A 72089-nucleotide genomic window follows, 5' to 3' on the forward strand; every position below is an offset into this window, starting at 1 on the left:
GATGTCAATATTATGACATAAGCGTTGTAGTGACTGAAAAGTTGCTTTCTATACGATTCCCAAAATCATTAATTGGAGGCGGCTGACAGTCAACCTTTTGTCTTCCTCAGCACGCTTAACTAATCTTTATAAATAGATAGATCCCACAACCTTACAAACTTTATTCCCATATTACTTTCAAAGTCTCATTTATCCTTTTTCAATTTCCCTGAGCACTCCCTTCTCTTTTCTGACAACATTTTTCATTTTCCCGGATCTACTGCATAGTGATGGCTAAAACTTATAAATCTATTCCTCAAAAGGAAAAAGCTTCATCATCTTCTCGATCAACCAAAGGTAAACTGGTAGTGCCTCCTAGTATTGAGGAGTTTACTCCCCCGCCATGTGAAATAACAAACGATTTTAAAATCGAGAGACCTGTTTTGACACCAGGATGATGTGAGCCCATGTCTCGATATGTTTGTCTGGTGACCAAGGCCGAGCTCAAGCAAGTAAAGGAGTATTGTAAATGGAAAAATAAAGAAATAGTGATTCCTTCCTCTAAGGAGAACATTACAACATATAAAGCAGGGTACCTGAGCGTATACACCTCCCATTTACGTTGGGCCCTGAAATTCCGGCTCAGGGTCCTATAGATCCAGTTATTCTTGACTTTTGCCAATGATACCAAGTGACGCTCGGCCAAGTCTACCCCTTATTCTGGCGAATCATTTACTTAATCAGGTTCTTTCTGAGCCAAATCGAGGGGATTTCCTTCACCTTCGATCACCTGATCAGACTGTACAGTCCCCGACTTTATCGCGGGGGCTTGATAAAATTGCAACACTGGTCCTTAAAATCTCTGTTTGTTAGTATCGATGAGGACAAAGACTATGGGTGGATGAGTTGGTTTGTTCGAGTCAAGACTTCCAATCTAATTTCTGCTGGATGCCGTTCCCAAAGAGTTGAACATGAAACGTGAGTATGCAATAGGTTTATACCTTGGTTTCTTCTCCTTTCCCTGACTCTATATTCTTTATCGATCTAACCTCTTTACGATGATGCAACTGCTACTTGGTTTCCTGGTGGGGTCCCAGACCTTGAGGGCTGGGTCTCGAAGCTAGCCTTCTCTTACTCAGAGTGTTGCTGGCAAGATCTGGCCAAGGATCAATGGGAGGACAGAAACCACGGTGAGTTCTCTCGTTTGTTTTCCTACACTTCTGTTATGGGATACTTACCTCAGTTTCATGTAGGTATTGGTGATGCCGTCGAGTTACGACCGGCCCTGGCTGATGAAGTGGAGGTTCCAAAGCCTTCCAAGGAAAGAAAAAGAAGAAGAGACTCATCCAAAAATCCTCCGAACACAAATACGAGCGTGGCTCAAAGATTTAAGGCCGATACAATGGCCTTATCTCCAGAAATGGCCCAACACCTTCGGGAACATGAGGAAGAAGAGGATGACGACTGTATACTAGTAAATCGTAAAAAAAAAGAATGATGATGTTTCGAAGCCCACCAAACAAGTGGCGGCTAATGAGGCCCACTCTAGAGCTGAAGAAATCTCTGAAGGGAGTTCAAACAAAGTCCCCGAACCATTGTCCAAAAATAAGGTGAATCGTTTAGGGGATCATCATGAGGTCAAGGCTGAACATCCTGAACCCGAGCCTCTTTAAAAAGAAAATGCCTCGAGTGGATCACTCGGGGTGATCAATGTGGATGATTCCCCCTGGCCCCGAGTTCTACGAGGGGCAAATCCAGGAGGTTGCGAATATGAGATCTTCTGGAGTGCAAGTAAGCCATGAAGGGCATGGCATCTTTCAAGAATGCCTCGTAGGGCTTGAAGACAACCCCACCCAAATGCTTTCTTCATTTTTGAACAAGTGAGTTTTCTATTTCCTGTGCCTTTATTTTAGTTGTTCTGAATCTAACTTTCCTTCTCTTTCATAAAGGTTGTGGTGCTCCATAAAAGGGTATTTTCCAAGTCCCGAGATGACCTTGCTCGGTGCGAGGCCGAGCTTAAGAAGACTTTGGAGGAGTGGGACACCGTCAAAGCCTTATATGCAAAGAGAGAGATGGAGATCTATGATCTACGAGTTGAGTTGATGAAAGCGTGTCAAGATCGGTCCGAGTATGTTGAGAAGGTAAGATAGCTCTCGAAGGTCTGTTGCATACCTGTTTGTTTTAGCGACTGACACCTTTAATTTTGTAGTTTCGGTAGAAGGCCGACTTGGAAGTACAACTTTGGTAGGAGCTTAAAATGAAAGAAAATGAGACCCTAGGGTTGAGGTAAGGTATGGACAATCTCGCCTCCGAGAAGGAAATTTTAAGAGAACATTTAGCTTCGCTCGAACGCCAGCTTCGAGGTGTGAAGGAAGAGAGTCAAGCTCGGGGACTCGAGATCGAGAAGCTTAAAGCCAGATCTGCTGCTGAGCTGGTCAAAGGCAAATCTAATGCTATGGCGATTATGGCCTCATATCGAGCCGATGCCGAAGCCGCTAATGCTCGGGCAAAGAAGATTTCTTCTACAGTAGAGGCTAAGTCATCAAGCGCCCTTGACCATGCTAGGCGACAATCCTGGAGAATGACCCTCGAGGATGTACATGCTCGTGGGTTCGATCTTTCAGCCGATATTGAAGCGGATAAGGCTTTGGAAGAAGAGGCGGTCGCTCTGCTTTCCGATGAGGATGATTTAGCCAGTATCTATGAGAGTGAAGAGACGGGGATGAAGCCCATAAGGATAAGGATCTCCAAGATGCGACTCCTGAAGATGTAGCTGCTAAGGATGTGACCCTGAAGTTGTTTTCGTTTTTTCTTGTAAACCTCCCTGGTATAAATATTTCCTGTAATCATCTTTTGGAAATACGAGGGGAACTTTTATCTTGTCTTTGATTTGTGCTGGATTTAGCATTGTTTTTATTTATGAAAGACTTTATTTGAATGATTAGTCTGAAGATTGGTATAGGGTTCAGGGTGTTATATACCCTTAGATATTTATCGATAGATACAATAATCTTCGAGCTAAGTGTAAATCGATCCTGATGTAAGCTCGGGATATTGTGAACCTCTAGTTCAGATTGAAGTGAGAGCGAAGTTTCGATCTATAAGTTTTTGGCTCTTAAGCCTTTCGAAGTTGGCCCTTGGGCTCTTATATATCGCCCCTTAGGCTCTTTTAAGATCGGCCATTGGGCTCTTATATATCGGCCCTTAGGCTCTTTTAAGATCGACCCTTGGGATCTTATATATTGGCCCTTAGGCTCTTTAAGTTGGGCCATTTTGGCCTCTAAAAATGACTATATAATATTTCCCTCATTTCGGTTAAAAGACTTAGTGAAATTTTAATTATGCCTTAGCATGTGTTTTTGTACCCGTTGGATTTTTCAAAAGTTCGACGTATCGGAACCTTACTAGTCATTTCATTTCTGTAGGCATGATCGGATACCTCTTAAGGTTTTTCCGAAGGCTGGTGTTATCGAGACCTTTATTTGAGGGCTGAATTTGTCGAAGCCCTTAGATTTTTTGGGGGCTGAATTTATCGAAGACCTTATATTTTGCTTTTGCAGAGGGTAGCCTGATTTAACCGGTTTTTAGTAGTTGAAGGCCTTTAATTTATAGCGTAAGTCAGATGTCTCAGTGCCGCATTGTTTTGGTCGTAGCCTTTATATGACCGTAGTCTTTTATATGGCCGTAGCCTTCGAGTACGTCACTTGGACTTGTTTCCCAATAACTTTTTGAACTTGTTTGAAAAGTTAGTCCCCGTGGATATTGGCCTTGGCCGTTGTTTAGAAGGGGTACCTCTTTGAGGTCTTATTAATTCGAATTTCGGGTGCCTCTTTGAGGTCTTATTAATTCGAATTTTGATGGCAATACCCGAGTATTTGGGATGCTTCTATGTTTTGGCTTTTAAGACGTTTCCCATAGAATTGTAAGTGTAGAGCTTGTATGAGACACAAAGTATTTTTGATATAACCTGAGTGTTTCTTCAAATAGACGATACATGTGTATATGTTCTGCTGCCGGGGCTTGACTATTCTAAGGCTCGTTTGACCGTTTGGCCCATTACAAAGTTTTCTTATCGAGGCCCCCTTAGGCATGAAATATATTTCCCAAAAATGTGATCTCCGAGGGTGATGCCCCCCAGTATTCAAGGTTGATTGAAAATAAGTCTTGAATACTTGTTGGTCGTTCCTCGGATAGCTTATAAGTGTTGCCTCGTTAAAAACCTTGTCGGTAAAATCCATTTGGGACAAAATTCGAGCTAAGGAAAAAAGAGTGCAACACATGCTTTACGATCTACGGCCTTTGTGCAAGAAGGGGTATTGTCGAGATAACGAGCCTTTGAGAGCTCATTATGCCGAGCCGTCAGATCCTTTATCAACAATTCCGAGGTCTTGCTATTCGCAACCATGGCTTCTCCGAGAACCTTGACCTGGTCAGGTATGATTTTGATGCTCCGCTTTGATACTATGAAAGTCGAGAAACTCGGCTACGTCAACTTCGCAGGAATGCTTCTCTAGGTTCAGCTTCGTATCGTATTGCCCCAAAATGTTGATCATTTCCTGTTTATCCTTCGAGCGGAATCCCTGTAATCTTTTAACAGGGTGAAGCAATGCGATCTATATTATCAACACGAAACTAAATGAGTTTTATCCTGAGAGCAGGGATTAATCATGTTCCTAGATGTACCTTTCTTTTCGGCGGTTGGCTTGGTAGCACCAGGCTTTTTGGGAACAACGAGGGTTCGAGGGTCTGGGAAATTATTTTCTTTGCCTTTAATTACTTGTTATTCCACTCCAGTCGAAGCTCGGAGCTGTGACTACTACTTAGCCACCTGCTTACCTTTGGAGGTCGATATCTCCGAGGTTAGGAGTTCTGGTATCGGCACCACTTCCTCGATTGCGAACATCTCTTTTGCAGCATGCTGTTCTTCGTGGGCTGTTTTCACTCCTTCCTCTCTCGGGAACTTCATCATTTGATGGAGATTCGAAGGCACTACACTCATATTGTGTATCCACGGCCTCCCTAGGAGTGTGTTATACCCCATGTCACTTTGATGACATGGAACTTAGTGTCTTGTATGGTCTTGGCTACCTTTACAGGCAAGATAATTTCTCCCATCGTTGTTTCACTTACCATGTTAAAGGCGTTCAGTATCCGGGATGCAGGTATAATCTGATCTTGCAAGCCGAGTCGTTTCAAGACCCTTGATCTGATTATGTTCTCGGAGCTACCTGGATCCACTAAAACACATTAACCTAAATTTTATTCAAAAGGATAGAGATTACCAGGGAGTCGTTGTGAGGCTGGGATACATCTTCTGCTTCCTTGTCGCAGAATGATAGGGTGTCCTCAGGCACATAGCTCCGAGTCAATTTTACCTTTGTGATGGACACTTTATTGCGTTTGAATATAGGTCCTTGTGGGACATCGGCTCCACCGATGATCATATGAATGACATGTTGGGGTTTTTCGGGTTCATTCTTCCCATTTGCGTCTCTTTCTCAGAAATGGTTTTTGGTCCGGTCACTGAGAAATTCGTGAAGGTGCCGTTCGTTGAATAGTCGATCTACCTCCTCTCTAAGCCGTCTGCAATCCTCAATCTTATGCCCATGAGTACCATGGTACATACACATTACGTCGAGGTTTCTCTGAGAAGGATCTGTCTGTATGGGCTTGGGCCATCTAGTATCTTTACTTTTGCCAATGGCCGAGACGATACTTAAAGCGTCGACACTGAAGCTGTATTTTGATAATTTGGGGGACTCCATTGGTCCCGAGAGCCTGTCGGATCCGGTTTTGCCCATAAATCCCCGGGAGCTTTGGCCTCGATCTATTCTTCGATCATTCAGAGGTGCATTGTGCCTTGACATGTTCCTTCTTTCTTCGACGTACGTTGATACCTTTCCTTTTTGAATCTTGATCCCCAGTTTGTGTCCTTCAGGGGTTTGGCTGCGAACCTGTTTGGTTGAACTGAGCCCGAGGGGGCTCCCAACTGGTCATCCTTGACCCTAATTTTTGACTGATACCGATTATGCACATCCAACCATGTCATAGAAGGATACTCAATCAAGTTCTGCTTTTACTATCCAGATGCTATCGAGCTTCTTTTATTCAAACCTTTCATGAAGGCCTGAACTGCCCAGTCATTCTTTCCATCTGAAATCGGGACACGAACTCTCTTAGAATTTCGTCGTCCCTTTACTTTATCTTGAATATGTCCGATTTTCTTGTGGCAACATTTATGGCTCCGGCGTGTACTTTTACGAAGGCATCCACCAACATAGCAAATGAATCAATAGAGTTAGGTGCTAAGTTGTGATACCAGATCATAGCTTCTTTTGACAACGTTTCTCCAAATGTTTTCAATAATACTGACTCGATTTCATCATCATTCAAGTCATTTTCTTTGATCCCACAAGTGTATGAAGTAATATATTCACTGGGGTTAGTTGTTCCGTTATATTTTGGTATATCGGGCACGCGAAACTTCTTGGGAATGGGCATTGGAGCCGCACTTGGGGGGAAAGGTTTTTGTATGAATTTTTGGCATCTAGACCCTTCAAAACTGGAGGTTCCCCGGTATTTGGTCCACCTGGGAGTTATAAGTTTTCACCTTTTTATCATTGTCTTCTATCCTCTTTTCTCCTGATTCGATTCTTTTAGTAAGTTCCTCGAGCGTTTTCATGATTGTACGGTTAGTCCCCGAGCTGCTTTCATCGGGCCTTTCAAGCACTGGTTCGTGTTGTGTGTTTACTGGTTCGCCGGTGTTAGGAGTTCTATTCTGACTTTAGAGCTGAGTGATGGCGACTTGCTGAGCTTGCAGCATCTCGAATATCACCCGGAGGCTGACTTATCCTTCTTCTAGTGCTCGTGTTTCCTTCCCTCCGGCCTGGGCTTCCCTGCATCCATTCCTTACGGGGTCTGTGTCTGCTTCTGCGTTTAGAGCATTATGGGAGCTGATATCAACTGGCTCCATGTTTGGCACTCCCCAGTGTTTATAGGTGGTACACCGGGCCCTATGCCGCTATTTTCTCCTAGACCTTCGTCCTCGTGAAAGAGCGCATTCTGTGTGCTAGACATGATAAATCCTGAAATCAAAGAGTCTTTGACAAGAAAAAGTGTGAAGAACAATGTGTGTTATCAGAAAGCTAGCACTAAAATAATCACTATTATCTTTAGTCCAACGGTGAGCGCCAAACTGTTTACCTCAAAAAATGGGTTTAACAATTAAAGATAATTTGTGGTTTTAAAGATACGTGATATAATCTAATACTAGTAATTATACGAGTGATATTGAGCTTAAGTAAGAAGAAATAATGAACTAAATAAATGTTGTCGAAACAGTAGGGGCCTCGAGCTCACTGTCTAGGGACCTCGAGGTCAGCTAAGATCAATAAAGTATGAACAATAAAGTAAAGGCAATAAAGCTGAAGAGTAATTGCCGAACACGTTACACAAGAGAAGAATAAGAATGTTCTATTGCAGTGAATGATGTGATGCTTACAAAATGATTGGATTCCCCTTTATGTAGGAGGAGAAAACCCCAATATATTACCTTGCTCATAAAGGTAAAGAATCCTATTGGTACAGGTGTATAACGACCTAGTATGGACCTGTACCATTTCGTACAACCCTTATCCTATAATTAATGCCCTGGTCCACGTGTCCTAAAGAAATTTTCGCTCTTTCCTGATTGACCTCGAGAATGTACTTCCCTCGATATAGATCGAGCCTGGTCTTCGATCTGCTTCCTCGAGGTGCATGTTCCTCAATCGGGTCTGACCTCTATCTCTAGTCGCCCGGGCTCGGACTCATAGCTCAATTTAAGACTTCAAAAATCATGCTCCTCGATTTTGACCGCATACACTTCTCTTTGATTTTTTGATATCAAAATATGGAGTTCGATTGAGTTAGAGGTGAGTTCGGTTTCTCCGGCGATGTTCGAGTGTTGCTGGTTTGCGGTTCTTGGAACACAAGTTCCTGTTGTTCGTTCAGTTGAATTTTAGAGCCGAAATCCCTGTACTTGCTAGTTTTCCTATAGAGTGAAGGAATTTCGCACATCTCAAGTCTATTCTTCCTCTTTACTATAAACATATGGGGGGTTTTGAAAGCAAGACTAGAGGGAACCAGTTATAAAATTGTTTGAATGAATTTTTGGGGCTGCATATAATTAAGGAGAAATACCTGAAAAAACCCCTAAGCTTGGCACGAATTATTAGTTACAGTCTTAAATTATTCGTGGTCTTAGTTACACCCTGAACTTGGCTTTTGAGAGCTATTACCCCTGGACGTTGATGTAGCAAAGAGTGTGGGTGCACTCTTTTTTAAGCGCATGGAAGTGAAGAAAAATTGAAAAATCAGCTTCCAAATAGGTTATTTTTTAACTTTTAATTGTTATATAGTCATATATATAATGATTTATTTGTTACAACTATGTATTTCTTCTTGCTTCATCTTAACATACAATGTGGACTTTACTCTAACTTTTATTATTTTTAGCTTCTTCTAAGAAATAATGTCTATTTGTTCCAAGCAGATATTTCTTTTTTGTTTTTGGTGGAATTTGTAAAACGTTTGGTGGGAACTCCATCATTTTAGTCAAATAAAAAACTTTTAGCAAAAATAATGGAGTACCAGTTGTGTATATTTCCTGTTTTTTTTTATATATAATTATTATTTATTTTAATTGTGTATTTTTATTTTCGAGTCAGATCAATAAAAAAATAATTGGCTACAGCTCCAATATTTTTTATCAAATAAAAAAGTATAGCCAAAATAATGAACTTGCAATTGTAAAATCTTTCTATTTCTTCTTTTGATGCAATGCCTATTTATTTTAACTGTGTATTTTTACTTATTCAGGTAAAATCTGTAAAAATAAAATAAAATTTAGAGCACCATAATTTAGAAATATAAAAACAATTATAGCCAAAATAATAAAGTTCAAACTATGTATTTTTTATAACTTTTTAAATGCCTCGACTATTTATTTCAATTGATAGCTGATTGAATTTTCTGTGCATAAATTAATGCATAATTAGATATCTTTATGGGTTTCAGCGCTATTTAATTCAGATACGCTTGGCTTTGATATGAGGGATTGAAGTGTGTGCGCAATTAGGATGATATTGGTGACAATTATTTAGTTCACTAGTCCGTTTATTAGCCGGTTTGACCAAGCTACTTTTTGGTCAAAAGTGTTTTTTTTTTGCCAGAAGCACTTTTGGCAAAAAATTGAGGTGTTTGGCCAAGCTTTTGGAAGGAAAAAACTGCTTTTGAGGAGAAGTAGAAACAGTTTTGAAGAAGCAGAAAAAAGTAGTTTCTCTCCAAAAGTACTTTTGAGAAAAATACACTTAAAAACAGTTTTTTAAAGCTTGGCCAAACACTAATTGTTGCTCAGAAGTACTTTTCAAACTAATTAGCCAAACACAAACTGCTTCTCACCAAAAGTACTTTTAAGAAAAGCACTTTTAAAAAATAGCACTTCTCAAAATAAGCTGATTTTTGCAGCTTGGCCAAACGTGCTATATGTGTTATGACTACATGCTTTTCTCTAAATGCATTCAAGGATTTTTGAGAAGCCTGTGGCGTGAGTGGCATTCAAAAAGGATTGTTGGGGAGTTTTATTTTCATGACATTGAATGAGGCAATTTCCTCTTGGAGAATTTATAATTAGAATGAATTTAGGTTTGAAGTCCGATTTGTTAGTAAATTTCAATCTTAGCTTTTCCAAAGAATCACGAGGCATAACCAAATATAAAGCAAAATAGGATGACACGTAGGAATAAGCAGAAATCGGATCAAATAGAAATGAAGCATCTCTACTGCAAACTAAAACAATACCTGTGATAACAACGTCAAATGACTTAGCCTCAGGCCTGGCCGGAAAAGCATAGCATCGGGGCTGGGCTCACCACTCTAAACTATATCTCTAAGATGGGCCCTAGCTGGTTGGCCTCCACCTCTAGCGACCTGACCTCCACCTCTAGCTGTTTGACCCCTACCTCTAGTTGGCTGAGCGGGCGGTGAAGCACCCGGTGCCGGGACCATGGCATGAGAACCTGGATGCTGTGAACTGCTTGATGCTCGATGGCAAAATCTAGCAATGTACCTCGGATCACCACAATTATAACAGGACCTCGGCTATTGTGACTGTTGACCCTAAAATTGACCCAGCCGGCTTGTGTAACCACCCTGAAAACTCTGGAGCGGAGGTGCACTATAGGCTAGTTGGTTGGAATAAGGCATATGAGGGCCACGATCACCTGAAGCACAGTGGGATGCCTGGAGTGCTGAATGAAATGGCCTAGGAAGATGGGCTCTACTAAAAGTACCCTTTCCTCCAGATAAGGCACCACTAAACCCACCAGAATGACGAGGCCTCTTGTCAGACCCCTAACCTTTCCCCTGTGCAAGAACTATCTCGACTCGTTTGGCGACATTGGTAGCCATCTGAAAAGAAATCTCACTCCCGGTCTCCTTGGCCATCTGCAACTTGATAGGCTGAGTAAGTCCCTCAATAAACCTCCTCTCTCTCTCTCTTGGTAGGAAGTAGAGGAATAGCATGACGGGCGAGATCCACAAAGTGGGTCTCATATTGAGTGACAGACATACTACCCTGCTGGAGACGCTCAAACTGCCTGCGATAATCCTCTCTCAATGTGACAGGAAGGAACTTCTCAAAATATATTTGAGAGAACTGGTCCCAAGTAAGAGCAAGCGACCCAGATGGCCTGGTCGATAAAAAATCCTTCCACCATCTCTTGGCAGAACCCATTATTTGTAACACATAAAAATTGATCCTATTGGTCTCAACTATCCCTATGTTCTGTAGCACCTCATGGAAACAGTCAAGATAATCATGTGGGTCCTCAGAAGGTGCACTACTGAAGTAAACTGGAAAGAGCTTGCTGAACTTGTCCAATCTTAATAAGCCCTCAGAAGACATAGCTGGTCCATCACCGGCTTATACTGGGGAGCCATCTACTCCAGAGTGTGGTTAGCGGGAGTTTGTGCTCCTCCCCCATCTTGGGAGACGGTTAGTGCCATAGGAAATGTACTAGCTTGGGCCACAATCTCCATAAGGTCCACTAAATAGACTAAAGCATCCTAAAGCACTAGGGTGATGATGAACCCCTCCAGGACCTGAGCTGTTTCAACAGGCATAGTCTAGGCTGGAACTTCCTCATCAAACTCCACCTGATGCTCCACTGCTGGTGCTGCTGCTCGAGCTCTAGGCTGAGCTCTGCCCTTGCCTCGGCCTCTAGTACGACCTCGGCCTCGACCTCTGCCCCTTGTAGGAGCTGCCACTAGGGCTTTAGCTGCTGCTCAATTGACGATGCAGTACGTGTTCTCACCATCTGTGAGAGAACAAGAGTAGAAGAGTTCAATTAGCAATGAGAGAACAAAATCGCACGATAGAGAAGAATAGAAGTGAAATTTGTTCCTAAACTTTATAGCCTCTTAAAGATAAGTACAGACGTCTCTGTACCAATCCTCCAGACTCTACTAATCCTGCTCGTGAATTGTGAGACATAGGCAACCTATTACTCTGATACCAACTTATCACGACCTCAAATTCCCACCTTTGGGACCATGATGACGCCTAACATTTCACTTGCTAGGCAAGCCAATGTTAGAGAACCGTTAAGCTAATTTTTATTTCAGTCAATTAAGCCTAGATGAAATAAAACTGAGTCCGAAATAATATAAATACCCATAATATCTGCTATAATATGGATCTGGAGTCACAACTCACGAGCTTCTAGAATTTTCTACAAGCAGAGTCTGAAAGAAATACAACTATTTTGAACGAAAAGAATCAATAAAATAGGAAAATAGTAGGGGACTTCAAGGTCTGTGGACACCAGCAGATCTACCTCAGGTCTCCAACAAGCAATCCTAGTTGCTACGTCTTAGGAACAGTTAGGGCCTGTACCAAAGTCAGCACAAGAAGTGCAGAGTGTAGTATGGGTACAACGGACCCCATGTACTCCGTAAGTACCGAGCCTAACCTCGATGAAGTAGCGATGAGGCTATGACAAGACACCCACGTAATAAACCTGTGCAGATAACAGTATATGTACAAAATAACAACAAGTAAAAGCTAAACATGTACTTTTAGGAAGGGGCATGCTAAAGGGGATACATGATACGAGAAATACAATGAAAATGATAACCAGAACAATCAGTATACCTTTAACCAGTAAAAAAAATTAAGCACATTGAACAAAATTGCACGGCATCATCCTTTGTGCTTTTACTGTCAACCTCACAATGAAACAATAATACGACACGACATCACCCTTCGTGCTTTTACTCTCACTCTCAGTATAAATCAATGAATACGGCACGACATCATCCTTCGTGCATTCACTCTCATAACATGGCACGACATTACCCTTCGTGCATTAACACTCACAATATAGTACAACATCACCCTTATTGCATTAACACTCACAGTATGGCACGACATCACCCTTCGTACATTAACACTCTCCCTTACCATAAAACAATGAACAAGTAATAACAGGGAGATATGATCAACAAGAACAAGCCTTACTTCAACAATTGTTCCACAATACCAATCTCAACTTTGGGAACAATACTCAATTATCACAAAGCCCATAAACACAGTAAGAACGATCAATTTAACTAGTAACTGATCTAAGCATGGATAACATGATCAAAGTAAGCAATAATTACAAGGAATAAGTCTCATCCGCATGCTTTAACCCGACACCAAAGCATAAGTACTCGTCACATCACATATACATTGTATGCAACATCTAAAAATGTAGCAAATAGACAAACGAGTCCTAATCCCTCAAGTCAAGGTTAACCAAGACACTTACCTCACTCCAAGGATAAATTCAAAGCTCAACCACGGCTTTGCCTTTCAAACAAGCCTCCGAACCAATAGAGTCTAGCAAATTACCAACCAAACGATTCAAATTAAGCCTTAGGAACTACCCACGATTGTAAAAAATTCAATTTAGGTCATTATTGAAAAAGTCAACAAAAATCAACTCCCAGGCCCGCTTGGTCCAAACCCAAAATTCGGACCAAAACCCGATTAGTTATTCACCCCCGAGCGTGGTTATGTAATTTGTTTGGAAATCCAACCTCAATTTGAGGTCTAAATTCCAATTTTACAAAAATCACTAATTTTACCCAAACTCCCAATTTCCACCATGAAAACACAAGATTTTAGGTTGAAATCTTAGGAAATATAGTGAAGGATTGAAAAAAAAAAGATTAGAATCACTTACCAATGATTTAGGGAAGAAGGGTTCTTCGAAAAATCACCTCTAGGGTTTTTTTATTTTGAAAATTTGAACAATGAACAAAAATCTCGTCTAACTCCTATTTGATCAGTCACATATGTCGCATTTGAGACCTGGGGTTCGCAAATGCGAACCCCGCAAATGCGAAGAAACAATCACAAATGCAAAGTCCTTCCATTTTTGTTGTCATCGCATTTGCGATGATTTGTTCGCAAATGCGAACATTGATCTTCCGCAAATGCGACCGTTTGATCGCAATTGCGATCACTGTACCCCCGTCCCACTTCACAAATGCGAAGTTTTGTTCGCAAATGCGAACTCTGGCCTCCCCGCAATTGCGACCTCTTGATCGCAAATGGGAACTTATGCTAACCTAGGTACTCTTCGCAAATGCGAGCCTGTCAGGATTGGGGAATGTTTGCAAATATGAACACTGACCTCGCAATTGCGAGATCAGACACCATTTATCAGAAATTGCAGAACCAGTTGAGTTTCTAAGTCCAAACCACTCCTAGCCTATCCGAAACTCACACGGGCCCTCTGGGTTCCAAACTAAACATGCACACAAGTCTAAAATATCATACGAACTTGCCCGCGCGATCAAATCGCCAAAATAACACTTAGAACTACGAATTTAGCATCAAATCAAAGGAAATTTTCAAGAAAACTCATAAACTTCTATTTTCACAACCGGACGTCCTACACGTCAAACCAACTCTGTTTCTCACCAAATTTGACATACAAGTCATAAATATAGTAATGAATCTACATCAGATTCTGAAACTAAAATACGGACTCGATATCAATAAAGTCAAATATTGGTCAAACTTTCAAAGTCATTAAGCATTTAAACTTTCAAATTTTCACAAAATGCGATAACTCAAGCTAGGGACCACCGAATTTGATTCCGGTTATACGCCCAAGTCCCAAATCACAATGCGGACCCATCGGGACTGTCAAAGCATGAGTCCGGGTCTATTTGCTCAAATATTGACAAAAATCAACTCAAATAGATTTTAAAGCAAAAATATTATATTTTTATCTGTTTTTAACATAAAATCTTTCCCGAAAAATATTCGGACTGCGCATGCAAATTCAGGAAGGTTAAAATAAGGTATTTAAGACTTCAAAGCACATAATTAGGTTCTAAAACATAAGATGACCTATCGGGTCATCACATAGAGAGAGTGTGTGACATACGAGGAGAAGGTCTAACCTAGTTTATTGTAAAAAATTAATTTTTTAAATTAAAACATAAATGTGGGACATAAGATGCCAATAACAATAAGTTGGGCTTTTTTATACTATTTATTAGGTTAAGTTGTCATACAATGCTGAACCCCTTTTAGTTAAGGAATTTTTAGTTTTCTTAGCCCAAATTAAAAACCAACATGACATTAGGCCCAAAATTCGGCCAAGCCCAGATCCCTTAGCCACTATGACCTACCGACCCATGTCCTACCCGACCCAATACAATTTTAATACCAATCATTCACTCTACTCAAATCCAATGGCAATAATTCTTTCACACTATCACACAAAAACCTAATTAACACAAACCCTAACCCCAAAATTCTCAACACCAACCGCACCCAACCCAGTCACCCGCTGCCGCCGTCCAAACTCGCCTGAAAATGTCAAATCTGGCACGTGCTTGGTTCCCCCTCTTCCCCTTTATCTTTCTTCCACGTAGCCAGACAAATAACAGATTTGTCCGTACTATCCGAATCTGCCTCATCCCCTCACACACTCTTCATCTTGCAAGAAATTCGTTTGAAGACAAGGATAAGATTAATGTAAGGATCCCGATAAGGATCTAAATTCAATTGCCAATCGAAAACAAAATCAACACTTTGTGGGATAATTTTCTGGCTATATTAACTGAAAAGTTGAAAACAATTACAAGGAAAAGTAACCGAATTAACTAGAAAAATTCAAAAGAGAGGTCGCCATAGCCACTGAGAATCTAAAGAAATAGACGAGAAGAGAATTAGAAGAAGAAGAGAAGGAGAGAGAGCAAAAGAGAGAAGAAGAATTTGGGGGAGAAATGAAATTACCGGAAATTCGTTGCCTTCTCTCTCTTGCCGTTGGGTTTTTGTAACAAACTAACAACTTGCTGACATGGCGCGATCGTGACCCTTCCTCCTCATTAATGAACTTCTAATCCTGGTCCTTCGTTCGAATTAGCTGAGCATTCCTAAACACTGTAACTTAGCTTCGAATCCCCTTCATTACATTTTATTTGACAATTACTTTGGACCTCTAATTCATGACAATTAATGGGGAGCGTAGGATTGAGTCTCACTCGATCTACTCCCTCTATTTGTCCTTTACTTGTTTTAAAATCGAATTTTGGACTTTTCTTTTGAAAAATCGGGATTTCTTGTAAAGGAAGTAGAGAAGTTTTCAGAGAAAGATATAAAAGGGGTCGTTTTTCAGATTTAAGGGAGATTTTTTTGGGGACAAAAAAGGAAAAGGAGTGAAGAACTAGTGTGTAGGAACTCTTCAGAAAGAAACATACATTAAAAATATTTTTGTTTTTTGTTTTAATTAAGACTTTTGGACATTAAAGTGAGAGACAGAAAACGAAAAGAAAGGATCCGCGAAAGGTTCTAGGATTTTTGCTTTTGATTTTCGATCTTCTTCTTCTGATTTCCTAGTTCTTTCATATTAAAAAAATATTGCAAGTTTCTTCGGTTTCTTTTTTTATTTCAAAATCAGAAAACAAAAAGGGATTTCAGTTTCTCTTCTCTTCAATTTTTGGATATCAAAATATGGAGTTCGATTGAGTTAGAGGTGAGTTCGGTTTCTCCGGCGCCGTTCGAGTGTTGTTGCTGGTTCGTGGTTCTTGGAACACAAGTTCGTACTTGCTAGTTTTCCTAAATAGTGAAGGAATTTCACACATCTCAGGTCCATTCTTCCTCTTTACTCTATTAATGGTGTGATTAAATTATGATAAGAGCCATAATAAATTAACTTAGGGGGTGTTTGAAAGCGAGATTAGAGGGAACCAGTTATAAAATTGTTTGAATGAATTTTTGGGGCTGCATATAATTAACTGTTTGTTTCGCCTATGGTAATGGAGAAATGAATCTGACTGAATTTTCTGTCTATAAATTAATGCGTAATTAGCTATCTTTATGGATTTGAGCGCTATTTAGTTCATATACGCTTGGCTTTGATATGAGGGATTGAACTGTGTGTGCAATTAGGATGATATTGGTGCCAATTATTTAGTTCACTAGTCCGTCTATGTGTCATGACTTCATGCTTTTCTCTAAATGCATTCAAGGATTTTTGAGAAGCCTGTGGCGTGAGTGGCATTCAAAAAGGATTGTTGGGGAGTTTTATTTTCATGACATTGAATGAAGCAATTTCCTCTTGGAGAATTATAATTGGAATGAATTTAGGTTTGAAGTCCGATTTGTTAATAAATTTCAAGCTTAGTTTTTCAAGTTGCATAGTGCTTTAGACGGGATTAGTGGAGCATATGAGTAGAGACGGAGCTAGAATTTCAAGCTTATAGGTTCAACATTCTCAGCTTTTTAAGTTACTGGATTCTAAATTATTAATTAATAACTAATTAATGAATTTTTCAAGATAAATACAGAGCTTGAACCAAAGCTACTGGGTTCGCCGAACCCGATGCCACAATGCTGGCTCCGCCCCTGCATCTGAGGTTCCTTGTTTGATCTTTTATTTAGAATTAAATATCCGGAAATTGTCGTACGGCTCTTATCACCTTTTAATCCACCTTTCTTTATCTTTTTTTTTGCCCCTCTTATATTATTTGTTTTCTTTGTCTGATTGTTCATTTTAAGAGTATTAGGTGTCTCTTGGATTGTTACTTGTCAGGTGTTTTGTTCTCTTTAATCTGTGAATTAAATCGTTTGAAACATGCCGGGGGTTTGAGCCTTAAACATGAAAAGAGAATGAGCATGATATGGTGGTTGTTTTTATTTTAGTTTATTTTATTTTTGCTTTTCTCCTTTTGTCCACTAAGAGCATGTTTAGGCCGACCACACTTGGTAAATAGATATTAGGTTGTTTATTTATTTATATTTTTCAAGGATAGAGATTGCCCCTTAATTAATTAATTTATCAGGGGTATACCCGAAGGCATTGTAAATATTAATTTGTTAAGGGGAATGCCCCTTAGTACATGTAAATAAAAGTGGAGGCGACGAAATTATGGAAGCGTATTACAAAATTTAGTACATTTTTTTCTTTATTTAGGTGGGTCAACCTCGAACCTTTTTGTGTTTATTTTTGCTTTTGTGTGTTTTTATCTCAGTTTGAGTACCCTTTAAAGCCAATTAGATCATGTACGCAACCGTGACTTTCATGGAATCTCCCCGAGTCAATTGAACCCCCTTACTTAGAATCTCTGGTGCAGACTATGTTTTAGAGTCAAAACGTGTTTTAAAAGGAAAAATTATCTTTAGAAAAATGGTGACTTGGCACATCGAAGCCAAATGTCAAGTGACGACTCTGAAAATCTTTTGAAACACAATTTAATCACTTTCAAATTGAAAACCTTTTTGAGCTTTTAAATCACTTTTTTTTTTAAAGGGTAGTTAAGGTGAAAAAAAATGAGTGTGACAACTTTGCGGGCTTCCACTCGTGGTGAATTGCAGTTCAGGTGGTCAAATTCCTGATGTTGATATTGAAGAGAATGAGAGTGACGAAGAACAATCAGATTGGTTTTACATTTCAATGGCAATCGGATTTGGTGTAAGCTTTTGGGGAGTATGTGCTTCTTTGATTTTCAAGAGATCATGGAGACATGTCTATTATCGCTTTTTAGATAGTAGTTGAAAATCCTTATGTGAAAAGTTACAAATATAGGGAGGGATATGGTTGAGGAGATTGTTATTCTCAAGAGTCTTATTGTATGTTCACTTAAACAAAAAGTAGACAAATATTCACAAATATGTTTTTTAATCTCCGTAGTTATAGTAGGGTAAATTTTAAACCTTCGTAGTTACAGAAACGTGATCTTATTTATTCTTTGGCGTGGAGAGTGGGTTATTAGCATAAAAACTTTAAGTTTATTATATGATATTAGACAGTATAGACTCCTGGCACTTCAACCTAAGTGAAGAAAAACTCTTTAAGGAAGCAAAACAAATTGTATATGGATAGAAATCGGGGCTATCTGATTTCATCCTTTGCTCGAGATGGGAATGTTGCGTCAAGGAGCTAGGCCATCGGGTCCGGAATTGAAGCCTCTTTTCGGACCAAGGTCGACGTCAATCGCAGTCAGAGAGAGGCAGACTCCGAGTGACATCGGTATAGCTTGATAACGGAAAATGCGGGATATCCGCGATTGATCGAGGATCATGGCGTGAATCTCGAAACGGATCAATCCACGACGGTTAATCAGATGTCAATATGGTTTCCTACTTAAATTAGAAGCGTATCCTGATTAGGGCTCCTCTATTATATAAAGAGAGATCCTATTCATTTGTTATGATAGTTCACTCATAAGAATATATACACTCATTACTTTTCCGCTATTTCACTTACTATTCATCAGAGTTGCTTTATCATTTACTATTCTTACTATCCCACCTCGAGACTACCCAAGTCGAGGTCGAGACCTGGCTAACATACTGGTTTGATTTATTTTATTCTCCAATTTATTCATTTATTTTCTTGCTTATTAATTGGTATTGGACGAAATCACATATCCTTAAAACCACAATATAAGTTTAATTGTTATCCGAATTTGAGGGTAAACATAAACTTGTTAAAAATAGAAGGTGAGATTCTAAATATGAATAGAACAATTACTCTGTCTAATTTGGGTTAATTAGGGTTGTGCGTCCAAACTGGAGTTGGCAAATAAATATATGAAATGTTGTATATTTATATATTCTGTCAAATTATAGAAGTTAATTGTCTCTGTTTCATGAACGCACATAAATAAATACCGAAGCATTCTCAATCACTATGAAAACATTCTGTCTTACAAGTTTGCTTTAAACACAAAGACCAAACATCTTATCCAACAAATCAAAATTTTCAATACAGAAGTCGAATAATTATGTCTGTCTTTAACATTCTGTAGGCAAAAACATAGAATCAGAGTACAAAAGGCCTAATTTACTACTGGTTAGGTGCATATACAACATGCCAGAGCAGTCCATAATTAGTTGGCAAAGCCAACACAAGATTAGAGACGTCTCTCCTTCATTCTATATTTCAATTAAATCAACTCTCTGGTCAAATCCTGCAAACCTTTTCGAGTTTGTTGACTATGAGCTTCTTGAATTTGTCTTATAACAATTTAACAGGAAAGATACATGTGAGCACTCAACTTCAAAGCTTTAATCCCTCGGGTTTCCAAGGAAACAAACTTTGCGGGCTTCCACTCGTGGTGAACTGCAGTTCAGGTGGTCAAATTCCTGATGTCGATACTGAAAAGGATGAGAGTGACGAAGATGAATTGGATTGGTTCTACATTTCAATGGCAATAGGATTTGGTCTTAGCTTTTGGGGAATAGTATGTTCTTTGATTTTCAAGAATCAAAGAGACATGCCTATTATCGTTTTTTAGATAGTAGTTGGAAAACCTTATGTGCAAAGTTATAAATAGAGGAAGGGATAGGTTGAGGAGATTGTTATTCTCAAAAGTCTTATTGTATGATGTACTTTTCCTTCAATAAAAAATAGATGACTGTTCCCAAATGATGAAGATGAATTGGATTGGATTGGTTCTACATTTTTCGGACAAGTTGAGTATTCCCAACTACTATTTAAAAAACGATAATAGGCATGTCACCATAATCTCTAGAAAATCAAAGACAAACATACTCCCCAAAAGCTTAGACCAAATCCTATTACCATTGAAATGTAGAACCAATCCAATTCATCTTCATCACTCTCATCTTTTTCAGTATAGACATCAGGAATTTGACCACCTGAACTGCAGCTCACCGAGAGTGGAAACCCGTAAATTTATTTTCTTGGAAACTTGAAGGATTAAAGCTTTGAAGTTGAGTGCTCACAGGTATCTTTCCTGTTAAATTGTTATAAGACAAATTCAAGAGGCTCAAAGTTGACAAACTCGAAATATAGGACCACTTAAATTGTTGGAACTCAAAAACATTGATTGTCCCGCATCTGACCAAGCTAGTACTTAGATGGTTGGAACCTCACCAACAAATTAGTACCTGACAAATAAAGTGAAACAAGATTGGAGAGATTAAAAACCCATTTGGGAACAGGAGAATTAAAGTTGTTGCCAACAAGATCGAGAGTCTCAAGTGAAGAAAAATTATGATCAAGTAAAGGCGGTATATGATGAAGATTACACACAGATAAACGAAGATAAATCAGAAGGAAGATTGTAGGCAGATAGTTGCTTTGCTGGAAATGTTGAATATAGCAGTACTCAAAAGTCTTATTGTTGACTAGTTGTACATCTCAAATTAACAAATGTAATTGAAACAAATTTCAAGATGTTAGGATCCAATTTTTCTTTATATGCCCCACTTCCCAGTTTCCTGGCATTTGCCTAAGTAAAGAAAAGTTGGCCACCAAGTTTGAACCTTTAATTCTCTATCCTGTCAGAAAGTGATAATAGATAGTTTGAATTTTCTTAAGGATAAATTTTTGGTTTTCTACTTTAACATATAGTGATATAATTGGGGATGAAATAGCTTTAGGGATTGCATATTTCTGACCAATTGTATACCTGATTGTGAAATAGAGATTGCATGTTTCTGACCATTCATGCTCTTCCTCGCGATTCCACGAATTTACTTGAGTTTAAGAACAACGAACAAAGAATTGAACAACTTCAACAATGACAATGTATCAATGGCCAAATCGAGCTAATAGAAAAGCAAAGGAGAAATCCTCAAAATAAACTGCCAAGTTATCTAGACAGGAAAGTGCAATAAACGCATTAGGACTGCATCATATTTCGAACAACTAATATGCATCAACTATAGTAGAAGAACTAGTAAGAGCAGGGGCGGATTCAGGAGGCACAAGGGTGTTCACTCGAACCCCCTTCGCCAAAACATTATATTGTGTATATAAGGCAAAATCTGATTTTTACAACTATATATTATGTTTTGAAACCCCTTCACACAGCCCAAAAGTACGACTTAGTGTTCAAAACCGTTGTGAGGTCATTGATTTAATTCCCATTAGCTACAATCTCATTAAATCTTTTAACTTATTCCTTTTTTGGACCCCTTAGCAAAAGTCCTGCCTCCACCACTAATAAGAGATGGCTTTTTCTTGGTTACGCGGTGTAAATGAAATTAAGAGGGACATTTCACATAAGAATGATCCTTGACAACTCTCTTCCCAGCGCTTCCCATATAGAGCAACAAGATCTGGTCTAAACAACTTGGCACGATGCCAAAATCCTCACAAAATAAGACAAGTATACAGATGATAATACCCTAATAATTAAGCTTAAGTTTCTCTTTTTTTTTTCTTTTACTTTTACATTAGTAACTTCAATGTAGAGGCGTTAATTACTAGGAGAGAGCGTACATTCATTCAACTTGGCATGAATAAGAGATCTGTATTTTTCATGTCCAAGTCTAAACGAAGGAAAAATTGAAGATAGTAAAGGAAACACAAAGGAAAACTAAAATTGAAAAATTAGCAGAGAATAAATGCTCAGAGAGGACATAGTCTTTTTCATCATTTAGGCAAAAATGTCAATGCTCAAAAAGAAAAAAAGAGCAGCCCGTGCACTTTAAGCTCCCACTATGCACGCCGAAAACTGTCAAAGCTTAACATAAGAATTAATACTTACACAGTTTTTTTTCTTCTCAAACTGAGAAACAGGCCTTCAATGTGAGACTTCAACTGCAGCCGGAAACTTTTCCTTATATCTGAGATGGTTGTCCAATCATATCACACTTGATGCATAGCAGTCTGAAATCGATAATGGAATCGATAGCAGGAGGTTATTTCTAGACATCGAAGCGAAGTGAGGCACCTAAGACCGATCGACTGTTGGTAGTCGATGGAGATCATCATGGTAATATAATCTTAGCTCAGAAAACAAGAGTTTTTAACCAGCAAAAAGACAAAGACTTCATAATGAAGACTTTTTCTTAACTGTTCATTGAATAATTGAGGCAAGAGAGGAAGGCTATTGGGAGTGTAGAAAGGGACATGGTGGGGCACTGAAATGAAGTAAATTGCTGTGGGGTATGTGTTAGGTGTGACTTTTGCTCATATCATGATTTTTTTTTTTTTAGGAAATAGTGGAAATTTGAATGACCATAGTAAACTAACTGTTACATTATTGCTGAAATTCGGATGAAACTCTACACTCTACATTCAAGAAAATGTTCCTTTTCTTATCATTTTTCCAAGTTCAAGGTTCATCGTTAAGAATTTGGATAAGATTAATGTTTCTGTCTTAAAACAGTCTCTGCTTAGTATTGTTTGTTAACAGAGTTTTGTCGAAATTACTAGTGTATACGGCGAATTCGGGGGCTTGATTCCCCTGTCATAGAACCATCTCGTGGTCGTGCCCCTCGAAGCTCGAAGCCAAGGTCGAGACTCATGCTCGTGGCTCGATATATATATCGGTCCGAAGGATATCGTATTCTGACAGGTACAATAAGCTATGACGGGCGAAAGGGGGGTTCCCAAGGCACGCGGCTTAACCTGACATGGTTGGTCTATCCAAGGCCTATTTCAAGATGTTATGTCTAGCCATCCTATCTCCATACCTTTACGATTAACACGTTCTGTACCATAACGGATTCCCCTCCTATATAAAGGGGATCCCCATTACTTTGTAGACTCGATTGATGTTGCTCCATTTCTCCACAAGTACAATAATATCTCTCTCTTTTCTTTCTAACTTGTTCGTTCTCACTGGCCCGAGGTTACCTTGATATCCATCGTTTCCTTACTTGTTCTTCATCGTATAACTCAGTATTGGCCATAAAGAGCCTTGTTTAATTATATCTTCAACTGTTATCCCGTCCCCCGACTATCCCCGATAGCTTGAATTCGACCCTGACGTTGGCCCCGAGGTCCCCCATCGACCAGACCTATATTCGGGCAGCAGGCCCTTCGGTCTGATTTCTATCTCGTTTTAGCTTGCATTTCATCATTAAACTCCACATTATTAGCATCAATTGTTCTAACAACTAGCTCGGGAATAGATCACGTATTTTTAGAATCACATTTACAAATTTAATTGTTGTTACCATTTTCACGGTAAACAACTAGCGTCTTAAGAAAAATAAGAATTTTAAATAATATGTTTCTCTACGGTCTACATTGACTTTTGTATTTTAATTAGTACTACCAAATTGAAAGAAAATTACATATTCTGACCTTTAAGCCTCGTCATAATTGATAAAATAAAATTCATAGTCTTCACCTACCTTGCCCTGTCTCGTCGTTGGCTTGCTAAGAAAATTGTTGGGTAATATTATTTATTGTTTTCATTTTTGGGGAAAATTGAATTGAATAGGACTATAAAGAACAAGAGGAGACGTACTTAAAAAGAGAAAGCAGGCCAACCGTTAGTTTCTTTTTGTACAAATAATAGGCTTAGTCATAGGCTTTCACAATCAACTATTGCTTGGAATCTTCCTTCTAATTTTTTATTTTTTGGTAATCTTCCTACTATTAGCTTGTTTCCTCTTGAATTAGTTTATCTTTTTCTTAAATTATGTTATGAGATTATGCATAATAACTCAATTTTTAGATGATTTCATTGTAGATGAGATATTAGGACAAGTAAAGGATGCATTATATATCCAGAAAGTGAGAATAATTATGTCTGTCTTTAACTTTATGCAGTGGCGGATGTAGTGTAGTATCACCGGATTTAACTGAACCCATAACTTTTGACGCGGAGTAAAAATTTGTGTAAAAATTCATTAAAATTACAAAAATAGTACATATGAACCCATAACTCTAAAAATCTAATGGGTTCGATGCTAAAAACTTTAAAAGTTGAACCCATAAGATTTAGATCCTGAATCCGCCTCTGCTTTACTTAGACCAAAACATAGAATCAAAGTGGATATCATGTCCTGAGAATAACATATCATCCCCTCCTTCTATGCTGACCCGGGCCGGACGTACAAATACTGTTCCCGAAACTTGAAAATACTGTAGAAAAGTTTCCTCACCTAGCGAGCCTGGGCGCGAGGTGGAGCTCGCCTGGAGCCAGGCACCGCCAGGTCTTGGGCGAGGGCTCTTGACTTGCGCCGATTTCTCCTTTTTCGTGCTCTTTTCCAGTATTTTCAGTATCCTCTTGTACAACCTTCATTCCTCTATGGTTATTTTTGTAGATCGATAGTCTAAATGAGCTAGCTGTGTATATTTGCTTACTTGGTTGAATAAAAATTTTCGTTTCAACCTTCTTACTATTGGAGTTCGACATTTGAATAGTAATAATAAAATGCACGCCATTGAGATGATATTTAAGATGAAACTTCATGCATTACGTACAATCACTCTAGTCAACCTCCTCCTGCAAAAGAAGAATCAAATGTCATTTACATCCTTCACCACTGCCTGAAAGATTGTACACAAAGGCATAGAAGGCTAGCAGTATTACCTCAGAATCACGAGCTTAATATCCTTTCAACTATGCAACCAACAGATCTAAGGGGTGATAAACTGCATATACCTGTTGCCTATAAAAGAAGAAAAAGTAAAAGATGATTTGAAAATCAATAGATCTAATACTTGGAAAAGCTATCCCCTCAAGACTATTTACAAGGGATAGGCAAAACCATACCTATCAGAAAAGTAAGATCGCGCTAAAACAATCACTATGTACAGGAAGCGACTGAAGACTAAAAACAATGCAACACACTTAACAAAAAATTTCGTGATGCAAAAGAATGATCCATACAGCTTAAAAGATTAGCAAAGAGAAAAAGTTTACTAATAGAAAAGGAAAGAGAAGCCTTGAAAATTACAAAACAAAGTGAAGCACCTTTTTCGCTTACATATTATTACCAAAATCCTGATAAAGAAAGAGAAACGATTTTTAAATCACTGAGGAATAAACTTCAATATTTTTAGTAGGAGGAAAACAAATAATCTGCATTTAAGGAGGAAAAATAAATTTGACATGTGAACCCTAAGCGATCTCTTCCTCGCTCACCTCACTAGAACATGTAAGATTGATTCATATTTCAAAAGACTATGTATGTGCATAGTAAAAACACTTCTAGTTTGATAATACTACATTCTGCTATCAACTTCCTAGAGCATATTATTAATTTCTGTAGTTTTTCTTCACACAATGTATAAAATTTTCTGTAGTTGCAAGATATTACATTTTTTGTCATCTAACATTAAAATTCATCTTACGATGCAAATGCAAGATTTAACAAAGGAAAAGAACTAACAAACAAGCAAAGGGAAGTAATGAACAATAAAAAGCTACTGAAGCAAAGAATAACTTACATCTATGAGAGCACCATTTGTGTAATCATCACAGATATCCCTTGTCGACTCTTAAGTTGGGAATTTGAGCAATATTTGGCCAGTAATCCCCCTTCTCAAATTCTAGACGCGGTTGAAGCAATGGGCAGTTGAGAATAGATAGTGCAGAAATGGAAGAGGGCAGCCTTTTTACTGGAAGAGATTGGAGATTAGGACAACTGAAGATGGTCAGCAGAGAGAGAGAGGCGGGAATTGTTGGGAATAAACCCCTTACCAAAATAATATTCACGGTAATAAAGCGGAATAATAATGTAGCACCGAGATACGATAATTAACAAGAATAAAAGAGTAACAATGACACCAAGATTTTTACGTGGAAAACCCTTCTGAATAAGGGAAAAAAAACCACGACCCCGAGAGGAGCAACTGATATCACTATAGTAAGGAATTTTACACTTTGTAGGTCGGAGATAAATACTCCAAAGACCACTACAACACTCAAAAGAAATAACCCTCTTTTGATATTCCCACCTCACTACAATATCGCTCACTCTCTATTTTCCTCACAGACTATTTTCTTATACCTTGTCTGTGAAACCTCACTCTTTCTTTCTCTCTTTGTTGGTGTGAAGAAATGAGAGTTGAAGCTCTCCTTTTATAGCCAAAGCTTCACCCTCTAAAGCCTACAATATTTGACAATTTACACACACTTTTCACAATTCAACAAAGTTGGCTACCAAACCAAAGAAATTCAACAAGGTTGGCTACCAACCAAACCAAGTCAACAAGGTTGGCTACCAAACCAAAGAAAACTCTTATTAGGCACATGCCTAATACTTCTTCAATGAGATGGACATCATCAATCTCCCCCTCCAGTCTCATTCATCCAGAGGAGGTAGCACTGTCTTCTAGTTTGAGTGCATGCCGACAAGTTCTTTGCATAGCTCGAACTTGTTCCTTGGTACCACCTTGGTCAGCATATCTGCGGGATTCTCACTTGTAGAAATCTTCAAGACTTTTAGAGATTCATTATCTACCATTTCTCGAATCCAATGATATCTCACATCAATGTGTTTGGTCCTTGCATGGTACATAGAGTTCTTGCTAAGGTCTATTGCACTTTGACTGTCACAATAGACGACATACTCCTTCTGATGCAATCCAAGCTCTTGAAGGAATCGCTTGAGCCATATCATCTCCTTGCCAGTTTCTGTAGCGGCAATGTACTCTGCTTCAGTTGTTGAAAGTGCAACGCACTTCTGCAACTTAGACTGCCATGATATAGCTCCCCCTGAAAATGTAAATAAATATCCAGTAGTAGATTTTCTGTTGTCAATGTCACCTGCCATATCAGCATCTGTATAGCCCTTCAAGATTGGATCAGATCCTCCAAAGCACAAACAATCTCCCGTGGTACCTCTCAGGTACCTGAGTATCCACTTGACTGCTTCCCAATGTTCCTTTCCAGGATTTTCAAGAAACCTGCTGACAACACCAACTGCGTGAGCAATATCAGGTCTAGTACATACCATTGCATACATCAAGCTTCCGACTGCTGAAGAATAAGGAACTTTAGCCATGTTCCCTTTCTCCTCCACTGTTGTAGGACACATCTTCTTACTCAACTTTAGATGACCAGCAAGAGGTGTGCTGACTGGCTTAGCATTCTTCATGTTGAAGCGTTCTAGTACACGTTCAATGTACTTCTCCTGAGATAGCCACAACTTTCTACTTGTTCTCTCTCGAACTATCTTCATCCCTAGAATTTGTTGTGCTGGGCCCAAGTCCTTCATATCAAATGACTTGGACAGATCTCCTTTCAACTTTGCTATCAACCCCTTGTCTTTTCCTACAATTAACATGTCATCCACATACAACAACAATATAATAAAGTTATTCTCAGAAAATCTTTTGAAGTATACACATGGATCAGAATAGGTCTTTAGGTATGTTTGACTTTTCATGAATGAGTCAAACTTCATGTACCACTGCCTTGGTGCCTGCTTCAATCCATAAAGACTCTTATTCAATTTGCACACCATGTGTTTCTTTCCAGCTACTTCAAATCCTTCTGGCTGCTCCATATAAATCTCCTCTTCCAAATCTCCATGAAGAAATGCAGTTTTCACATCCAACTGCTCCACTTCAAGATCTAGGCTAGCTGCTAAGCTCAAAATTGTTCGAATAGAAGTCATTTTGACAACAGGTGAGAAAATTTCGTCAAAATCAATACCTTTCTTTTGTTCGAAGCCTTTAACCACCAATCGAGCTTTGTATCTGACCAGCTTGCCATTTCCATCTTTCTTGAGTTTAAAGACCCATTTGCATTTGAGTGGTCTTTTACCCTTTGGAAGTTCAACCAGCTTGTATGTGCCATTTTTCTGTAGAGATTCCATCTCTTCTTGCATAGCTTTCATCCACTGGTTCTTTTCTGGATGGGACAACACCTCCTTAAGACTTTCTGGCTCCCCCTCATCACTGATGAGGACATACTCTGTGGAAGGGTACCTGCATGACTCTACCCTTGGCCTCTCTGATCTCCTCAGAGGTTGAGGTTGTTCTTCTCCCTGAAGTGGGGTGCTCCACTTCCTCGACACCTTCATCAAGTTGCTCCCCCTGCTCAATAACCTCACCAGGTTGCTCCACCTGCTCGGCAACCTCGTCGGTTGTACTTTCTGCACTTGTGGGATTGTTAGAAGTAGAAGGAATAGTAACAAAATTAGGAATTATACCATTCTTCGCCTTTTCTAACATATCAGTGTAAGCACGTGATTTTTGCCCTATATGAGAATTACTCCCAAAAAATTCAAAAATAAAATAATTTTTCTTGGTGTGCAATTTTTGTGATATTTTGTGATTTTTGTGTAACTATTTGTATGTTTGTCTATGCATGTTTATTTATTTGATTAATAAAAAATACAAAATATGTCGCATTTTTGCATGTAGGATTTAATTCTACAATTGTTAGTAATTAAATTTGTTTACAAAAATTAAAAATTACAAAAATAGGCATCTTTTGCATTTTTAGCATTTAATGTCCAAATGAACAATTTTATGCTTAATTATTACTTAATTGTGCGTTAATTGTTATTGGAAGTTAATTTGCGCTTTTATAACTTAATTTAGTTCTTAATAATAATTTAAGTACTTTTATAATTTAGTTTTAGAAAAATAAAAGAAGAAAAGAGAACAAAAATACAAAGAAAAATCGGATTGGGCCACTTCTTCAATTTCAAACCACAGGCCCAAATAATTGCCCAACTTTCCCCATGACCCGGTCCGTTTCAAACCGGGTCGACCCGGTCCGCTCCATTAACCCAACACCCCATCTTCATTTTTGTCCAACACAAAACAAAACCAAAAAAATAAAAAATAAAAGGTGAATTATCACTATTAATAGTGTTTTTTGTTTTTTTTATATATATAAAAAATCCGAAAATATTTTATTTTATTTTTATTTTATATTTTTTTTTAAAAAAAAAATATAATAATTTCGGGAATGATTTAAAAAAAATAAGAAAAAGGGAAGTATTGAATAAAAAAAATATAAAATTAAAAATAGGTGAAATTCTCTTCTTTTTTTTTAAAAAAAAGTAAAAGAATGTAGAAAATTTTAAAAAACAAAAGTTTTGTGGAAATTTTTAAAAAATTTAAAAGTAAAAGAAGGTTGGAATTAAAAAATAAATATAAAGGTATCTGAAAATTTAAAAAATTTAAAGTAATTGAAAGTAGCATTTTTGAAAGAAAAAGAAAAGATAGTGGTTTGTTTTTTAAAGAAAAGTTAAATAAAGTGAGATTCTCTTTTAAAAAAATAAAAAGTGGGATTTTAAATAAGATAAAGTAATTAAAGTTGGAATTTTAAAAATAAAAGTAAATAAAGGTGGGATTTCGTTTTCTAAAAAAATAAAAGCAATTTGTAAGTGGAATTTTTTTAATTAAAAAAATAATAAAATAATAAAAAACAAATCTGAAAATTTCGAAAATTTTGCTATAAATAGAAGAGCAAATTTAGGAAGAAGAGTGGAAAAAAAAGAGGAAAAACTAGATAGAGAGAAGAAAAAAAGAGGGGGCGGAGTGAGAAGTATACACCCGATATACATTCTGGATACACTGAATATACAAGGGCAGAATTCATTTTGGAGAGTTTTGAAGTTGAAAAAGAATAGTTACTGCTTCATTGCCTCGCTTAAGATCTGAAATAGTCAGAACCTTCCTGCCTTTTACTTCTTCTCTATACTTGGAGTCGTTTATAGTCTCCTGGGTTTTCTGCTATTCCTACTGTACTGGTTTGCGGTGTTGCTGAATCGGTTGTTGCTGTGTTATTACTGCTGCTGACTTCTCCTTCTTTTTTTCTTGTACTGCTGTTTCCAGGTACACATTTGTACAATCTCGACTTGAAGCAAAAATGAAATATTAATCAGGCTTTGTTCCTGTTGAATTCCTCCTGTTTAGATTTTTGGTTGAATATAATTTTCTTTTCTTTGTATAAAAATGTAGTTGATTGATTAAATTAGTAACAATGTCACATATGTATAACTTCTTCATCTAATAATGTTAGTTTAAATTAATCAAAGAATAGTTAATCTGTTTTGATATTATGGTGTGTCAATCTCACGTTTTAGTATTATTGAATAATAGAATATAGAATGAAAGCAGTTTTTCTTTGTACAAACTCGGTCGCAATTTTCCATTCGCATTAGCCGTAAACTAATAATTAATAAGTTACGTTTTTAGCATGTAATTAATTAAGAGATTTTCTTTTATTTTAGAGACGAACTTAATAGGAAAATATAGTCACTGTAGGTTTATCCTTTTAAATAAAAATGAGACGAGCCTCGACAAACAAAAATGCACAAGCTGCGGGGCCCTCTAAATGTATATATTAAAATACTTAGAATTCGGGACAGGCCGTTTAGCGAATTTTACGGCCTTCCCAAAATAACAATACGCTAGTTGCTTTAGGCGCACCTTTAATAATTTAACCTTCTTAAACACGGGTGCACATTGATGTGACCCAAATCCAAATCTCAATAGAGTCAAAATGTGTCGACGACCACGGGTACATTGATTGTAACGCGGTTCGGGATATATTTTCACAACGTTGCAATTCCTTGTAGAAAATAATAATAACAATTATGAAAGCGGTAAAAAGTTAAAATTTGCACATAAGTTCATATTTGTATAAAATCAGATAATCAAGCCGAATATAACAGTTGAGCGACCGTGCTAGAACCACGGAATTCGGGAATGCCTAACACCTTCTCCCGGGTTAACAGAATTCCTTATCCGGATTTCTGGTACGCAGACTGTAATATGGAGTCATTCTTTTCCTCGATTCGGGATTAAAATTGGTGACTTGGGACACCCTAAAACTCCCAAGTGGCGACTCTGAAATAAACAAACCAATCCCGTTTCGATTGTCCTTTAATTGGAAAAAACTCCCTTGTACCCTCTCGCGGGTACGGAAAAAGGAGGTGTGACAGCTCTGGCGACTCTGCTGGGGACAAACACCCAGAACCACTGGTTCAGGGTTAGAAATTCGAGCTTAGATAAATTGTTATATTTGGCTTTATCTGATTTTTACATGTGTTTGAGCCTAATGTGCTAAATGATGCTTTTACCGCTTTGATATTATGTGAACTGTATATAAATTGTGTCGAAACCCATCTTCTCTCTGAGTCTTCTGAATCATGAAGAAGGGTGTACTTCGTACGACTTCTTTTCTGTATAGTGTCAAGTCCCAATTTAGAACGAGGTTTGGATAAGTCGCAAAGCCGGTGAAGCTTCTGTATTCCCGGACTGCCGCCTCCTCCTCGGCTCGAGCTGTCCGCTCGGGTAAGCCAGGTCTAGAACAAACACCCAGGTTCTGAACCTAGTATAACAAAGCCACATGCCGGATCCCTAGTAGGAACGTTTGTTTGCATCACGTGCATTTGACTTTGGAGGCCCAACACAGGGGTTGGGTCTGTCTAGGACAGGTGTACCAAAAATGAAAATGACCATCCTGATGCATCTTACTTGCTACTACTTGCGCATTTATTTGATTCGGACTTGTGTGCTGACTGACTTGTGAATATCAGGAATAATATTTTGAAATTGAAAAAAAAAACGAAATAGCGGTTAGGGAATTGATTGTTTATTTTTGAAAAGAAAACAAATGCCCAAATACTGTCAAAACTCTGCCGAAATTTTAAGAAAATGAAAAAAAATGTCTTATTAGTTTGTTTTATTAAAAGCTAAGAAAAGAAAAAAAAGTCGTTGTTCTGTTTTTGTTTTTCAAAAAAAAAAAATAGAAAAAATATATATAGTTTGTCTTGCCATGAAAATGAAAATGAAAAAAGGTCTTATTTTTAAAATGTTTTTTTTATTATTTATTTGCTTATTAAAATGCAAAAAAAATAAAAAAATAAAAATAAAAAAGAGTCTTTCATTATTTGTCGCAAATATATATATATATATATATATATATATATAAATCCGAAAAGTTTTTTTTTATTTCCGAAAGATATATATATCTTTATTTGTTGCAAAGAGTATTTGTCTTGCCAAGAAAATTCAAAGTAAAATTCCAAAAAGATATGTCTTGCAGAAATAATATAAATATCTTTATTTTCCATTGTTGATAAAACAAAAATAATAAAAATGTTTTCTTAAAAAAAAAACCGAAAATATTTTGATTCTTCTTTCAAAATTGAAAAGAAAATTCAAAATTCAAAAATATTTTTTAGAAGCATTTCTTTTATTAAAAGTAAAATTCCAAAAAATATTTTCTTTTTTCTTTAGAATAAGAAAAAAAAAACAAATGAAAATTCAGAAAAAAAATATCTTCCTTTTACTTTTGAAATTCTCAAAGTTCAAATCAAAAGAAAAGGAATTTTTACAAGTCTTTCTTTCAAAAAGAAATCAATCAAAAAAATATATATACTTCCTTTCTTCTTTTGAAGCAGTTCTTTCACAAATTCCAATTAAAAAAAATGTTTATTATTGTTTATCTTTTATTTGCCCGAACTACGCGGGTTTGATTCTCACCGGATGTGAGATACGTAGGCAACCCTCATCGGGTCCAACCCCCATTTTTGCTAAAATAACCAAAAACAAATAAATAATAATAAAAATAATATGTCATAAAGAAGTCAGGTGATGTTGTTTTGTCATAAATAGCCGAATGTTCCCGAAAGGGACGCCGGAAGGCTGACTTTGCATAAACAGCCACCTTTGGGTCATTTTAGGATTTTGATCCAGTTGACCCACTCAGCCTTAAAAATCTTCGTCCCCGAGATGTTGAAAGGCCGTGTTTGCAATATTGAGTTTGCTAATTTGAAAACGATAAAAAGAGTCATGAATAAGTCAGGTGATGTTGTTTTGTCATAAATAGCCGAATGTTCCCGAAAGGGACGCCGGAAGGCTGACTTTGCATAAACAACCACCTTTGGGTCATTTTAGGATTTTGATCCAGTTGACCCACTCAGCCTTAAAAATCTTCGTCCCCGAGACGTTGAAAGGCCGTGCTTGCAATATTGAGTTTTCTAATTTGAAAATCGATAAAAAGAGTCATAAATAAGTCAGGTGATGCTGTTTTGTCATAAATAGCCGAATGTTCCCTAAAGGGACGCCGAAAGGCTGACTTTGCATAAACAGCCACCTTTTGGGTCATGTTTAGGATTTTTTGTCCAGTGGACCCACACAGCCTTAGAAATCTTCGTCCCCGAGGCGCTGAAGGGCCGTGTTTGCAACACCAGTTTTTTTCGTAATTTTGAAAAGAAAAAAAACAAAGAGTCAGCGGTCAGGTGAATACCGTTTGAATTTTGTCATAATAAGCCGAGCCAGCTTCGGTCGCGTCTTAAACCGTTCTCGCCGAAATAGCCTTAGAGTATCTTTCAGTTGTCGAAAGGTTATTTTCGTAAAAGAATGGACAAGTTTGTAAAGTGTCAAAATAATCCTCCCCAGCCTCAAAATTCATGTGAGATTTGGAAGGGGCAACATTTGCAAAAATAGCCGTTTGGTTGCATTTGACAAACGGGGAAAGGAAGCTGGCCGTTTGTTTTTGAGTTTGTAAATCTTTTGATTAGAATATGTGGGTTGTTTGATTTTCGAGTTTGTAGGTCATCTTCAAACCTTTGAAACTCAGTTTGTTTTAATATGAAAATTGAAAAAAAATGTTCATTATTGTTTATCTATTATTGGTCCGAACTACGCAAGGTCTGATTGATGCGGGGGCATGATACGTAGGCAATCTCCATAAGATTCGACCACAACAAAAAAAAAGAAAAAAAGAAAAAGAAAGTGAATAAATAAAAAAGGCACAAAGAATAAATAAAAAAGGGTGGAATGAAGGGTTTCACGCGGGAAGATGCACGCGGTAGAAAAAAAAACATGTTAGAAATGGTTAACTGCCTAAGAAAATTGCGTTCCCCAATATGCAATTGCAATATCTGTTAAAACTTTAACGCTAACAAGTTTGTTGTTTGTCCAAATCCAAACAGTTTGTTGTTTGTCCAAATCCAAACAGTTAGTTGTTAAAGCGTACTGGCACCATACCATTATCAAACAAGATCAAAAGGGATTATACCAGAAAACATGACTGGCTCAGAAAATAGTGTTGAGTCGGAAGGGGCGGCACATCAGATGCTGAAGGAGGCGATGGCCAATATAGAAAAAATGAGATTGGAAATGCATGAAATGCAGCTAGCCATGGCTAAGGCGCAAAAGGGGCCCGAACCACTCGTCACTCCTACTTCCCCACCGGGACACACACCGAAATACCCTTTACCCGGCCCTTCAACGAGCTTCCCCGTTGCCCAATACTACCAAGGGGATACTTCCTATAATCCCCAAGCTCCACCACCCAAACAAAACCCTCCTCCGCCAATCGTCCCCGTCGTCGGGGCACCTCCGCCAGCCACGTTGCAAAGATCCTCCAACGAGCCATTGTTTCAGGCTCACGATACGCAATACTATCCCCCTGAGCCCACATTCCATGCCCCCGAACCACATGCCTACAATCCACACTTGGAGGTACCGGCAGAGATTGAAAAGCCGGTTAAAGTCCCAGAACAAGAGGAGGTATTGAGGAAGTTCAAAAGCCTGGAGCAGTCCTTCAGGAACCTGCACGGATTGGGCAACCAGGTCAGTGTGGCCTACAAAGATCTATGCCCTTTCCCGGACGTCCAACTCCCGGCTGGGTTCAAGATGCCTAAGTTTGATTTATATGAAGGGCACGGTGACCCCATGGCACATTTGCGGGGTTTCTGTAGCAAAATGAGAGGGGCAGGCGGTAAAGATGAACTGCTGATAGCCTATTTTGGCCAAAGTCTGAGCGGATCGGCACTCGAATGGTATACCAGGCAGGATTCCAGCAGATGGTACACTTGGGATGATCTGGCGCAGGCTTTCGCAGGTCATTTCCAATACAATCTCGAGATAGTCCCTGACCGTCTCACATTGTTGAGGACCGGGAAGAAGCCCGGGGAAAGTTTTCGCGAGTTCGGGTTCCGCTGGAGAGAGCAAGCAGCCAGAGTTGATCCTCCCATGAGAGAGGGAGAAATGGTGGACTACTTCTTGCAGACACTGGATCCAACTTACTTTGGTCACTTGGTGACGACGGTTGGGAAATCCTTCAATGAAGTAGTAAAGATAGGGGTCATGATAGAGGAGGGTCTGAGGTCTGACAAAATCCTGAATTACTCAGCACTCAAGGCAACAACCCAGGCTATTCAGAGCGGCACGGGAGGTGCGCTAGGAAGAAAGAAGAAAGAAGAAATTGCCACGATTGAGGCAAGCAGTTGGTCCAGGTCTGGTAAACCATACTACAACCAACCCAGACCCCACAGGCCAAACTACCCATACAGCCCACCACAATACTACTATCCACCTCAAGAACCACACTTCTCCGTGCACCAAGCCCAAACATACACTCAGCCTCCGGTTCGCCCGCAATGGCGCGCGCCGGCTCCCCATAACACACATACACTATCGCAAAACACCTATCCACCGCCAAGAGCTTACAGGAACCCTCAAGGGCAGGTTTCCGGGGAAATCAGGCTTTCAGAAATGAAAGAATACAAAGAACATTCACTGAGTTGGGAGAAACCTATACTGCCGTGTTCCACAAATTAAGGCAGTTAGGCTTGTTGAGTCCTGTTGAGCCCAGATTGCCAAATCCCCTTCCCAAAAATATGGACCACTCGGTAAGCTGTGAGTATTGTTCGGGGGCTCCCGGACATGATACCGAGAAGTGTTGGAAGTTGAAACATGCAGTACAAAATCTTATTGACACCAACAAGATTGAGGTTCAGACACCAGAGGCGCCCAACATCAATCAGAACCCGTTGCCGGCACACCTTGAAACCCACATGATTGAGCTAGTGCACGAAGGAGGGGATCTAAAGAAACCCTCACAAACAGTGATGATGATTCGTGTCGGTTCAAAAGAAATGTTAACCAGTGGAAAAGCGGTGGTATAGTTGGAAAAGGTGGATGACAAGCCAGTTATGGTGTTGGAAAAGGGTCCAACGAGGCAGATGTGCAGTTTGTGGGGTTGAAAGCAAAAATCAACAATTGAACGGCTACTCCTCTTCCTATACGAAGGGAGTCTTGGTAGTGGGCTCTGATTTTCTTTTTTGTTGTCTGGATTATTCCAGGGTTGTAATCCAGATTTTTCTTGTGCTCGCCAAAGTGTGAAACCTTGCTATCCCGTATTTTAATAAAGTGAAAGTTTTTTTTTCTCATTCCTTATTTTGTTTTAATTTTTCTTCTTATTTTTCTCTTCTGAACAGTTCTCTTTATACTGGTTCTAATGACATGGCATGTACGACGGATCTTCAACCTAATCTAAAAAATCAATTTGATTTCGAACTTATTGTACAAGATTGTGATGATAAGTCGGAATACGATAAGGATGAAGCCTTCGAAGAAATTAACAGAGAGTTGAGCCAATTTGAAAAAAGAGCCCAACTGACACGGAAGCTGTCAATCTAGGGGATGCGGATGACATCAGGGAAGCTAAGATAAGCGTCCATATGGAACCAAACATCAGGGAAGAACTAATCAAAGCACTTACTGAATTCAAAACATTTTGCATGGTCATACGACGACATGCCGGGTTGAAGCACCAATTTAGTGGTTCAAAAATTGCCCACTGACCCAGCATTTCACCCCGTCAAGCAAAATTGAGGAAGTCCAAAACCGACATAAGTGTGAAGATTAAGGAAGAAGTAACCAAACAGCTGAACGCTAAGGTTATTCGGGTCGCTCGATATCCTGATTGGTTGGCTAATGTGGTGCCAGTGCAAAACAAAAAAGGAGATGGAAAATCCGGGTGTGTGTTGATTATTGCAATCTAAACAGAGCAAGCCCAATGACGCTTTGTGATCAACAAATATCTAAGGGAAATGCGTCGACATGACTATCAATTCTGACGCAGTTAAGAGATATTATGTATGATTGTAATTGTTGTTTGTTTGTATTTAGCATTTATCAGAGAATGAAATGACGGAGACAATTCTTTCTTCTATCCAAACACTTTAACCTTTGCTTCCCCTTTTGAGCCTTATTTATTCTTTCATACCCCTCTTTTGGAATCAGTAATGAAAATGAAAGAAAAAAAAGTAATGATAATAAGAACAAAAGAAAAGTCACAAAAAAAAAACAAAGGAATTGGGAACTACGTTTGACCCGATTCCTCGAAGAGGATACGTAGGCGCCTCACGGCTCGGTCATAGTGTGCATAAGATAACATAGTGTGACAAAATAAAAATCCCCAAGCAAGAAAAACTGGGGCAGAAGTTGGCGCTTGTAATTTTGGCAAGAAAGTTTGATTCCAAGAGTTGTACTATCTTACCCCTAAAAATTATTTTTGAACTTTGGATACCCTTTCTCCTTTCAGCCATACACAAAAACCCCTATTGATGTCCAAAAAGACCTCCCGATCAGTAACTGAGAAGTGCTAAGTCAATGCAAATGGAAGTCGGGAATAACACTCTGATCCCCAGCAAAGAAGAAGATCATAAGCTGGAAATGAATTGATAGCCGAAAGAATCCCCCAACAGAGAGAGTCATATCGGCAGCACTCTAATCCCCATCTGAAAAATAAAATAAAATGAGAGAGTCTTATCGGTAAAAACCTTCACAGGCACCATAAGGCGACGAGAGTTGAGAGAAATGAGAGAGTCTTATTAGTGAAAACCCCTCGAAGGGCACTATGAGGCGACAAGACAAGATTGGCGGGAAGGATCCACATTTGGCAAAGAGTTGAGTGCCTGTTTATCCCCAGCAACATGAGGCCGTCCGAAGGGTTGATTGATACAAATAGACTGGGTTGATTAATCCGGAATGCGTGACATGATCGTTGGGATCAGTTATATCATTCAGATAAGTTCTTTTCTTTCCTTTTCCCCAATATTTTGTTCAGAAAGACTTCTTCTTTTTCTATTTTTGAAATTCTTCACTTTTTCATTTCTTGGTTTAAAGATTTTACCTCCCCAACAGTTTGTTTTTGAAAAGGATTTTCAGAGTTTACTACCAGTTGCCAAAATGATGCAAAGCAAAAGGCGAATACAATAGGCCAAAGATAAGGCGATAAAGTGAAAAGAAGTTGGTCACAAACACAGAGTGGGGAAGGAAGAAAAGGAAAATTCATCCCCAACAAGTTTTGATAGCGTAATGAAGCACAGAGCAGGGAAGAGGGAAAGGGAAAAACCATCCCCAGCAGGAGTGACACGACCACTTACCATGTGTTAAAACTAACAAATTTTCTTTGATTTGAAGCAGGAAAAGGAAATCTTGTTAATGGCGAAAAAACATGCCACAAGGAAAAGCACCAACACTGGGGCAGAAAATTTTCTGCCATTTGTCGAAAATTTTCTCGAAGGAACGAGGAAATCAATTCAAGTTTTAAGAGATAGCAAGACAACACGATTCTAAGAAAGACAGTCGTAAGTAAGACAATTCCAAGTTTTTGAAGATGGGTTCATCCGCCCTCGAATAGGATATTCTGGGTTCATCCGCCCTCGAATAGGATATTTTGGGTTCATCCGCCCTCTAATAGGATATTTTGGGTTCATCCGCCCTCGAATAGGATATTTTGGGTTCATCCGCCCTCGAATAGGGTATTCTGGGTTCATCCGCCCTCGAATAGGGTATTCTGGGTTCATCCGCCCTCGAATAGGGTATTCTGGGTTCATCCGCCCTCGACTAGGGTATTCTGGGTTCATCCGCCCTCGAATAGGATATTCTGGGTTCATCCGCCCTCGAGTAGGATATTTTGGGTTCATCCGCCCTCGAGTAGGATATTTTGGGTTCATCCGCCCTCGAGAAGGATATTTTGGGTTCATCCTCCCTCGAGTAGGATATTTTGGGTTCATCCGCCCTCGAGTAAGATATTTTGGGTTCATCCGCCCTCGAATAAGATATTTTGGGTTCATCCGCCCTCGAATAGGATATTTTGGGTTCATCCGCCCTCGAATAGGATATTTGGGTTCATCCGCCCTCAAATAGGATATTTTGGGTTCATCCGCCCTCGAATAGGATATTTTGGTTCATCCGCCCTCGACTAGGGTATTTTGGGTTCATCCGCCCTCGACTAGGGTATTTTGGGTTCATCCGCCCTCGACAAGGATATTTTGGGTTCATCCGCCCTCGAGTAGGATATTTTGGGTTCATCCGCCCTCGAGTAGGATATTTTGGGTTCATCCGCCCTCGAGTAGGATATTTTGGGTTCATCCGCCCTCGAATAGGATATTTTGGGTTCATCCGCCCTCGAATAGGATATTTTGGGTTCATCCGCCCTCGAATAGGATATTTTGGGTTCATCCGCCCTCGAATAGGATATTTTGGGTTCATCCGCCCTCGAATAGGATTTTATTTTCTAAATTGTTGTTGAAGCCAGGCGCCCACCTGTATAACGAAGAGGAATACTTTTTGTCTGTCCATTTCATATTTTAGGCGCCCACCTGTATAACAAGGGAATACATTCCACGCCTTTACCAATAGGAGACGCATTTCCTCCTAAGTTCATTTTACCCATAGGAGATGCATTTCCTCCTAAGTTTACTTTTACCCATAGGAGACGCATTTCCTCCTAAGTTTAGTTTTACCCATAGGAGATGCATTTCCTCCTAAGTTTAGTTTTATCCATAGGAGAGATATTTCCTCCTAAGTTTAGTTTTACCCATAGGAGAGGCATTTCCTCCTAAGTTAGTATTGAAGTTGGGAGCCCGCCCATATAACAGAGGCATACATTTCTGTCCTTTCATTCTGTTCTAGGTCGCCCACCAGTAAAATGCGGGAATACTTTCTGTTCTAGGTCGCCCACCAGTAAAATGCGGGAATACATTCTGTTCTAGGTCGCCCACCAGTAAAATGCGGGAATACATTCATGTTCTAGGTCGCCCACCAGTATAATGCGGGAATACATTCAGTCTTTTTCATTACAAGCGTTGAAGTTGGGAGCCCGCCCATATAATAGAGGCATACATTTCAAGATCAAGTCAGAAAACAATAAAATAGAGGGTTACAACAAGAATCCCCAGCAGGAAACAATAAAAATCCCCAGCACCGGGAAACAGAAGGTTGCAACAAGATGTCCCAGCACAAATTCAGGCGCATGAGTCAAAAGGAAGAAAGGACGCGTCTTGAAAGAAGCAGCTGGTGAACATTAAATCATGCCCAGCATAACAAGTCTGATGAAGAAAGTCGTACCCACCAGAGGAACCGCCAAAAAGCTTGATGAAGAAAGCCATGTCCCCAGCGGACCGAGCAAAATGATGAAAACTGGTATTCAGAAAAGCAAAGGGCCAGTATCATTCCAAAATTCAAGGAAGAAAAGCACCGAAGGAAACACAAGCCGACAAGAAAGCAAGGCAACAAGAACAAATTTTAGTCTAGCCTAGCTTCTTGTTTTCTTTTAAGCACGGTGTAACAAGGAGATCGGTAAGCAGTGATAACAGCATGCAACAGCAGTAACATCGCAGTCCCACGGTAGTCCCAGCTACCAAAAACTTCCCGAACTACATTGACCTGATTCCTGTTTAGCCCAGGATATGTAGGAAACCTTTGAAGCAAAGGTTCGGTCAAATCTTTTTCAAAAAAAAATGCTTCACACGGAGTACTCGGATGGGCAAAAATCGCTCGCTTTATCTTTGCACGAAAACCCTTCGTGTCTCCGGGCAAAGAGGGGCAGCTGTAAGCACGTGATTTTTGCCCTATATGAGAATTACTCCCAAAAAATTCAAAAATAAAATAATTTTTCTTGGTGTGCAATTTTTGTGATATTTTGTGATATTTTGTGTAACTATTTGTATGTTTGTCTATGCATGTTTATTTGTTAAATTAATAAAAAATACAAAATATGTCGCATTTTGCATGTAGGATTTAATTCTACAATTGTTAGTAATTAAATTTGTTTACAAAAATTAAAAATTACAAAAATAGGCATCTTTTGCATTTTTAGCATTTAATGTCCAAATGAACAATTTTATGCTTAATTATTACTTAATTGTGCGTTAATTGTTATTGGAAGTTAATTTGCGCTTTTATAACTTAATTTAGTTCTTAATAATAATTTAAGTACTTTTATAATTTAGTTTTAGAAAAATAAAAGAAGAAAAGAGAACAAAAATACAAAGAAAAATCGGATTGGGCCACTTCTTCAATTTCAAACCACAGGCCCAAATAATTGCCCAACTTTCCCCATGACCCGGTCCGTTTCAAACCGGGTCGACCCGGTCCGCTCCATTAACCCAACACCCCATCTTCATTTTTGTCCAACACAAAACAAAACCAAAAAAATAAAAAATAAAAGGTGAATTATCACTATTAATAGTTTTTTTGTTTTTTTTTATATATATAAAAAATCCGAAAATATTTTATTTTATTTTATTTCTTTTTTAAAAAAATATAATAATTTCGGGAATGATTTAAAAAAAATAAGAAAAAGGGAAGTATTGAATAAAAAAAATATAAAAGTAAAAATAGGTGAAATTCTCTTCTTTTTTTTTTAAAAAAGTAAAAGAATGTAGAAAATTTTAAAAAATAAAAAGTTTTGTGGAAATTTTTAAAAAATTTAAAAGTAAAAGAAGGTTGGAATTAAAAAATAAATATAAAGGTATCTGAAAATTTAAAAAATTTAAAGTAATTGAAAGTAGCATTTTTGAAAGAAAAAGAAAAGATAGTGGTTTGTTTTTTAAAGAAAAGTTAAATAAAGTGAGATTCTCTTTTAAAAAAATAAAAAGTGGGATTTTAAATAAGATAAAGTAATTAAAGTTGGAATTTTAAAAATAAAAGTAAATAAAGGTGGGATTTCTTTTTCTAAAAAAATAAAAGCAATTTGTAAGTGGGATTTCTTTTAATTAAAAAAATAATAAAATAATAAAAAACAAATCTGAAAATTTCGAAAATTTTGCTATAAATAGAAGAGAAAATTTAGGAAGAAGGGTGGAAAAAAAGAGAGGAAAAACTAGATAGAGAGAAGAAAAAAAGAGGGGGCGGAGTGAGAAGTATACACCCGATATACATTCTGGATACACTGAATATACAGGGGCAGAATTCATTTTGGAGAGTTTTGAAGTTGAAAAAGAATAGTTACTGCTTCATTGCCTCGCTTAAGATCTGAAATAGTCAGAACCTTCCTACCTTTTACTTCTTCACTATACTTGGAGTCGTTTATAGTCTCCTGGGTTTTCTGCTATTCCTACTGTACTGGTTTGCGGTGTTGCTGAATCTGTTGTTGCTGTGTTATTACTGCTGCTGACTTCTCCTTCTTTTGTTCTTGTACTGCTGTTTCCAGGTACACATTTGTACAATCTCGGCTTGAAGCAAAAATGAAATATTAATCAGGCTTTGTTCCTGTTGAATTCCTCCTGTTTAGATTTGTGGTTGAATATAATTTTCTTTTCTTTGTATAAAAATGTAGTTGATTGATTAAATTAGTAACGATGTCACATATGTATAACTTCTTCATCTAATAATGTTAGTTTAAATTAATCAAAGAATAGTTAATCTGTTTTGATATTATGGTGTGTCAATCTCACGTTTTAGTATTATTGAATAATAGAATATAGAATGAAAGCAGTTTTTCTTTGTACAAACTCGGTCGCAATTTTCCATTCGCATTAGCCGTAAACTAATAATTAATAAGTTACGTTTTTAGCATGTAATTAATTAAGAGATTTTCTTTTATTTTAGAGACGAACTTAATAGGAAAATATAGTCACTGTAGGTTTATCCTTTTAAATAAAAATGAGACGAGCCTCGACAAACAAAAATGCACAAGCTGCGGGGCCCTCTAAATGTATATATTAAAATACTTAGAATTCGGGACAGGCCGTTTAGCGAATTTTACGGCCTTCCCAAAATAACAATACGCTAGTTGCTTTAGGCGCACCTTTAATAATTTAACCTTCTTAAACACGGGTGCACATTGATGTGACCCAAATCCAAATCTCAATAGAGTCAAAATGTGTCGACGACCACGGGTACATTGATTGTAACGCGGTTCGGGATATATTTTCACAACGTTGCAATTCCTTGTAGAAAATAATAATAACAATTATGAAAGCGGTAAAAAGTTAAAATTTGCACATAAGTTCATATTTGTATAAAATCAGATAATCAAGCCGAATATAACAGTTGAGCGACCGTGCTAGAACCACGGAACTCGGGAATGCCTAACACCTTCTCCCGGGTTAACAGAATTCCTTATCCAGATTTCTGGTACGCAGACTGTAATATGGAGTCATTCTTTTCCTCGATTCGGGATTAAAATTGGTGACTTGGGACACCCTAAAACTCCCAAGTGGCGACTCTGAAATAAACAAACCAATCCCGTTTCGATTGTCCTTTAATTGGAAAAAACTCCCTTGTACCCTCTCGGGTTCGCCTTTTCTGACATATCAGCAGCAGTTCCAACTTCACTTTCTCGGAAGACTACATCTCTGCTTCTGATGACCTTCTTCTTTACAGGATCCCACAGTCTGTACCCGAACTCTTCATCTCCATATCCGATAAATATGCAGGGAACAGATTTATCATCCAGCTTTGTTCTCTGCTCTTTTGGTACATGTGCAAAAGCTCTGCAACCGAACACCTTCAGATGCGAGTAGGACACCTCCTTGTTGGTCCAAACTCTCTCTGGGATTTCAAACGCCAACGGAACTGATGGACTCCTATTGATCAGGTAACAGGCTGTCTGAACTGCTTCACCCCAGAATGACTTAGGCAGTTTAGCCATTCTGAGCATGCTTCTCACCTTCTCCACAATGGTGCGGTTCATCCTCTCGGCTACGCCATTGTGCTGTGGGGTTCCAGGAACTGTCTTTTCATGTCTGATCCCATGACTTGAACAATACTCTTCAAATTCCCTTGAAGTGTACTCACCTCCATTGTCACTTCGGAGGCGCTTTAGCTTTCGACCCGTCTCCCTTTCTACTAGAGCATGAAATTTCTGGAAAACTTGAAACACCTGATCTTTGGTTTTCAAAATATAAACCCATAATTTTCGTGAAGCATCATCAATAAAAGTAACAAAATATTTGTTACCGCCCATTGATTCAATTTCCATTGGGCCGCAAACATCAGAATATACTAAATCAAGTATATTCAATTTTCTTTCAGACGATGTCTGAAATGAGACTCTATGCTGCTTACCAAATAAACAGTAGTCACAAGGTTTTACAGTTGTACCTTTGGCATAAGAAATGAGTGATTTCTTGGCAAGAATCTGCAATCCCTTCTCGCTCATATGACCCATTCTTTTGTGCCATAAATCTACAGAAATCTCATCTTGTGCCGCGTTCAATTCACCTTGGCATATTTCTGCATTTGTCCTGTACAACGTGCCACGAGCAACTCCCTTTGCAATCACCAATGATCCCTTAGTGAGTCTCCACTTTTGATTTGCAAAATAACTCTCGTATCCATCTCGGTCTAAAGCAATTCCCGAGATCAAGTTCATCCGCAAATCAGGTACATGCCGCACATCCTTTAGAACCAATGTGCATCCGACATTTGTCTTGATACAAATGTCACCAATCCCCGCAATCTTTGAGTAACTTGTGTTACCCATTTTCACTGTGCCGAAATCACCTGCTACATATCTGCAAAAAAGATCTCTTACCGGTGTGGCATGGTGAGATGCCGCTGTGTCAACCACCCATTCCGACTCTGGACCTGACAGGTGCATGCATTCCTCTTCCTCATTTATAAAGAGGACAACATTATCATTATTTTGCACCATGGCGGCTGTGTTGTCGTCATTCTTCTGGCCACTGGTTTCACCTTTGCCCTTCCTTGGATTTGGGCAATCTCTTTTGAAGTGACCTGGTTGATTACAGTTGTAGCAATTTCTGACTCTTGATTTGGATCGGTTCTTTGACTTCCCACGAGCTCCGGATCTACCATAGTTGTTCGAACTCCTTTGATAACTCCTGCCTCTACCTTCTGTGATGAGAGCCTGTCCTTGATTTTCAGGCTTCTTTCTCATCTTCTCATTGAGTAGAAGAGCCGATGTGACATCTTTCAACTCAATAGTAGTCTTACCGTGCAGGATGGTTGTTGCCAAATTATCGTACGAAGATGGCAACGAGTTCAATAGCAAGATGGCTTTATCTTCTTCCTCGATTTTCACTCCGAGGTTGGCAAGCTGTGTGATTAGTCCGTTAAACACATTTAAATGTGACAAAAAATTCGTACCTTCACTCATGTGTAGGGCGTATAACTGCTTCTTCAGGTACAATTTATTTGTCAGCGTTTTGGACATGTATAGGCTTTCCAACCTTGTCCAAATTCCACGTGCAGTGTCTTCATCAATGATGTTATTTACCACATCATCTGATAAGTGCAACCTAATTGCACTAGCAGCTCTTTCATCCAAGTCAGCCCAATCCTCAGCTTTCATGGTATCAGGCTTTTTGGAATCAACATCTAGAACCTTGTGTAATCCTTGTTGGATGAGCAGATCTCTCATCCTTCTTTGCCATGTTGAGAAACCGTTATCTCCGTTGAATTTTGCTACCTCGTACTTTACTCCGGACATTTTTATTTTTCACCAAGTATAGTACTACCGACAGTGAATAGTATTTCAGTGAACGAGCAGAACCTGTGCTCTGATACCAGTTGTTGGGAATAAACCCCTTACCAAAATAATATTCACGGTAATAAAGCGGAATAATAATGTAGCACCGAGATACGGTAATTAACAAGAATAAAAGAGTAACAATGACACCAAGATTTTTACGTGGAAAACCCTTCTGAATAAGGGAAAAAAAACCACGACCCCGAGAGGAGCAACTGATATCACTATAGTAAGGAATTTTACACTTTGTAGGTCGGAGATAAATACTCCAAAGACCACTACAACACTCAAAAGAAATAACCCTCTTTTGATATTCCCACCTCACTACAATATCGCTCACTCTCTATTTTCCTCACAGACTATTTTCTTATACCTTGTCTGTGAAACCTCACTCTTTCTTTCTCTCTTTGTTGGTGTGAAGAAATGAGAGTTGAAGCTCTCCTTTTATAGCCAAAGCTTCACCCTCTAAAGCCTACAATATTTGACAATTTACACACACTTTTCACAATTCAACAAAGTTGGCTACCAAACCAAAGAAATTCAACAAGGTTGGCTACCAACCAAACCAAGTCAACAAGGTTGGCTACCAAACCAAAGAAAACTCTTATTAGGCACATGCCTAATACTTCTTCAATGAGATGGACATCATCAGGAATTGCTGATTCTGGAATAGATTGGAGCTGATCGCAGTACCCGATATCTAGACTTCGAAGTGAAGTGAGCGACGAGGGAATACCTTCTTCGAGTAGTGACCAAACTTGAGGTGAATTACGAATAGATAGACGTTTCAGAGAAGTGAGGCTTTTGAGAACTTGGCTGCTTAAGGTTTTCAGATTATTTACTTCAAAACGTCGAATGGAGAAAGGAAATTCCCAATTTTCATCAGCAAGAATCTCTTCGTCACTACCATCATGAATGATGGTTAAATCTGTGAGACGGCGGAGTATCTGTAAAACCCACTCCTTTCGGCCATTCACCAGTTTCTTGCAATACTCGATCAGAAGGACTTCTAAATTGAAGGGTAGTCCTCCTTCAGGAAAGGACTCAATTTCTGGACAATAACGCAGGGAGAGACGTTTAAGAGATGGAAGGAGTTCCTGCATACGTTCTGGCAATGATTTCAGCTTTTGGCATTTGTAAATAAACAAATAACACAACGAGGTCATCTGAATCGTGCATATAGCTGAAATTGTTTCAAGATTCTCACATTCATCAATTTTCAGATCTTCGATCCCAGTGGGAATCAAAAGCCGTGCAAGGAGATGACAACGTTTAATTCTGAATCTGTTGGTATTTGGAAGACTGCTAATACGTATAGAGGTAATAGAGTGGCAATCATCAATATTTAGTGAAGCTATCTGCTTCATTCCCTGAATTTGGGATGTAAACATTTGAGCATCATCAAAAAGAATTCCAAGATTAGGAGAACCAACAACTTGAAGCCAATCTAAACTTAAAAGTTGGATAGGTGTCTCCAAAATGAGTCGAGGACATTTTGAAATTATCAATACTGTCAAAGAACAAAGATTTTCAGGCAACTTCCCAATCAACTTGGGGCAACCTTTAATTGTAAGTCTCTTAAGTGTTGGGAACTCTCCATTCCCTAGTATATGCCACTGCTTCCACTCCAGCATATTTGCAAATTCAAGCGACTTAAGAGAGTTAAATGGCTTTTTGGAAGACAAACCACCATAGAATTCTTCAGTCACCTCAGTTATTCGATGCATCCCTCTGATGGCAAGGGCATTCAAAGAAGGAAGTTGTCCTAGTGCTGGCAAGGAATCACAATCCATGCAGTTGCTAAGATACATTTCTACCAGCTTAAGAAACGAATGAGCAGCTAGCCAATCTGGAAATTTTGTCCCTCTGTATCCCGTGGTTCGGAGTATTTTTATGTTTGTATTTGGTTGTAACTCATCAAGTATGTCTCTCTCATTTTGTGAGTTTTCAGCAATACTTTCGCTCCACTTCAATGATAACTGTTCAACGTGATTTTTTTCTCTCATGTTTGCCTTCACAACTTCCCTTCTATCAACCACATTTTGCAACTCTAGAATTGATAGAGATCCATATAAGTTATGTAGTTGATCCAGATCTCCGATTCTTGAACCGCTGCAATCACCTAGAAGAAATTTAGCTCCCACTAGCACATGAAGGCTTTTCAACTTGCTTAGATATAGCGGCATCTTCAAGCGAGGAATGTTGCTAATATCAAGGTGACGCAAGTTGCTCAACTTTTCCATGTGGTTGTAGCTCCTCAAGATTAAGGCAATATGATAAGAGAAGTGTCTCCAAGTTACAACTTGTTTATCGCTGTCCAAGAAAGGTCCAAAAATCTTAGGAGTTTTAATTTGATAAACAAGGCATTGGGCAACTCCTTAATGTTATAACCAGATAATGATAGTGCCCTTAATGATGTTAATCTTGGCAATATCTTATGCAACACCCTATTACTTAGGTCGTAAATGGGAAAAAAGCGATTCATGCTTATGGGAAGCAATGTCCTCAATTGCTCCAATTTGCACAGGGATTTCAATTTCTCAAATTCTCCAAAGCTCATTGAATATGATAAGTGTCGAGTTTGTTCCAATATATGAGATCCTTCGTTGTTTTCCAACCTGAAGCAAAGATTTGAACATGCAATTTGGGCCAGATCATTGACAAGGTCATGCATTAAGAACATCTCAGTCCCCGTTGGAAAAGACGTAGGGACCCTTTCGAACAATGATCTTGATCTCAACTCGAGAAAGTATTGGTTTCCTGACTCTTCAATTGATTCATCTTTCTGTAACCACTGTACAAGACCATTAGCAATCCACAGATTAATAACTTGTTCTTTGCAAAATAGATGATCTTTGGGAAATATTGCACAATAGGCAAAGCATCGCTTTAAATGTACAGGAAGATCATTGTGTTGAGAAGCGTATCAAATTTTGGCCTACTCCACGGCCACACAAAGAATAGCTCTTGATTGAAGAGAGAAAGAAGAAGTTTTGGGATGATCTACAAATGAAAATGTAGACCCCTATTTATAGGCATTTAAATGCCCTGCCGAGGTAAGCGCTTACATCATAAGAATGTTGAGGTAAGCGCTTACATCACAAGAATGTCGATGTAAGCGCTTACATCATATTTTCATCTCTTTTTGATTTTTCTTTCTTTTGTTTTGTCTACTTTCACATACAACAATAGGTTTGGTCCTATCAATCTCCCCTCAAACCTATGTTACATCAAGAAAGAAAATAAAGAAAGATTTGCTATTCTCTGGTGGCACCTTCACTCTATCAGTCTTGAAGGCTAACTGAGGCAGTGCACAACCTCAGTTTGTCAACACCGACAACTTTGGTCAATATGTCTGACGGGTTCTTTGATCCTGGTATCTTCTGCAGGGAAAAAGTTCCTTCGTTTATCAACTCTCGGATATGATGATACCTCAACTGGATATGCTTTGATCTCGCATGAAACACTGAATTTTTGGCAAGATGAATTGCACTCTGGCTATCGCTGAAAAGCTCACAATTGTCCTGCTCTTTACTTAGCTCTTTAAGAAAATTCTTGAGCCAAATCATCTCACTTCCAGCTTCTGAGATTGCCATGTACTCTGCTTTAGTGGTAGATAGAGCAACACTTTTCTGAAGTCTGGACATCCAACTAACAGCAATACCACCCAAGGTGAACACGTAGCCCGTGGTACTTTTTCGACTATCCAGATTGCCGCCTAAATTTGCATCAGCAAAACCTTGTAAGATAATATTTCTCTTTTTAAAACAAAGTGCCATACCTGAGGTGCCTTTGAGATATCGCAATATCCATTTTACACCTTCCCAATGCTCCTTTCCTGGATCTGACATGTATCAACTAACAACTCCAACTGCATGGGCTATGGCAGGTCTAGTGCAAACCATAGCATACATCAAACTTCCTACTGCTGAAGCATACGAAACTTTGGACATGTACTTCCTTTCTTCATCTGTCTTAGGTGATTGGTCCTTTGACAGATTTAGATGGCTTCCGAGTTGAGTGCTTCTGGTCTTTGCATCATGAAGACTGAACCTGCTTAGTACCTTCTGTATGTACCAGTTGTTGGGAAGCTATCAAGCTAATAGAAAGAAAAGAATATTTAAGAGAGAAAAGCAATAAATTGCACAAAACAAGACAAGACAAGATTTACGTGGTTCGGCAATTTTTGCCTACTCCACGGCCACACAAAGAATAACTCTTTATTAATTGAAAAGAGAAAGAAGAAGTTTTGGGATGATCTACAAATGAAAATGTAGACCCCTATTTATAGGCATTTGAATGCCCTGCCGAGGTAAGGACTTATATCATAAGAATGCCGATGTAAGCGCTTACATCATAAGAATGTCGAGGTAAGCGCTTACATCACAAGAATGTCGATGTAAGCGCTTACATCATATTTTCATCTCTTTTTGATTTTTCTTTCTTTTGTTTTGTCTACTTTCACATACAACAATAGGTTTGGTCCTATCACATTGTAGCTCAACATCAATGCTGGTAAGATGTCATTCGAACGACTTGGCAGCTCCCATATTTCACTTCTTAGAATGTCTCTCCATTCTTCTACCTCTGATTTGGAGCGTAACATACCTGCAAGTGCCTTCAGAGCTAAAGGCAATCCTTTGCACTTGGTGGCAATTTGTTTACCAACCTCTTCAAGTTTTGGATGTTCCTCGAGATCCCTGTTTTCTAATGAATGTCGTTTGAATAAATCCCAAGAGACTTCATTAGATAGAGTCCCCACGTTAATAACCCCACTACCCATCATCAAGGCAACACTCTCCTTACGTGTCGTCACAATGATCTTAGTTCCAATTTCTCCTTGTGCAAAAGGATTTCTCAAGTCATCCCACTCGATGTATTTGTTATTCCAAATATCATCTAAAACAATAAGAAACCTTTTTCCCTTTTAAGCTTTCCTTCAGTTTGATCTGAAGCTGATTAAGATACTCACCAACCATAGAGTCAAATGATCCAATTTCTTGAAGTAACCCTTTTGTTATTCTAGAAGCATCATATGGTTCAGACACACAAAACCAAGCTTTCAAATCGAAATGGTCTTTCACCTTCTCATCATTGTAAACAACTTTAGCAAGAGTTGTTTTGCCAATCCCAGCCATTCCAACAATAGGAATTACAGCCAAATTTTGCCCATTTGCATCAATAGACAATAAACGGTCAACCAATTCCTCTATTTCATTTTGCCTACCAAAGATATCAGAGTCATCAACTACAGAAGTTTCTTGTCTAATACTTCTTTGCTTAGCCGAATCAATATAGGCTTTGAGGTCAAGGCGACCAATTTGTTTTTCCAACTCCTCCAACGTTTCAACGGTGTCTTCCAATTTCTCTTTTATGTTAACTTAAAATTCATCACTCAAGCACAAGTTCAAGTCACTTACCTGTTGGTTGCTTATTTTTTCAATATTGATGCTGACCTTCCACTTTAAGTCTCAAAACTTCATAATTGATTTCTTCCATTAAGTTTTCAGCATTGTCCACAGCATCCTGAAGCTCATTAAGCCACTGGCTCACGTACGAATTTGATGCCTGCTTGTTCTCTGCATCTCTTAGCACAACTTGAAGACCAAGCAAAGTCATCCTCAGCTTCTTAAATAGCCGAAAATCATGCTTTTCCCTCTGAAACATCTTGAGCAGCTCACCCTGAGGAGCAAGCCTATCAAAGAGAACTGAAAGGCCTGAAGAGATAAATGCACTACCAACTGCTAAGCCAATCTCCATTTTTAAAAGTCTCTAAAATTAATATGTGCTAAGAGATTTATTTTACCTCTTCAATGCTAGATAATAATCTAAACAGGTCTGGTATTCTAACTATGTGCTTTAGCAGAAATTACTTTTGTCTTATAGCTGTATATTAAGACTGTTTCTCTTCTCACTTTTGCTATCATTTGCCACTGCTATATAGACAATTACTCCATATTTTTCTTGTTTTATATAATTTGGCAGTTACATATAGAAAGAAAAAGGACAACATTTTTTCCAATGTTTGGTCATTAACTATTACAAACAATGTAGTCCGGCCACTCTAACTACATCCCATCAGCACGGTCAGGGGCGGATTTAGGGGGGCGCAAGGGGTTCACCCGAACCCCCTTCGCCGAAAAAATACACTGTATATATAAGGCAAAATCTGTTTTTTACCTCTATATATTAAGTTTTGAACTCCCTTAACACAATCCAAAAGTGTAGTTTAGTGGTCAAGGGGGTTCAAAATCTACATAAGGTCATGGGTTCAATTCCCACTAGATACAAAAAAAAATTTTGAACCCCCTTCGTGGAGATCCTGCGTAGTCAGGAAATTCAATAAGGTTTTGAATTCCATTTGCCAGTGGACTATGCAAGGGTGTTCAAAATCTATTTTTAATCAACAACAAATACTCTCACTGTTCCAGTTTATGTGAACTTATTTCTTTTTTGGTCCGTTCCAAAAAAAAATGACCCCTTTCTAAATTTGGTAACAATTTAGCTTAAACTTACAATTCTATCCTTAACGAGAAACTTTTATAACCACATAAATACTTTGGGCCCCTTTTTAACTTGTTTAGGACCACAAATTCCAAAAGTCTTCATTTTTTCTTAAACTCCGTGCCCAGTCAAAGAGGTTCACATAAATTAGACGGAGGGAGTAATATTTTTACTTTATACATAGTATAATTTTCCGACGAAGAGTAGTCAACTGACCACCCTTGGGCCAACATAACTACGCCCCTGTAGCCACATAAAGTGAAGGGTGGTCAGTTGAATGCCCTTTATTGGATAATAATATATACTGCATATATAAGTCAAAATTTACTTTTTATACACTGATGTACTACATCTTGAATATCCTAAGCGAAATTTCTGGATTTGCCATTGTTCATAATTACGGTTAAAGTGAAGAAAGTAACCAAACCATCCTTAAAATAAATTTAAGAAAAAAACAAATGGACGCAAAGAACTATATATTCACGTACTAAAACAACTTTTCTTTAAAAAAAAAGAGTCAGAAAATGACAATCAAATAAAATCAGAAGATGAAAAAGAGCACAGTACCTTGTGTTGGTTTATTAGAACTTTGTTGGGTTTGCATTGACATTGTCAATATTTTTTAATCTTGTAATCATATATTTGTATGAGATGTGAGGTTAATTAGATGCAGGCGGCAGAGGAAACAAAAGAGCGGAAATAACGAAAGGATTTATGTTGAGAATTTCGTCGAGAAGGAATCTAAAGATTGAATTTTCCCAAGGGACAACAAGAGTCGTATTTATTGATGTGAGTAAAAATTTACTCACTCCGAATGTTTATACCAAGCCAATGCGTGTAAGACATATATCTCTGTTTCTAAACATGTGGCACTATATCTTGTGTAAAAATGCTTGATCAACAATTTTTCCCTTCTCAATTTGAGTAAAGAGACAACCAGAACTTTTCGTTGGCTTTCTTAAAGGGTGTGATGTGAAATGAAAGTTGCACCTTTTCATCAAATAGAGTCTGCACTGTATGATTTATTCCGTCATTTGTGTTCGTAGAATTTCTATAAAAGTGTCGTTATTACAGAATAAATTTTCTATCTTACAAGGAATTAATCCGAAATTCCGAATACCTTGGGCAACATTGGTGGGACTAAAATCCTTAAGGACGCACAAGAAATTTTGTGGGCTCGGAATATTTTTACATTTCTATTCTAACTTCTGATTTTCTGGTTTTGAACGCAGTTTTACTAACACTTTTCCATTCCGTAATGATGGTTGAACTTTGTTCAAATCCTAACAGTGAAAACAATATAACCTTCTTATAATCTAATCATAACGTGCAATATGCTATGTGTTACGTATAACCAGTCTTTTCTCATGGAAGATTGTATTTCTTTCAAAGAAAAAACTAAAAGTGTGACTCCTAACGGCGTGTAGTTTCAATACGTCATAACTCACAATTAAGACTTCAAAAGAAAAGGTCAAATGTACTGAGTAAACTATTAATGACATCATGATACATCCCTGGAAGAGTGTATCAATTTCCTCTCTGATGCAAAATAAGAGTATAGTGTATTACCAAGTTCAAAGCTGCCTAAAAAGAACCAAAACAAAAAAAAATAAAAAATAAATATGAAATGTACACATCTCCTGGAAGATGACAATTTAGTATCCATTCAGTATTACCTATCGAATGCAGTGTAGTTAGAAACTCAAAAATCCAAATACTGAAAAAATCTTAATATTTGCTATCAAATGCAGTGTAGTATAAAATGACAATTTTAAAATACAGCCCAGGCTTAGACAAGAAGCAATGGCAGAAATGCAGAACAACAGAATAATTTAGTAACAAATGAGAGCCAAGCCTCAGACTAGTACCAGAAAATCTATAAGCTAAATAGTCCAAATAAACAAATTAAAGAATTACTCAGAGCAATGCATAAACTCTGAAAACGTAGAGCTTAATTTCATACTAAGCAAATCACAAAATTGTGGACATAGAAATAACAAGTCCTTTTAATTGATTTTTGACTTTGAGGTGGAGGCTATTAAAACTGGAATGAGGTGGTGTTTAGACCACGGCTTTAACAAATTAACTATTGAATCAGATTCTTTACTTGTTCTTCAAATGATAAAGGGAGAAATCTCCACGGCATGACAAATCAGAGAAGAAGTTAAAGAGATTCAAGCAATGAACACAGATGGACAGTTTCAATTCACTCACACCTTCAGGAAAGGCAACATTCCAGCTAATCTTCTAGCAAATTTAGCGGAAAGAGATAGAAAAAAACAGTTCTTCATTGGGGCTATAAACATGCCAAGGCAAATTACATCCTCAGTGAAAAATGATGAGCTAAGAAGACCAAGTTTTAGAATTAAGGTGAGGAAGAACACCTTCATCTTTGATCCAGGTTGAATGTGATATTTGTGCTAAGTTCATACTTAGCAATTTTTCGGACCTTAATTGTTTTAGGAGTGACCATCCTTTCTTTCTGTTATCTTAGGGATAAGACAATTGTAAAGTTGGATTTGTCCAATTAACTCTATTTTGATGAGGTCAGGTATATGCCCCCCTTTATGTTTCTTCTGAGTTATCTTCAGTATAATCTCCTATGGAGAACCTTTGGTTTTAAAAAAAAAAAAAAAGACTTTGACATAGGAGGAAATTTCTGCACAATATTTATGCACACAAACACTCATGCGCACATGTAACAGTCCATTACTCAAATGGTCACATAACTATCTCAAATTATCTCCTAAAGTCACTTTACTTTCGTTTGTAACAACAAAGTCACTGAACTATGCTTATTGCATTCAGAAGGTCACTCAACTAGATTTTCCAAATTTTGGATTGCCAAATATCTATTTTACTCTAAATTATAAACATTTATCTTCTTTTTATTTTTTTAAACTTTTTAATATTATGATTTTCCTTTTTAATTTATATTATGGACTTATCTATAGAATAAATAAATATTATTTATAAATTTAAAAAATAAAAAGTATTTAAGCAAGTATAATGCTGGAATAACAAAATAACGAGCTTAGTAAAAAAAAATTAATTAGAATAATTTGTTAGTAATAATAATTTTAGTATTAATAACAAAACTTCAAAAATTTATTTACACAATTCAGAATGAAAGAAAATAAAGGTTTTAAAATATATATTCCATGCACGTAATACAAAAATAATTATTTAAATAAAGATATTTTTATAATATACATTATATATTCTTGAAAATTATGCTCAATTATATTATTATGTTTCTATCAACTTTCCGATGACACAAAGTTATGTCACCGGAAAGTAGGGGGACTATCTGTATAAGGTAAAATATACTATGTTAAATCGTGCATGGAATATATATAATATAATTGAGCATAATTTTCAAGAATATATATGTATATTATAAAAATACTTTTGTTTAAATAATTATTTTTATATTACATGCATGGAATATATATTTTACAACATTTATTTTCTTTCATTCTGAATTGTGTAAATAAATTTTTAAATTGTTGTTGTTAATACTAAAATTATTATTACGAACATATTATTCTAATTAATTTACTATGCTCATTATTTTGTTATTCCAACATTATAGATTATAGATGCTTAAATACTTTTTATTTTTTTAATTTATAAATAATATTTATTTATTCCTTTAGGTAAGTCCATAATATAAATTAAAAAGGGAAAATCATAATATTGAAAAGTTAAAAAAAGAAAAGAAGATAAATATTTATAATTTAGAGGGTAAAATAAGTATTTGGCAATCCAAAATTTGAAAAATCTAGTTGAGTGATCTTCTGAGTGCAATAGAAATAGTTCAGTGACTTTGTTGATACAAACCAAAGAAAAGTGACTTTAGGAGATAATTTGAGAAGTTGAGTGACCATTTGAGTAATTGACTCGCACATATAATGATGCCAAAATCCTAATAAAAATAGATAAGTTTACAAAAGTTAATACTCAAAAGTTCCATTTTCTTTTACATGTATATCTTCTACTTAGAGATGTTAAATCACGAGGAGAGAGCTTATATTCGTTTAACTTGGCGTGAATAAGAGATCTGTGTATTTCATGACCAAGTCTAAAATTAAAGGCAAAATCGAAACACAAAAAAGAATAAATGCTTAAGAGGACATAATTATCTATTTCTTTCATGTAGGGAAAACCGTCAATGCTCCACATAAGACTTAACACTTGCACAGATTTTTTTTCTTTCTCAAACTGTGAAACAGACCATTAATGCTGAGACGATTAAAAAAGAAAAAGAATTAATGAACAAACAAAGGGAGTCTTGAATAAATAGCCACGTTTATTTGGAGATAATAGGACCAACGATCTTGGCCGCTATATTGAGCAATCTTTGGACACTATTTCCATTTTCTCACTTTTGAAATCCAGATTGAGCAGCGAACAACCATCCTCTACGGTAGACATGCCTAACATCCGACTGGCCCAGTGCGTCGAACAGGAACCGCCAATCATGGAGAAAATAAGCATTAGCTTTTTTGTGAAGTTTGTCTTGTAATAGGTAGAGTAATACCTCGCAATCTGTTTCTACTATAATCGGTATTTTATTTTTTTGTGAAAGCAAGTTCCAATCCTTTCACTAGGGCGAGAATTTCTCCTTGGATGGGTGATGAGACCATTATGCGACAGGAGAATCCATCAATCCATTTTCCTTCGGATTCTCTGATGATTCCACTTGCTCCTCCAATGTTGGAGTTTTTTTGGTGCATACCGTCTATATTGAGTTTATCAATATTTTTTGGTGGGGCCGTCTAGTTTATTGGGATTTTTGTGGTTAAGATTTTCTTTAAGTTATGGGTTGTTAGGCATAGGTATTCAATTGCGTGTGTAACTATTTTTTGGCTGTCAATTTTGATTGAGCGGTTATTGAAATAGTTATGATTAGGTTGAGCCAAATATGCCAAAGAATAATTTGGGTGATAACAACCAAAGGGATTGATATGTTATTACGTAGAAGGATACTCGTAGTGGAGGTACAAGTATCTTTTATCCAATTTAGTTGGTTTGAGGGTGGGGTGGTGATGTTTAACTCTCCCCATATTGTACTGTTCATTTGGGCAATGAAAGAACAAGTGATTTGTGTTTTCCTCTGTCTCACAATGTTTGCAAGAGTTACATTCGATTATTTTTCTTTGGCTTAGGATAGCTGCAGTGGGTAGACATTGATGTACTAATAGCCATAAGAATGTTTTGAGTTTGTTGTGGCATGGTGCTTTCCATATCTAGAAATGGTGAAAGGGTTCATGAGGTTGGGTTGCCTCTGTGATCTTAATGAAAAGGTTGTAGGCCGATTTTGTTGTGAAGTTCCCATCTTCGGTTCTTTCCAGAAGAATGAGTCATTTAAGTTTTTAGAGAACAGAATGTAAGTTTGTGTTACAAGGTCAGAGATCGTATTTGGTAGGTCGTATGGAAGAGCTTCTAGGTTCCAATTTTTATTACTAATAATATAATTAATTTTTTTTAATTTTTTTTTCTTCCTTGCCTAACGGCCCCTTGATTAGTTCTCTTAGGGTGTGTTTGCCAATAACCCACCTATCATCCCAAATGCTTATTTGACTCCCATTTCTAATATTTCAAGCGATGCCTTTGGAGAAGAAGGAATAAGTTTTTGCAGTGCTTTTCCAGATATAGGAGTCATTTGTTTTGTAAACCATAGGATTCCTTCTTAAAGTGTTAAGTGTGATGACCCGGTCAGTCTTCTTAAGAATTAATGCCCGATCCCCTATTAATTGCTTTTCGCGTATTTATTTTTGCTATTTTGATTTGCCCTGGGATGTTTGGCTTTAAGTTTCGGAGAGTTTTGGGACACTTAGTCCCTAAATGAGAGCTTAAGTGTTGGAAAGTTGACCGTAGTTGGAACAATATGAAGACGGCCGCGGAATGGAAATTCGATGGTTCTGTTAGCTCCGTTGGGTGATTTCGGGCTTAGGGGCGTGTTCAAATTGTGTTTTGGAGGTCCGTAGCTAATTTAGGCTTGAAATGCTGAAAGTTGAATTTTTGAAGTTTCCAGTCCGATAGTGAGATTTTTGATCCGAGGGTCGGAATGGAATTCTGGAAGTTGGAGTAGCTCCGTAGTGTTGAATGTGACGTGTGCGCAAAATTTCAGGTCATTCGGACGAGGTTTGCTAAACTTTTTGATCCAAAGCGTATTTTGGGAAAAATTGGAGTTCTTAGGCTTAAATCCTTGGTTAATTCGAGGTATCGATGGTGTGTTAGGTGTTTTAAGGATTGGTACAAGTTTGGATAGTGGTTTGTGACTTGTTGGTGCCTTTGGTTGAGGTCCCGGGGGCCTCAGGGTGATTTCAGATGGTTGACGGAAGGATTTGGAGTTTGAAGTTTGCTGCAGCAGCTGGTCTTCTGTCATAATCGCACCTGTGGTTTGGGTTCCGCAGGTGCGGAGCCGCAGAAGTGGAGGAGCCATCACAGAAGCAGATTTGGGGAGGACCTTCAGGTTCCGCAGATGCGAGAGAAATACCGCAAAAGCGGTCACGCATCTGCGAAAGATTAATCGCAGGTGCGGGTTCTGGTCTTTAAGTGAAAGTCATAGGTGCGACCTTTGGTCTGCAAAAGCGGGACCACAGATGCGGTCCCAGGGCCGCAAATGCAAAAATGTCTCGGCAGAAGGTATAAATTGTGCCCTTCGCGAATTTTGAGCTATTTCACCATTTTTATCTCGGCTTTGGAGCTTTTTGGGCGATTTGAAATAGGGATTTCAAGGGGACTTCATTGAGGTAAGCAATTTGGACCTAAAACTCGTTCCTATGCTATTATTTCACGGATTAGAGCTAGAAATCATGGAAATTTAGGGTTAAAATTGGGGAAAACTAGGGCTTAGTATTGGAGACCTTTGAGTAATGATTTGAGGGATGAATTGAGGTCCAATTTTGATACTTTTGATATGACTGAACTCGTGAGAGTGCAAGGTTTCTGAAAATATAAATTTTACCCGATTCCGAGGCGTGGGCCTGAGGGGCATTTTGGTCATTTTATATAATTTCGCGTATTAGCTTAGAATTTAATTGTAGAATCAGTTATTTGAAGTGTTATTTACATTATGCAATTAAATTGAATAGATTTGGGCCATTTGGAGTCGAGTACTCGTGGCAAAGACGTGGTTTCGGGTTGATTTTGAGCTGGTTCGAGGTAAGTGGCTTGTCTAACCTTGTGTGGGGGACCTTCCCCTTAGGATATGATATAATTGATAATTGAAATGCCCTTGTACGTGAGGTGACGAGTGCGTACTTGAGCAAATTATTGAAAATCCAGTTTTTCTTTAAGTATTTCAATTGAGTTTCGTTCTCTTGTTTTATACTACTTGCAAATTTAGCTTGTTGTTAGATTAGTAAAGCATGTTTAGTTGACTTAACTGCCTTAATTGCTCTACGTGAAGCATGCTAGGTTAGAATTATCTATTTATTTGGTGCAAAATTTAGCATTTATTGAGTATTCTTGTGTTGCTGTTGTGTGTTTTTAAGTTGGGACTACAGGATGGCATCTCGGTAGATTCCCTGTACGTATTTATGATTTGGACTGAGGTGCAGGATACCAAGAGATCCCTGGCACGTAAATTGAGGATACTAAGAGATTCTCGGGATACCAAGAGATTCCTAGCATATATTGAGGATACCGAGAGATCCTCGGGATGCCAAGAGATCCCTTTGTATACATAGAGGATACCAAGAGATCCTCGGGATACCAAGAGATCCCCCGGTTATCATCCTTGCTATGAGTGGTGTTTCCTTGTGGTTTGCTTTTATCTCTGTTTTCGTTATTGTATCCTTATTATCCTGTATAGATTCTTACTGTAGACTCTCAATTTTACTGCTTATCTTATCCTGTCATCTTAATATTTATTTAACCTTAGTAGGGCCCTGACCTTCATCGTCACTACCCGACCGAGGTGAGGCTTGGCACTTACTAAGTACCGCTATGGTATACTCATGCCCTTTCTGCGCATGTTTTTCATGTGCAGATCCAGGTATCGCTTCTCAGGCCTACCATCCTTGAGGAAGGCGTCTGCTTAGAGATTTCGAGGTACATCTGCCGCATTCGCAGACCGAGAAGTCCCTTTATATTCCTGCTTTTAGTATTTAGCCCTTCTGTATTTTTTTGTTCTTATTAGACATTTTAGGGTTAGAGTTATGTAGTATTTATCTTAGCTTGTGATTCGTGGGTTTCTGGGTCTTGGATTTAGATAATGGTTTTGAGATTTATATATGGTGTATGATGAGCGGCACATTTAAACACTGTTATTGCCTTATTTCAGCTTTTAAATTGTTTATTTTCCGCAAATATGATTTTTCTTCTGCAATGTAGGCTTACCTAGTCGTAGAGACTAGGTGCCGTCACGATGGTTCGCGGAAGGTGAACCGGGGTCATGACATTAAGGTATTTAGCCTTTATTATCTTAGCCCACAGAGATTCAGGATTGGAAAGGTATCTCCATATTAGGCTTGATAGGAGTGCGATATTTTTTTTCTTTTGCTTTGTACAACCCAAACTCTCCCTCTAGCTTAGGAGATGTTACCTTCTTCCAGTTGATATGATGAATGTTTCCGTTGTCCTTGGTAGAACCTAATAACTACGGATTCTAGCATATCACTCTTTTGCTTAGGTTTTTGGATAAAAAATATGTAAAAGTATTTTCGAAAACTAACTTATTGTGCTTGTTTGCAGGGTTTGGTCAAAATGAAGCAAGAAAGTCATAACCACCTCATAAAGGAGTTGAACATGCACAAGTTCAAAGCTGAGCTAAAAGCGCTAACAATGATGAAATAGTGCGGTCGCGGAAGGTCCACTGCTGAGGCGACCATAATTATGCTCTTAGCGGAATTGAGGTTCAAAGAAGGCAATTTTGGGCACAACAGACAACGCTGACCACGGTAAAATAGCGCGGCAGTGAAATACTTGCCGCTGTCGCGGTCCAAATTTCGCTGAGGGTAAATTGAGAATCAGAGGACTGGAAATTTGAGCTCAAATGAAGAGCGCCGTCTGCGAACATATTACGTGGCCGTAGTTGAAGACAACGCTGAGGCAATTTCTTTTACGCTCCCAGCGAAATCAAGTCCTGCCCCAGTCCAAAAGAGAAGAACCGCGGTCCGCGCTTGCTTTTGCGCGGCCGTGAAAGTTCAAGCGCTGAGGCGCCCATTATTACGCTGTCAGCAAAACCTCCGTAGGGGCATTTTTGTCCAGTAAGTTAAGCTGTGTATAAATAGATATTTTTCAGATTTTTAGGGTATCTTTTGTACTGAGGAGCTCATGAACCGCCGTGCTTAGCTATTTTGAGTAATTTTAGAGTAACTTTAGCTATTAATCTTAGATTTTATTCTTGTAATCAACATTTATGGATTATATTTATCTTCATCTTTGATTTCTACCTTTATTATGAGTAGCTAAACCCATTAGCTAGGGTTGGGTATTTAATAGATCTTCTATTTTAGGGCTTAATTATTTATGGGTTAGTGATATTTAGCTTGTTTCATACTTTAACTGTAGAATTGGTGGTTGCAAACATTGATTCATGCCTTTATGACTTAGACTCTTCTTGAGAAAGAGGGACTAAGTCTAGGATAATTAGGCTAACAAGGAATTGGGGTGTACTCAAGAGATTGATAGCCCAATTAAAGGGTTAAACCCGAGAGATAATAATACCCGACTTGAGCCAATTTTACATGTATTATTTGAACACCCAATTGGACTTGAGAAAGCCAATTAGGGCAAAGTCACTCAAACTACCGAGAGGTATAGAGTAAGTAATTTTATGTAAGGTTATATCACGACCCCAAATATAACAAGCTTGTCCTAAATTTTAGATCCCATTAGATACTCGCCTAGGTGTAAGTCACTTCCCTAGTGCTTTTTATCACTTGAAAAAACCTTACAAAAATATTGTACTTAGTTTATTTTCAGCATCCAATAGCAGTAAAAGTAGAATAGTAACAAAACCAAACATGTTTAGAAGTGCAATTAAAAGCAACACGCAAAGCTAGATTAGATAGAAACCCAATTCCCAACCAATATTAACTCCCTGTGAAAATCGATCTCGATCCTTCAGGTAAAAGTTGCATCGACCACTCCTCGCCATTATATAGTAGTGTAGGGTTGGAGCTGATCAGAACACCATAGGAAGTTTCTCTGAATGCGATCAATATTTTTTCTAGTCTTCACTAGAAGAAGGTTCATTTGCATGGAATGGGTATGGATGGCTGAGGGAGTCAATTGAATAAGAGCTAATCTCCCAGATAAGGTTAGTAGTTTTGTTTTTCTTCATTTTAGTCTAGTATTCATCCTGCCAAGTATGAATTGATAATCCGAGCTTTTGGGTTAGTTGGTAATTGAAAATCCCAGGTATTTTCCCATATTATTTTTTATCTTAATGTTTAGTGTGTTGGCCACCGATGTTTGGTTAGAAATTGGTACGTTTGAGGAAAAAATTATTTTGGATTTGGAGAAATTTATTCGCTACCCGAATTACTAGGAAATGAAGTTGAATATGTTTATGATAGAAGTGAACTTGCATTGTCTGCCTCAGAGAAAAGTATAAGGTCATCCGCGTATAAGAGGTGGGATATGGTTGGGCCATTCTTGCTTATTTTAATGGGTTTTCAGTTCAAAATATATACTTCATAATTAATGCAATGTGTTAGAGATTGTATACTGATGATGAATAGGTATGGGGATAGTGGGTCTCCTTGTCAGAAGCTTCTTGATGGTTCGAAGAATTCCAGTAATTTTTGGAAGAAAATTAAGTGGATGCCATCTGCACCTGGTGGCTTTAGTGGTTTAAAGGAATTTATAGCTCTATTGATTTCGTGACTAAAAGAGGTCTAATAAGAGCTTCTTTATCCTGATCTTTTAGGATGTTGAGTAGGCTTGGGTTATGTGTTATGATATATGTACATGAATCAAGTTCAGTTGTGTAGATATTTGAGAAGTGTTTAATAATAATATCATGTATTTCCTGAGGGTCAAACTGTGTAATTTAGCCCTATTATCCTGTTTTTCCTGCTTCTCTGGATAGCGGATATATGAAAGAATTTTGTGTTGGCATCCCTGTCATTTTTCTACTAAACTCTTGATTTTAATTTCCAAAAATCTTGTTCATTTTGGAGAATTAGTTATATTCATGAATAAGATTATTTTCAAGGTTATAGTGAAACTGGATTTTATTTTGTGGGTGCATGTTTTGGAGCCCCTGAATACGTGCAAGAAGAGTTTTTTTAAAAAAATATTCTCAAATGTGAACCTGTTCCATTCTTTCACGTGTTCTGCGAAGGAAGAAATGGCAGTTGAGTATTTTGTATTATTATTCCAATGTTTCTTAACTATGTTTGGGAAGAGTGAGTGACTAAGCCACATTGTTTCAAAGCGCAAAACGTGTGTCGGTTTACTGATATTTTTTAGGGCCTTAGTAGTAGTGGATAATGGTCCGAATGTGTAAATGGCATATGTGTGACAGTGCATCCGGGAACATTTTCATCCAATTTGAGTTTCAAGAAATCTATCCTATCTTTCCATAATTTGCTGCTGCCATTTTTTCCTTTTATTTGTCCATGTGAAGCGAGGACTCACAAAATCTAAGTCAATCATATCAATAACATCAAGGCAATTTAAAAAGACAGTACTTATGTTACTGTTTATGGGCCTACCTCCAAACTTTTTAGAGGTGGCTGTGACTTCATTAAAGTCTCCACATAATAGTCACGGGTAGGTGTTATTTTTAGCAACTATTTGCAGATTATTCTATAGAATTTTTTTGTTTACTAATAAAGTGTTGGCATAAACTAAAGAAAGTAGCTAAGGTTTTGAAGTTCTACTGACCTGGATGTTTGCATGGATCTCCTGGTCAGTAACTTCTACTGGATCCATCTCCAACTCTTCATGCCTCCACATTAGTACGACTCCACCTGAGTAGCCATCTACACTAATTTCAAACAAGTTAGTGAAACCAATAAATTTTATGAGCTCGTAGTGGCTTTACATGCGTGTTTCAGCGAGGCAGATGAGGGATGGATTGTTCCAGTCGACAATGTCTTTGAATTTGCATCGGAGTACTTGGTTGTTGAATCCCCTACAACTCTAAAGGAGGATCTTCATTTTGGGTTCATGGGTTATACGTGAGCTCCCACCCGGGGTCAGTGACATGCGCAAGTGTGCAACTAGTGGATGATCCGCCCCATTATTTATTGGCAATGGCAAGTCTTCCTCCGTTAGTGTTGGCAGAATCAGTGTTGAATATTTGTGGATGATCAATAAGGGGTAGGTGTGAATGTTCAATGCTATTCGAAGCACATTTTTTGGAACTAAGATGAAGTATCGTTTTTCTCTGTTTTCGTAAAATGTGATTGACGGTGATTCCAACAGTGTGATGTGTTATAGCATTTGATCTAAGATACTTGGTTCCTGCACTTCTTGGTTTATTAATATGATTATATCGGCTTCCGGATTCAAAGGGGACAATGGCTCTACTGTTAGTGCCTCCAGTTCTATGTCCAGATTTTACGGTAGTGCTAGCTCCTCCATTTCCGGTGATGAGAGCAATCAGGTGTTTGGTGGGGGTATATAGACTTTTTGTTCCTCTGTACCTGTTGGGTCTTCTGTAACTGCACTGGTTGGTAGTATCCCTGAATTTGTGGTGGTTGTTGTGTGGTTGTGTTCAGGTGGTTTACAATCTCCATCACGGCTATTTCCAGGTTTTGCATTGTTTCCATTCGTATTTCCATCCGGGGCTCCTAGTCCTGCATATGCTCGATGAGGTCCTGTATGTTCTCCAAGAAGAACTGAGCATGCTAGTATAGCCCTACTACATCCGGCCATGGAGTTGGTGGTGGGTGGTGCACGACTTGAAGCATTGTGGGTTGTTGTGGTATTGCCGTGGGAACTAGTACTGGGAGTATTGTGGTTTGAACAAAGTAGTTGGTTGTTTGGGTATGACTGTGTTGACATTGGAAGTGTTGGTTGTTGTCTCTATTGTGGCGTGGGTGCTAGTAGCGTCACTAGTTGTGGTGGTTGGAGCGATGGTGGTAATGGCGATACATTTTTAGTGAGTGAGAGAGTGGGGACTTGGTCTGTGAAAGAGAGTGTGGTAGGGGAGATTATAGGGGTGACTAGATGGTAGGGGAGATTACTTGGGGTTTTAGTTTGTGGGGGTGAGTTAAGAGGTGATGTGTGATAGGGTGTGTGATGGGTTTGATGGGGTTTGACAATGGCAGGGGTAGGGTGGGTAGTAGGGAGGGAGTAGGTTTCGTAATGAGAAATAATTTCATGCATGGTAGGCATTTTAGGAGTAGTGTTTATGGTATTGTCATTATTTTTAGTACTGTATATTTTATTAATTTTCTCCGATTTGGTAATCTGCTCGTGTCCTTGAGATCCTATGTGTGCTCCTTTGTTATTCCTATTTTGGGTGTTATTGTCATTAATTTTGTGGGTTCGACAGTGTAATTTGTTGTAAAGGAGTTTTTATTGGTGGCACAGTTGATAGGTAGTTAATTGTTGAAGCTGAAAATAGGAACGAATAAATTTTTTGTTCTTGGTGATGTCATTGTTGATGGGGTTGTAGTGTCCGGTTTGCAATTTTTTTCTTTGGTATTTTGTTTTCTAAATCCAGTTGATTTAGGATAAAGAATTGGTTTTGTTGGATATAATTAGTTGACCCTTCAGAGCTGGTAGAGGTGGAAAATACTGTATGTTTCTTGGTCCCCATGATTGGGATAAATATAGGGATGGTTGGTCTAGAGTTTGAGCTAGTATGGGGCAAATTAGTGTTTCTATTTTATATTTTTGTTTTTTCTTTTCCTAATTTTTTTTCTTTTAATTTCTCTTCTTTTTTTTTCGACAGGAAGTTCTCTTTTATTTTTTCCTTCTTTTTTTTTTATTTTTTTTCTTTGTGTCTTTTTTCCATTTCTTTTTTTTTCTTTTTTAGTAGTTTCTTTTTCTAAATTTTGTCAATAATGAGTTGTAGTGGTGTAACTTTTGTGTGAGTATGACACCGTTTTCCACTATTCATTGGTCGTGATGTAGATTTGTCCTTCGTCTTTGTGGATGTTAGATTCTTGTTCTGACATTGATATAGGTTGTGTCCCAAGTATCCGTATATTATGCACAGTGGATTGATGTCTTCATAGTGGATATTCTATAGAAGTTTCCCCATCATGACATTCCTTGGTAGCGATTTTCCTAGGGGTGCCAAAATACACAAGCGTGCATAACATCCCCTTGTGTTCGTAGTGCAGCTGTCAATCTTTAAAAAGATTCCAATCATTTGGCCAATTTTTTTCAGTATTTTAAGTCGTAGTGTTGGAAAAAAATTAGATAATTATTGAGAATAAAAGGTTTAGCTTGAGGCGTGTCAAAGACACTGTTCTTAAGGATATTTCGCCCACACCGAGATAAATATTTTTAGGCGTATTCCCCAAAATTCAATAAGATCTTCTAGTATAATTAGGAGCATAAACAATAAAGATTGTATAAAAGAAAACCCAGGACAAAAGAAAAGGGAAGAAATATTTTAACTATTTTTCCACACGTTTGCCATGAACACAGGCAGATAGCTTTATATATAGTCCAAAGAAAATGGACATCCGAAATGAAAAAAAAGAAGGTAAAATCCATTAAAGATTTAATGCCAAGAATTCAATGCCAAAACATATCATTAAGAATTCAATGCCAAAAAGAAACCGTTATAATCATTTAAGTCCATAACGTTGAATCTTTGAAAGCTATCAAATACCAAACATTAAAAACATAGTTATTACCTTCAATCATCAGTTTTAAAATTTTCAAATTCGTAATTGAAAATTATGCCATCAGTTACATTTTGTATTAAAACCAATTAACATTATTTTAAGAGAATAAACTTAGACATAATTTTAAATAATTCTTTTTGAGATATTAAAACTATTTTTGTTTCAACAATCCCCCACATAGCTCAAAAAGATATTATAATAAAATAAGATAAAACTAAATTTGTTGGGTTTTCACAAATAAGCATAACACGTCGTATCTGGTGTCTCTTGGACTATGAACCAGACCTAGATAAAATAAGATTAAACTTATAGAACAAACGGTGAAGTTTAGAACTTCTATGAAGCAATAATCCTTTTGTAAGTTTAGTGTCTTATCTATCACATTATACTCATACACACTTTGTTGTTTGTCACGGTTTTGCACTAATAGGCTATGCGCGCACCTGGTCTTCATGAGTGCTCTAAAACATTTTTGTCATAAATTTCATAGGAGCTGCCCCACTCCACACTTATATAGGTCAATCCATCAAGTGTATTCTGTCATGCAATACACCACCTACAAAAGGCCATTTTATTGGATTAAAAGTTTAATAACTCAACCTCACATTCCTTGCAGTCTTGCACTATGTACACATATACCATTGGAAGAGACATACTTAAATAGTGCACATTTGATCGACTCACTTGTTATTAACCATATGAACCTACTATACGGGATCTCCAATCACATAGGTTGGGTTGCCATCATTGTTGATACATCTCAAATTGGCAAAAGTCTTAACCCCTTGATGTTTCACTTATAAGTCAAAGGATCGGCCAAATCCTCTTTTGACTACAAATAGTATGTATAAAAAATTCTCATTTCTAAGTAACTGCTATTTATGTCTCTAGAGAATGTATCTGCTATTCTCATTGAAAGATTTATTTTCTTACAATAGCTATTTGTGATGACCCAAAGGGTCATCTTTTGTTTTAGAATCCGAATCCGGGTTCCGAAGCCTTGAAAACCTCATTTTCCTTCTCCTCAATTTGCACGCGCAGTCCGGGCGCATTTCCGGAAAAGTATTTGTGTGAAATTTAAGAAAAATATTGAAATTTGCCCTTAAAATTGATTAAAGTTCACCCAACATTTTTAGTAAATGGATCCAGACCCGTGATTTGACGGTCCCATAAGGTCCGTAGTAAAATATGGGACTTGGATGTATGCCCGGAATCGAACTCCAAGGTCCCTAGCCAAGAAATAAATTTTTGAAGAAAATTATTTGCTGGAAAATATAAGGATTTTAAGAAATGGAATGGAGTGTAATCTTGTTGGTATCAGACCCGTATTTTAATTCCGGAGCCCAGTATAGGTTTTATATAGTATTTAGGTCGTATCTATGAAATTTGGTAAAAACGGAAGAGATTTGATATATTTCGGACCCTTGGTTGAGAAAATAAAAATTTTGAACTATCTTGAGAATTTCATGAGTTTTTGGTGTTAAATTCGTTATTTAAGATTTTATTTAGGTGATTTGATTGCACGAGCAAGTTCGTATGATATTTTTAGACTTGTGTGCATATTTGGTTTGGAGCCCCAAAGGCTCGGTTGAGTTTCAGATAGGCTACGGGGTGTTTTGGAACTTAAAAAATTTTGCTGGTATAGCTGAACTTGTTGCAGGCATCTGATCTCGCATTTGCAAGATCAGGCACCGCAATTGTTGATACCCAATTTTTTCCTATGAATTTTTATGCTCAATATACTTTCAAAATAACATGTATATACATATACAAGCATCCTCAAAGGCTTTGGTATTTTTCCAAAATTTTAAAGATTTTTATAACCAATTTATGGCCTATTTTGCACTACAAAATTCAATAATTATTCCCAAAACTTATCATTTTGATGAATAATCTATTTTATTCTCACATTTACACAAAAAAATAATTTACATGATTTTTACATAATTTTACAAGTTCATTTGATATTTTAAGCTAAAATTGTATAAAATTGCAATTTTAGCCTATTTCTCGATTTAAGAGCATTTTAATCACAAAATAATTCCTAATATTTTTAAATTAATTCCTACATATTGTTTATCAATCAAGTATTTTTAATTTTATTTTTAACATCTTTTACTATTTTTATAAATTCAAAAGGGAAAATGACTATTTCAATTTTAGCCTCTTTTTGATTTCAATTACAGCCTAATTCTAACCCCCAATTCCCAACCCAATTTCATTTCTACCCGACCCAGACCCAATTAAACGAACCCGCCCGGATCCCATTTTAAAATCGTGGCCGTTGATTGTTTTAATCAACGACCCCCGTCTGCCCTTTCCTTTTTAACCTAACGACCCCCCAATCCCCTCTCATTCACTCACTCGTCTCTATCTCTCTATCTCTCACTCTCTCTGGAACCTTCCACCTCCTCGCCTCTCCGATGATCTCCCTTCACCTTCTCCAGCCATTTTCTGACCTAAATCCATGGTGGTTTCACCACCCACCAGTCTCCTAAGGCTCATCGCACTTGATTACTGAAGTTCCATGGCCTTGTCCACGAAGAATCGAACCTGGACCTTTGTCGATTCAAGTTCTATGGCCATCTCTGGATCATCTCCGGCGTGTCTTAGCCTTTTGAGTCCATCTCGACTCGGACCAACCCCTTTTCCAAGCCTTTCTCATTTTCTAGGGTTTCTCTGAAACCCTATGCCATTTTGAGGTTTTCTTGTTTCTCTCTAGATCTACTTTAGATCCGTGCTATTTCTGAGGTTTTTAAAGTATTTCTTACGTCATTTCAAGTTTTTGCTTTCAAAACTGTTCGTCTTCTCGAACCTAGGATTTCCTTGATTTTTACTTGTTCCACTGTGATTTCTTACCGTATTTTGCTTTGCTGTAACTCCTAAGTGTTTTCACTATGGTTTCTATGTATTTTCTTTTACTGTATTTCCTCCTAGGGTTTGCTAGTGATTTCCTTTACCGTGTTTTCTTTCATTATGATTCCATGAAATGTTTATGTTCCTTGGATTTTCTGAGTTTACTTTGCCTGATTTTCTATGCTTTCGTCTTTACATTTAATCTATGGAGGAAACCCTAGATTTTGGGGGTTTTCAAAACACTTGTGTGCGATTGTTTTGCTTCCTGTGTCTAAACTAGTTTGATTTCAAAAACCCTAATTTCTAAGTTCGTCTCATATTCTCTGATTCTTGCTAAGCTTTGCAAGACCTTCTGATTTCTCTCATGCTATCTGACACTCTCTTCTAGCTATGTTCTACTACTCTTGATTGCATGACCACTCTGTTTGTTTAATTCCAGCGTCGCATGTTTAAAGCTATGCACTCTTTATAGTCAGACCTTTCCCTCTCGAAATAACCCTAATTTTGGGGATTGATTTCAGACTACCATTATGTGAGCTTGTTTGATTCTTTCTTTGTCTAATTTGGACCTTTTTCTGACTTGGTTCATTATTGATTTCGAATCCTTGATTCCTTGATTTACTATGTACTAGTTGATTTACTTCTTACCTTATTTACCTAACCGTGTATTTTTAAACTTCCCTTATGTATTTACCCTTCATTGCCCAATGTGTTACTTGATTTTCTTTCCTTAAATAAAACTCTGCCCTTTTACCGTTCAAATTTGGACTCCTTAATTAAAGGAATCCCCTTCTCCTGATTGATTCTAATTGATACTGAATTATTCTTTGCCTTGCTTACTTGCCTGGTTCTTAAACTATAAATACCCTGCTCTTTTTTCCTTAAACAGACGAACAACTGAGTTCAAAAACACACACACACTAAAAACTCTCTTCTCTTTACCACTATTAGTACTACTGTTGTGTCTAGTCGGCTGAAAGCCAAGACTAGACTATAGAATCTTGCTTGCTTTTCTCAAGTGTTTTTTGCTGAGGCTTGAGTGGACTCTCTGGCTGTTTTGTTGCTTTGTTTGTTCTGTTGTTTGAAAGTTGCAACTGGTATGTCTCCATAAGTTAAATAACATTCTCCAAAACTATGTGTTTACTTCTCCTTTTCACATGTCCCTCACTATATTTTGTATTGTGCTTTCCTGCATTCTGTAGCTATACTTTAGTCTGTTATGTTCTTTCTTCGTGTTTCTGCACCTTTAAGTTCTGTTATGCTTTCTTTCCCTTCCTTGATGTTTTTCTATACATGCTTTCCATGTGAACCCTTTCCCTTTGACCCCTTATGTGTGAGTATTGTTCTAGGTTAGGGTTGCATCCCATTGCTATCCATGACCTGGGACCAGGTTCTCTTAAACCTTACTCAAATCATCCCATTCCCTTCTTCCCCCTTTATGTGCTGAGCCTTGACTAGAGTCTGGTAGTGTCCTAATCACCATCCAGGCTCAAGGCTGACTTTAAAAAGTCTGCTCTATATTTGTTTGGATCAAGTAAAGGGTTAGGGATGTGCCAGCCTATACTCATGGCTGGATATGACCACCCTTTGCTCTGATTCCCTCAACTCCCCACACTTTACACTTACTCCTAGTTCCTTAAGTTTTGCCCCCCTCTGGTAAGCCATGCTTTGGGACCCTTGAGCTCCCTCTGAACTTGGATGCCTGAGGGCTGGCATTTCCATACTGCACTACTCTGTTGCTATTATAATTACTCAGAGTGTTAAGCATTGCCTAGAGTTCTTAAGACTCCTGGAACTTTGAAAACATTCTGAGTAAGGAGAAGGCCTTGGATCTGGAATCTGGATTTGGTGAAACGCATGTGTTGGACATTAAGGTTGCATTGGGCTTCCTCGGATCTGTCTGTAGTTTTGATGTATTTATTTTTAGTCTTTTCCTTCCAGTTCTGTAATAACTTTGTAAAAGAAACTCGGGGAAAATATTAGTAAAGGGTGTGGGAGGGGTTTATGTTGCCTGCATAAATCAAAGGGTAGAGATCATGCCTATAGGTCTTTTGTGCTTTAAATTTTACTAGAAATCCTGCCTATAGGTTTGTTTAATGTTCCTAATTCAGTCACCAAGATACCATGCCTATAGGATTTAACGTTTAATCATATTGCGAATCACTAGAGATCCTGCCTATAGGATTCTAACATTCATGTAATCAATTTCATATA

At 37.9% G+C, this 72089-nt stretch overlaps 3 long non-coding RNA genes and 1 pseudogene across 6 annotated transcripts; 1 reads left to right on the top strand and 3 right to left on the bottom strand.

Moving 5' to 3' along the window:
• Positions 1–15655: 15655 nt before the first annotated feature.
• On the top strand, positions 15656–18800 carry LOC104244086 (uncharacterized). Of its 2 annotated transcripts, none has more exons than XR_715386.1 (2): positions 15656–16172; positions 17835–18800. It is a non-coding gene; the product is annotated as an uncharacterized lncRNA (long non-coding RNA). The 2 variants fall into 2 exon arrangements; XR_715387.1 differs by having other exon boundaries at positions 17900–18800.
• Positions 18801–19187: 387 nt separating this feature from the next.
• LOC104244087 (uncharacterized) lies at positions 19188–22424 on the bottom strand. Of its 3 annotated transcripts, none has more exons than XR_715390.2 (3): positions 22048–22424; positions 20965–21151; positions 19188–20440 (listed from the first exon to the last, which is right to left on the bottom strand). It is a non-coding gene; the product is annotated as an uncharacterized lncRNA (long non-coding RNA). The 3 variants fall into 3 exon arrangements; XR_011402206.1 differs by having other exon boundaries at positions 20965–21067; positions 22048–22417; XR_715389.2 differs by lacking the exon at positions 22048–22424 and having other exon boundaries at positions 20965–22037.
• A 1705-nt stretch (positions 22425–24129) lies between these two features.
• Positions 24130–24921, bottom strand: LOC104244088 (uncharacterized). Its single transcript, XR_715391.2, has 2 exons — positions 24832–24921; positions 24130–24744 (listed from the first exon to the last, which is right to left on the bottom strand). It is a non-coding gene; the product is annotated as an uncharacterized lncRNA (long non-coding RNA).
• A 9143-nt stretch (positions 24922–34064) lies between these two features.
• LOC104226622 (putative disease resistance RPP13-like protein 1) lies at positions 34065–51498 on the bottom strand (annotated as a pseudogene).
• Between the last annotated feature and the right edge of the window lie 20591 nt (positions 51499–72089).

This window comes from Nicotiana sylvestris, chromosome 9 (genome assembly GCF_000393655.2).
Source record: "Nicotiana sylvestris chromosome 9, ASM39365v2, whole genome shotgun sequence".
Taxonomy (NCBI): domain Eukaryota; kingdom Viridiplantae; phylum Streptophyta; class Magnoliopsida; order Solanales; family Solanaceae; genus Nicotiana; species Nicotiana sylvestris.